The 72,089-nt window shown below is 38.4% G+C and overlaps 5 protein-coding genes across 5 annotated transcripts; 2 read left to right on the top strand and 3 right to left on the bottom strand.

Annotated features, from left to right (window-relative positions):
• Window positions 1-18,137: 18,137 nt before the first annotated feature.
• LOC111911692 (uncharacterized) lies at window positions 18,138-19,092 on the bottom strand. Its single transcript, XM_023907445.2, has 2 exons — window positions 18,848-19,092; window positions 18,138-18,789 (listed from the first exon to the last, which is right to left on the bottom strand). Exons 1-2 carry the CDS (start codon window positions 19,090-19,092, stop codon window positions 18,138-18,140), a joined length of 897 nt encoding a protein of 298 aa, XP_023763213.2.
• Window positions 19,093-21,338: 2,246 nt separating this feature from the next.
• LOC111911693 (uncharacterized) lies at window positions 21,339-22,034 on the bottom strand. The gene has a single exon (XM_023907446.1). It carries the CDS (start codon window positions 22,032-22,034, stop codon window positions 21,339-21,341), a length of 696 nt encoding a protein of 231 aa, XP_023763214.1.
• Window positions 22,035-24,424: 2,390 nt separating this feature from the next.
• On the top strand, window positions 24,425-26,625 carry LOC111911718 (diaminopimelate epimerase, chloroplastic). Its single transcript, XM_023907469.3, has 9 exons — window positions 24,425-24,808; window positions 25,031-25,198; window positions 25,287-25,357; window positions 25,430-25,487; window positions 25,563-25,742; window positions 25,846-25,930; window positions 26,054-26,113; window positions 26,208-26,281; window positions 26,369-26,625. The coding sequence occupies exons 1-9, from the start codon at window positions 24,521-24,523 to the stop codon at window positions 26,483-26,485; spliced, it is 1,101 nt and encodes a 366-aa protein (XP_023763237.1). The 5' UTR covers window positions 24,425-24,520; the 3' UTR covers window positions 26,486-26,625.
• Window positions 26,626-29,977: 3,352 nt separating this feature from the next.
• LOC111911694 (uncharacterized mitochondrial protein AtMg00810-like) lies at window positions 29,978-33,441 on the bottom strand. Its single transcript, XM_023907447.1, has 2 exons — window positions 33,303-33,441; window positions 29,978-30,759 (listed from the first exon to the last, which is right to left on the bottom strand). The coding sequence occupies exons 1-2, from the start codon at window positions 33,439-33,441 to the stop codon at window positions 29,978-29,980; spliced, it is 921 nt and encodes a 306-aa protein (XP_023763215.1).
• A 417-nt stretch (window positions 33,442-33,858) lies between these two features.
• LOC128132461 (delta-1-pyrroline-5-carboxylate synthase-like) lies at window positions 33,859-46,300 on the top strand. Its single transcript, XM_052769046.1, has 6 exons — window positions 33,859-33,940; window positions 42,956-42,981; window positions 45,241-45,537; window positions 45,875-45,983; window positions 46,051-46,124; window positions 46,199-46,300. Exons 1-6 carry the CDS (start codon window positions 33,859-33,861, stop codon window positions 46,298-46,300), a joined length of 690 nt encoding a protein of 229 aa, XP_052625006.1.
• Window positions 46,301-72,089: the final 25,789 nt, after the last annotated feature.

Genomic DNA, 72,089 nt, shown 5'->3' on the forward strand with positions numbered 1-72,089 from the left:
CGAAGATTTCGCGGTTTATAGTGACGCTTCTGGAGTCGGGTTGGGTTGTGTTCTGACCCAAAGAGAAAAGGTGATAGCATACGCATCTCGACAATTGAAAGAGCACGAAAAGAACTACCCCACTCATGATCTGGAGTTGGCAGCGGTAGTTTTTGCCTTAAAGATATGGAGGCATTACCTCTACGGCACGAAGTGCAAGCTCTTCACTGATCATAAGAGTCTCCAGTATCTCTTTAATCAGAAGGAGTTGAACATGAGGCAACGACGTTGGCTAGAACTTCTCAAGGACTACGACTGTGAGATACTTTACCACCCAGGTAAAGCAAATATTGTTGCTGATGCTCTCAGTCGGAAAGTCAATCTGGAAAGGAAAAGGCCAAGAGCGTTAAGAATTGAAGTCGTCTCGACGATTGTGGAAAGTATCAGGAAAGCTCAAGAAGAAGCTTTAGAGAAAAATGACCGAAAGGAAGAACGTTTGGGAAGAACGTTAGTGTTTGGTACAAACAGTCGAGGACTGAAGGTATTCCAAGATCGAATTTGGGTACCTAAGACGGGAGGAATAAGGGATCTTCTAATGGAAGAAGCACACAATACCATGTACTCGATTCATCCCGGTAGCACTAAAATGTATAGGGACCTAAAACCCTACTACTGGTGGCCGACGATGAAGCTCGATGTTGCGAAGTATGTGGCCGAGTGCGTAACATGTGCGAGGGTTAAGGCACAACATCAGAAACCGTATGGGATTTTAGAACCTTTACCTGTACCCATGGGTAAATGGGAAGACATCACCATGGATTTTGTGACTAAACTGCCCAGGACGAAGAACGGTCACGACATGATTTGGGTAGTCGTGGATCGTTTCACCAAGAGTGCACACTTCATAGCAGCCAACAAGAAGTGGTCTATGGATAAGCTCGCAAATGCTTACGTGAAGGAAATTGTAAGACTTCACGGTGTCCCTCTTACGATTGTATCAGATCGTGATAGTCGTTTCACGTCAAGGTTTTGGAGGAGTCTATAAGAGGAGTTAGGTACAAAGTTGTGTTTGAGTACTGCTTACCGTCCGCAAACTGATGGTCAGAGCGAAAGAACGATTCAGACGCTGGAAGATATGTTGAGAGCATGTACCCTCGAATTCCAAGGGAATTGGGACGAGCACTTACCTCTGGTAGAATTCTCCTACAACAATAGTTTTCACTCGAGCATCAAGATGGCACCTTACTAAACTCTAGTGGTAATAATACTAGGTTTCGTCGAAGAAAATTCTATTTAAGAAGCGAAGCGCTGTCTGAGTTCAGAATCACCACCTTTTCAAGTGAGTGCATAGTTACTTTCATCTTACACATAGATATGAAGTATTTTATATATTACGTGCTATGTGTGCATATTATCTGTATACTTGTTATCTATGCTAGATGAATGTTTTTATACAAGTTTTAAATGATTTAAACTGTATATGTATTTTATATCTACAAAAATGTTGGGGTAAAACATGGGTAGATGTAATAAGACGATGTGTGATAAAATGATGAGAGGCCTCAATGTTGTTGTTGTTGATCCAGTCATCTAGCGGAGTATAGATGACGACCATGGGCTCTTCTAGACAGTCCAGTGGAACGCTGGCAGGCTCGCAACCTATAGGTGTTGTGAACGATGTGTTCACCGGTGTACTCCATCCCCCACATGGTTGCCTTTAGGACATTTATTGTTGAGGAATCCCCTTAGCAGTAGTGTCCGTCCCGATGATGATCCTTAGGCTAGGTCCCTTATGATAGGTGTTTAGGGACGTAAAGTGAGGATAACGGGAACGGGTAATCGGGTTATTGTTGATCGATGAAATTAATAAACTTATTTATTGTGGGTTGAAAACCCTATGTGCTCACCAGGCTCCCAAGCCTGACCCACTCAGTTTCTTGTATTACAAGTAGTGGCGCATGAGCATAGGTGTGATGTTTTGGACGAGGGATTACGGATATAGGCCTGTAGATATGAAATAATGTAGTAAGGCTTATATTGTATTGTTTATGCTTTTGATCTGTACGAACATGACATCCCAAGTCTTTTAATGAAATACATTTCTATGGAAATGCTTTTGATAAATCTTTATCATATTTTGTTTTGGGACAAATTCCGCAACACTTTCATTTAAAATGTAACTCTGATTTTTAAACAAAGCATAAACAAACCGGTCTTTTCTGGCCGTGATTTTGGGGATGTCACAAGTGAGGGTTGGACCGGGCCCCAAACATCAGAATAAACAAGTTCTAGAGGTTTAGATGCATGGAAGGAGTTTTCACCAAAAGGCATTTTATGACTTTTATTGATAGAACATGCATCACAATGAAAAAAGGTACTGGACATTTTATTGTGCGAGAATCCTAAATTTTTAAGTAAGAACTTTAGAATTTTGATTGAAGGATGTCCAAACTTATGGTGCCAGTATAGAAGAGACCCAGTGGCTGTTGTGGTAGAATTTATTTGGGGCAAACGACGGAGAGAGTTGATGATTGCATAGTACACATCATTGACGTTCGTTCCCCGCATGAGAGGCGCCCCCGTGCGAAGATCCTTAACCAAAAAATGAAAAGGAAAAAATTCAACCGACACATTATTAGATTTACAGAGTTTTGCAACAGAGATAAGATTATTACGAAGTTGAGGGACAATAAGGACATTGTGTAAATTTAAGGGTCGAGACCGGGATGGAAGGGAGGTATGACCAGTGTGAGAGATGGGTAGATTTGTACCATTGCCAAGCATGATTTCATCTGGCCCTCCAAAGTCTAATATGGTGTGCAATGAGGACCGATCGGAAGCTACATGATGAGATGCCCCACTGTCAAACATCCAAGGTGGGTTTGGTGCAGAAGTGGTAGCTGTGGAGTGGTTAATAATTGGAGTTGATGGTAGACCTGATGAGATGATGATGTTGTCTCGTAGAAGTCGTGCTAATTTTCTGCAATCTTTGGTGTCATGCCCTGGAATGTTACAGAATTGACAAAACAGAGAGTTACGAGTGTTAAAATTAGAATTGGGCCCAGAGTGGGAAGGCCTGTTATTTCGTGGCCCAAAATTGTTGGATCGATGATTGTTTCTCTGATCATAATTTGTGCGGCCTGTGGAGCGGGTATTTGATTTTTGTGTATAATTGACAGTGGCGATGGTCGGCATTGAAGTAGCTTCATGAAGGGAGCGTTTATAGTCAATCAGTTTAGCAAAGAGATCTGAGAAGGTAAGTGGAGTATCTCTGACTTGTAGGGCTACAGTTATATGCTTGTAATCATCCCCTAATTGAGCTAGGATGTGAACAATTAGGTCTTCTTCCTGAACCGGAGATTATGCTAGGGCTAATTCATCAGCAATAGCTTTCATTTCATGAAGAAATTCAGCCATTGATTTTGAGCCTTTGGGGTTCTTTGCCAATTTGGATTTGAGAGAGATGATGCGAGATCTGGAGACACTAGCGTAGCTATCAGTGAGACTTTTGAAAGCCTGTTGAGCAGTCTCTGCGGAAGAGACAATGGGTTGAATGATGTCCGAGCAACTACCTAGAAGAGCACCCAGTAGTATTTGATCTTGACGATACCAAGCCTGATAGAGAGGATTTGGTTTGCTGTCAATTGTTTTTGGTGGTGGGTCGACTGAATCTTTGACATGTTTGTCAAGACCGAGACCAATGAGGGTGGAGAGAACTTGTTTTCTCCATACAGGGAAGTTGGTTGATGTGAGTTTAATGGGAAAGTGAGTGTGTGTGGTGATTTCAACAATGGTGGCCATGTGGGTGTTGAAGGATCGTGAAGGCTCAGATGAGCAAGAAGTGCTCTGATACCATGAAAGTTTGAGAAATTATTGTGTTACTTGAATGATATTACAGAACTTTATGTAGCCATTTATAGGCCTTTTACAACAGAGTAATAGAGTAATTACAGGAGCTATATTTGGTATACATATTGGGACCAATATATGATGATACACTTTCCGTCTATTGTGATTGTGTGGTCCCTATAATGGTGGAGTCTTTGGAGTCTCTTATAGGAAGCGGTAATGAATGTATTCATTTGGTGATATGGAACTTTCGCAATCACGTAATGCACTCTTGCCACCCAAAAAACCACCCAACTTTGGCAAACAAGGTACAATTGTTATCCCATTTGTGGATCAACGCTAGGAAGAAGAAATGTATCTCTTTGAGGTTCACAAATTGGTGTTGTGATCCTATTGATGAATGTAGCTCTAGAATTTAATTTTTTTTTGTTTATTTATTTTGTATCTTTAGCTTCTTGCTAGTTTTTTTTTATCAAGTTAATAAATATCTTTTGCCGTTAAAAAGAAAAAGAAAAAGAAACTAAAACCAAATGGACCATATAATTTATTCTGATTAAAATTATACAATCTCATAAATTTTTAGCGTTTTTTTTTTCTAAATTTTAAATGACCCTATTAAAAAATCCGTTATTAATAAATACTAGATTACTTAAAAAAACCTAGTCACTCAACTTTATATAGTATTTTCCTAGTCTAGAGAAAAGGCTATGCTAAATTGTATTATTATATAATTTTGATTTTAAAATGAGACGATATGATTCATTTGTGAATGGATTAAACTATTACGTTTGTCTACCGGTACCAACCCGTGGCATATAGACAACAAGAAGAAAACATGCAAACAAATTTATGGATTTGGTGTCCCAAGGTTTGGTAATTCAGCATATTGACAAAATACTTTGAAAATATTCAACTTTTTAAAATTTATAACCAATCAAGTCTTCTTTAAATGTTCTGTTTCATGTTTGTCTTATTATCCTTCTTCCTTCTTATATCCGAGATAAACATATGAATTTGGTGAAATTTGCTTTAAGAAAAAAGATACTTGAACTTTAATATCCAATTAAAATACCATGAGTTGTTTTTGGACCTCCGTAGGACACAACTATGAATTGCATCAAAAGAAGATCTATAAGTGGGGGTTACTTTTTTTCGCATATGATCGAACTATGGTGATATTATCATCCTTTAGTTGTGTCGTGTTTGTTCTCGAAGAAAAATATCATGTTGTTCAAATATATAAAACACTCAAAATGAATCATCATATTACAATTGAAATCATGAAACCTCATTAGGGTTGCCAAAACGGCAAAACCGTCCTTTAACCTATGGTATAGGATTCCACCAAAGAGATCTATATTATTGAAATCCTTGATTTAGGACCATGGTGGACGTAGACTCCTAGAGTGTAAACAGAGTAAGTATTTGGCATTATCGGTAAAACTAAGAAAGGAAGAATAGCACGGTGGATATTAGTAGTTTTTATCCGTAAAATATCATTTTATTTGTTTAAATTAAAATATAAGACAATCCAGACTAAAGGTGTGAAACGAGAGAGTTTTGCCATTGACAAAAGTCTATGTGACACTTTTAAGGGTGGTGAACACCACATCACTTAGTATACGATATTTTAGTGAATATTATCTATCTCTCTCAATGTAAGCTATAAATCTCTTGTCTAATGGTTTTAGATAACATTATTTTAGATTTATAAGAAATGTTATTTATTGTTGTTTACTTTATGACTTTTTTTTTGTTTCGTGGAGTCGTTGTTAAACTTACGGGTAATAGGTACATAATTTCTACTTGATTCAAAATTCAATCATATACTTGATGTCAAAAGAATGGAGATGTGTCGTGTTAGAATGAAAATCCAATATTTATATTCTCTTTATCAAATGAAAATAGCCATCTCTCCTACTTAATTTTCATAATCAATGACTAATTGGGTAAGAATTCTGGAAACTTTTTGAAAAGAGTTTGTCCGACCAATAAAAGCAAGACTAATCAACCACTTATTATAATAAACAATTTGTTAAGAGAAGTAATAAAGTATTAAAGAGGCTTGTTTAGAAGATGTGTGTCTTTAACGGAATAATCTTGACTTAAAAAGATAAGTTTGGAATAAGTTAAGTAGGTTTATGACTAATGGTGTACTACACGAATAGTCTAAAGATAAATCACCCCGATCTTTTTCATATACGTACAAACATTGTGAACCTAGGATTTTAGCATCATTACACACATATTTATATAGGATTAATGATCTCACTAATTATAATATGTTCTATTTACATATTTAATCATAAATTATTTTTTTTATATATTATTTATCATTAAACCAACTTAATCCATTCAAAAACTACTATGACCGCACTAGATTAGTAGCGAGGATATGTGTCAATAACTACCATTATGATGGCACTAGATTAGTAGCGAGGTTATGTGTCATTATGGTAGCCTTGTCGAAAATACTCGATACCCGAATTACCCATCCGATTTTTTTAGGTATCGGGTAAAAATTTTCAGGTAATCAGGTAACCCATTTTTTTTCAGGTCGGGTAAATGGTAAGTTTAGTGGGTTTCGGGTGTACCCGAATTATTTTAATTTTTTTTTTGTTTTTTTCGTAGAGCGTATACTCTGTAACAAGTATATTTGATCACGCTTAAACTAACTATCGTTATTGTAAAACATGGATCTTTTTTATTATATGCATATTCTTTAACACTTAACTGTTTTCTAGATTATAGTTTTTATTGCAACTAACAAACTCTTTATTTTGACGAGACTTCAGAAAATGACAAAACTTATGGCTACAATTATCTTAAACATTTTAAACTTTTAAATTAAGATCTTTAAGTATTTGTTGTTTTAACATCTTATTAGATTAGATTAAGTTGTTAAATATCTCAAGTATTATTGACTAAAAAATCTCAATGTTCAAAGTTTGAGTAACTCCGTTTATGTCTCGTTTGTTTGTATAAACAAGACTAATAAAGCACGACGTATTTATTTCATTAAATTTATTTTCAAGTGAAATTCAAATATATATATATATATATATATATATATATATATATATATATATATATATATATATATATATATATATATATATATATATATTTCGGGTAGTACCCGAATTACCCAAATTTAATTTGGGTCGGGTAACGGGTATTTTTTTTAACATGAAAAACACGAATTACCCGAAACCCGAAAAAATTACCCGATCAACACCCCTACATTATGGTGGGTTAGGCATGAGCAAACGGACCGAACCGGACCAACTTGGACCCGAACCGGGAACTAGCTCCGGCCAAAATCAAGAACCGAATCGGCCCGACGGTTCTACCGGTTCCGGTTTCAGGTCCGGTTTTGCCGGGTTTTAGATTTTGGAACCGATCTGATTTGACACGCTTCCTTGCAGGGCTTGTAACTCATTCAATTTTTAATCAAATCAAACGTTTTTATAGTCTAAACTTAACTACAAAACCTAAACTAAGTGTAGGAAAAAGATTCATGTAAAAAAAACTTAAATTGAGTGAGTTATGCACATTTGAACAATAAAGTCAGATTACGCTTAATTGTTGTAACATAATTTTTTTTGATTTGACACCCTTCCTTGCGGGGCTTGTAACTCATTCAAATTTTAACCAAAACAAATGTTTTTATACTCTAAACTTAACTACAAATCTTAATCTACATGTAAGAAAAAGATTCAGGTCAAAACAAGTTAAATTGAGTGAGTTATGCACATTTGAACAACACAGTCATATTACATTTAATAGTTGAAACATAAAAAAAATTCTAATTTTGACACTCTTCCTCGCGGGGCTTGTAACTCATTCAATTTTTAACCAAATCAAGCGTTTTTATTGTCTAAACTTAACTACAAACCATAATCTACATGTAGGAAAAAGATTCATGTAAAAAAATTAAATTGAGTGAGTTATGCAACTTTCAAAATTTGAATGAGTTATCCGGTCCGGTTCCTGGTTTTGTGCCGGTTCCAATGACAGATTCTTACCGGGTCCCGGTTCCAAAAGTTGACGAAATTATAGTATCGGTCCCGGCCCGACCGGTTCCATCGGGTTCTGGTTCCAGTACAGGTTTCGGTTCCGGGACCGGTTATGACCGGTTTCCCGGTCCATATGCTCATCCCTAGACCCTATATATTAACCTGCGTAAGATATTTGATTACCATTACTTGAAAAATAACATGAATGGATTTCACACGCATTCCAGATACCAGGTGGATACATGAATAGCATTCCAGATACCAGGTGGATACATGAATACATTAAAACATAATCGCTTTTTACTTTTAAATAACATTTGTATATATTTTTATGGATTAAATAGATATATTATTACACGAAAATAAATGTTAATCTTTTTCGTTCTTTCAACATACGATCACACACAAATGCATACAAAGGGAGAAATGTCGAGGGAATGTAGCAAATACTGGAACTAAGGTACAAAATCATGAAGCATGAGGGCTTAGAGGGGGGCAAAGTGGGCAGTTGTACAGGGCCTAATTTTTTTCATTATATATATATTTTTTAAAAATACAAAATTATAATAAAGATAATGGCCATTTTTTTCTTGTTTGTCCCGGACCCTTAAGAATATTTTATTTTTCAGGACCGACCCTGTCATGAAGGAAGTTAGCCAAAAATAAAATCGAATGCGGTTTCAACTTTCAAGTATTATTTTTATCTTTCTTATTTTTTAAGTCCTAACAACTTGTTTTATCTCAATAAATTATAGTATGTACTTTTATATTAACCAATTAAATATCATTACTACTAATTAAATACCATAAATTAAAAGATTCTTGAATTGTAATGATAAGATTGTTGAAAGTTGGAGGGTTTTAATTTGTGATTAACCGACATAATTAACCTTAGATAAACTACCTTGAAGGCTTGAACCATATCAAATCAAATTGAATAATAAACAAAAAGATAAATCTTAGTAATTAAGTCAATTTCCTACTTATTATAATAGCATAATAGCCTAATAGATCGGATTTTATGTAAACTAAAAAATATATAATTTGTAGGAATCATCAAGTTTCTATATACTATAATAGCATAAATAAATAAATAATAGTTACACCCGATATATTTTATTTTAAGTCACTTTTTTCCAATATACAATTTATTTTTGCTTTACAAAAAAAAAAGACTATTATCAGTGTGAGACTAGTCTACTTGATAGAGACTTTGCCTCTTAGATTAAGGGTTTCGAATTCTAACCTTGACATGAAGAATTTCGTGATACTAACTTCTATCCATTAACCCTGTCGTTAAAAAAACAAAAAGACTTTTTATTATAACAAAAAATAATTTAGTTATTTGCAATGGTTAGCCTATCCTTAGATTTATAAAGATAAATCTTCGTAATTAAATCGAATAAGACAAAAGCTTAGAGCCCTAGAAAATTTATGTTCCGTTGTTAAAAAAAAAGACTTTTTATTGTAACAAAAAATAATTTAGTTATTTCCAATGGTTAGTCTATCCTTAGATTTATAAAGATAAATCTTCGTAATTAAATCGAACAAGACAAAAGTTTAGAGCCCTAGAAAATTTATGTTGTTCCCAACTTGATCATAGAAAACAAACATACACTTGATCATAGAAAACATACACGTCCTTTCCCAAGCACCGATTAGAGTAGAGTGGTGGTGGTACTTTATAGGTGATCACATGGATTCTTCAAATCTTAGTTCAATGTGTTTGTAAAAATTTGGTGTCAAAGTAAATTAAATAGGTTTATTTATACGAATGATTTAAATTTGAGAAATTTATAAATTTAGACAAACACATTAATTATTTTTAAAAAATAGTCAAAAATTAACAATTTTCAAAAAATCTTAAAATAGCCACTCATTTCGTATATGATTAGCCACAACTACGAAATCCTACTATTCTGCTCCTATTTGAGTACGTGGGCTTTAAATTGGGCCCAATAATAGCCCACGGGCCGGAAGAATAATACCCTAATTTTTTAGGAATACCTTCATTTTCTACTTTCTAGCTTACCAAAATTCTCTCAACGATACGTACTCTTTCGAGAATTTTATAAGATATCTACTTATTTAAAGTTTTAATCATGTTTTATTATTAAGTTTTATACAATAGGATATGTTTATTTATGATTTATTTGCAAAAAATGAAAATATATGAAATCAGGTGACCAAATCACATCTAGATAAATGGTATCAGAGAGAACAAATCGCATATGGAGGATAACAAATAGGAGATGTATGTTGGGTTTTGAGAGCATTCTCGCATCTAAAGTGTAATGTATAAGTATCTGATGCGTAAATTATACATAAGGACATATATATAACCCGCAGGGTTTTGAATAATCAAACTCATACCCTTTTAACAAATTTCAAAATCCGATCCAAACCCGCTCCATAACCCGCAGGGTTTTGAATAATTAAACCCATATCCTTATCCACCGAATCAGCAGATATCCAAACCCGCCCCGTAACCCGTACGTTTTTTGAATAATAAAACACATTTTTACTTAAATCATAAAATCATATTTATTAAATAAAACTAAGTTTTGATTTAGAAAACACATTATGTACTCGAGGACTTTCTATTGGAATTAAAATCATTATTTTAATTACTTCCGGTTTTTTTTGACCGTCGATTGCATTGATAGAGAATAGAAATTACAAACTTTCTTCCGGTTGATAAATAACCTTATTGATTTATAAATGAAATTGGTGATTACATGATGAAATATAAATGAAATGAAATCATGAATCTTGGGAGAAGAGTAGAAGACTGAAAATCTAGAAGTTGAGTCCTTGACTCCTATGTAAAAATAATTTAGTCTTTGGCCTTTTATCTTTAGATTTCTTATTGGAATTTAATGTAAACTTTAGGCAATATAAAATATAAATTTATATTTCTAAAATTTATATGGGGCGGGTTATAAACGGAGCGGATCGGTGTTGATCCATACTCGACCCTTTTAATAAAAGTGTTAGCGGGTACGGGTCGTTAACAGGTAAACGGATCAAAAACTATGCTCTAAACGCATATAATTGTTAAGGGTTTGGATCGGATCAGGGTCAAAACCCGCTCCATTGCCAGGCCTAACTAAGAGAATAAGTTGTTTAGTAATTTGACCACGTTCAATCTTATACAACTATCATCATTTTCATGCATTCTCACTAATTCTTATTCATTTTTGTTCATACACATCGTTTTTCTCTCATTTTCATTGTTACAAAATACGACTCAATAAACATTCTGACAACATTCTGACAGAATGAGAATAATAATAAAAGGCCTATAATAACTTTATAGACGATTTAATTACTGAGAATGTATGAAAATGACAATAGTGATGTAAGATTGAACGTATTTATATTATTAAATAACATATTTTCTTTGTCATTTCACAGAATAGCACTGTCCACACGTCCGCACAATAGATGTCAATCCACATTTGAATCTCTCTCTCTCCCTCTCTCTCTCTCTCTCTCTCTATATATATATATATATATATATATATATATATATATATATATATATATATATATATATATATATATATATATATATATATATATAACGTACAAGCTGTTGATGCACATATCATGTATCAGGGACTTATACTTTCATAGAAGGATGGTCCTCATGAGAATGTACAAGTAGTTTATGCACGTCTTGTGTATTAGAAGCTTGTACCTGTGATTTTTTTTTTTTGCCAAATCAAGATTATTTTAGGGTAAATCGCAATTGGAGAATACCCGAATGTAATTTACTAAGAAAAAAAAACCTTTTATAAACACACAGTTTTGTTAGGCTATGGGCCGAAAATTGGGTCAAAATCGAAGACCAAGTAGATAGTAATTCGCAGCTCGAGGATAGAAAATAACAGATATGAAATGTCCCATTTTAACAAACAAATATTTTTCATTTTTAATTAAGGTAAAACATTATTTTCATAAAACCAAGTTAAGAAAACTTATTTGTTCCAAATACATTTGCTTGAAAATTAAAGTAATATAATAAATGCGGAATCACTAATGATGTTGATGATTATGTACAATCACGCCTTTGACTTCCCACGATCATCAGTGGTACCTGAAAAACATTTAATCCACAACTGTAAGCCAAAGATAAGTGAGTTCCCCTAAAATACCACACACCACAATACACATACAATGTATGCACACACGAGCCTTCAGTATGACTTGACCGCCTCGCGAGGCCTGCAGTACACCTGGACCAGTTACATGGGCCTCCGGTTAACGATTGGTCCCCCCTTTTGTGCTTATAACATACAGTTGATCCGCACCTGGCCGACAACATACATCTGGCTCGCCCGGGTATCTTGGCCTTCAACACAAAACATGATCACCTCAACCCACCACCCGATATGAAGACATATAAACCAATAATGCAATCAAAAAAGTAACATAAACACATACAAATCTCTATACTAGTCTACCTGTCTAACAGCTCACTACAACATACAAGCCTCATACAGTACCCTACGTCACTACTAGCATATCGTTGATGAATGCATAGTTATATGTAATCAAAGGCGAGATAGAAAATCGAACACGTGATCCGAATCTAGAGCCACAACCAAACAAGGAATAGGAAAGAAATCCTATATCAAGAGTTCTCATGCTATTTATCCTACATGATTGCATACAACCCCTAGGGCACTCAACTAGACGATAACTGACCCCTGGTACTCTAACTAGCATATCACTACTCGTATATCCTAACATACAAGGATATATACTGTAACACGTGGTATAGTAAGGAAACTCACACAAATCAAAGACCCAAGGAAATACAGCAACACCCTCATTCTCTATATTGATCGCCTCAGCGAACCCACTATCATCAAACAAAGATAGATTCTCAATCAATAACCAAATTCCTTCAAATTTTACCCAAGGCCAAACTAATTAAAGGTCAACGACCAACCAAGTCAATGTTCACCATGAAGTGGAGACCTATTGGCCACATCGTGGGCATGTCAAGACAAAACAGTCGACATGTGGGACCTTTCCATGTCGTGGATCCTGGCAGAATGTCATACTCTTTATTAAGTGCTTAATCCTTACAGATATAAACCCATAACTTTAGATATAATCTATTTCAATAATTTAATGGATAAAGTTTCCAACTTTATCGATTAGGAATCCACCACAAGGCATTATCTACAATTCTAAGTCCAGTAAGTCCTTAATGAGGCCAAATCCTCAAGATGGACACAAAGTAACTCTAACCATGACTCTTTCTTAATTACCAGAAGCTTATAGACTACAAAAACGACCATAACAAGCTATGAAGTTCCTCAAACTCCAAGAGCATCCATGGAAGGGAACAAAATGACTCAAAATGACCCCAAACATGAATCAAGAAAAAGAAATGCCAAGGTAAGAACTTTATAACTCAAATAGCTCAAAAATCATAATAGAATTATGGGTCCAAACCAACTCCTTGCTTCCTTGCACCAATATGAACTTCCTTCTTCCTCAAGCTCAACCAAAAATCCAAAGAATAAGCTCCAAATCATGAAGATACGATCTCAAACATGCATGGAGCTAGGGTTTTGTGATGAGGGTGGAAGTTGAAGAGGATGGCCTAATCCTTGAGATTAGGTGCATAAATATGGAAGAAACCCTAAAAGATCAAAGGCTTGGGCAGCAGCAGCTGCCACATCATGGCCTTCTTCTTGTCACGTCGTGTCGGCCATCCAAACACGTTTTTCATGTGTTTGGTATGTAACGTCGTGGTGCTCCATTCACCACATCGTGGCACAGGGTTTTAACCAAAAACCTTACCTTTGATCCCTCAAAGCCCTCTACCGTGCCATCGTGGAAAACGGGTGTTACGGTCCTCTCCTATTTAAATTAGATTTCTTCTTCGAAATCAGTCCTTACAAACTACCTCTTATATACACCACACACTTTTTGCAGGTTCTTCCAGTCCCACTCCAGTTGCACTAGCCGAAACCTCTCTCATACCATGGTATGCAGTTCCATCCCAAGGTCTTCACGAATAGAAGCCAAGTCTATTCTTGGACTAGACGCCTAACAATCGCTCTCTCAACTGCCGCAACACTGGGTCGATGCTCCACCATCTAACCACTTTAATAACCCTTGTCAATTTAATCTATTTTGCGAAATAGTAAGCCCTAGTGGAGAAATGAGAATTAACCCCATTGTAAGAAACTAATTCCTTAGCCATAACCTGAAGAATCCAACATACAATTTCATCCTATAATTAACCTTGCTAACAAAATATTCACAGATTCGATCTGACCCAAATTCTCCCCGTCCTCGCGTCGTCCTACTGATAAATCGAATTACAGAACCCACAGTTGGCCGCCGTCGCCACTAACCTTTCCTACAAACACACCAACGAAACCCTGAACATAAACCAATCGAACACATAGTAAACTAGACTATCTACACACTTGGCTCTGATAGACCTGATCCGCCGACCAGTAATCACTTTCAGGCTTACCCCCGATCTACCAACCATTAACTACTCTCGGGCTTTCCCCCGATCCGCCAACCACTAACAGCTCTCGAGCTTACCCCCAATCCGCCAACTAGCTACCGCTCTCCCCAAGCACTTGAACCCATGATGTTACACTACAATTTTAATTTACATAAATTAAGCATTCATTCATCATTTCGTACATGATAATAGTACACATTCGTTTCATTCATCAATTTCGTACATGATAAGAGTACATATTCGTTTCCGTGACCACAGGGGGAACACTGCTTCCTACCCGTTATGTGTTCCTTCGTTGAAACGACAACGATCGATAATGCATATTTTTTTTTCTTTTTCACCAATTGACCGTTGAAAAACAGTAATAATTTTAAAAAAAAATTGCTTTACCTATAAATACATACTATTATATTTAATTTTAATTACCACTTTTCTCTCTATTCCATAAACTTTCAATAACTAAAAAAAATCCGTTTGATGATAGTGATGACAATAATATGTTCATCTCTATGATTTACGAGTATTTCACGAACGTTCTGCTACAACCAAATCCAGCTCCTCTATTAATCAGACGTACGACGTTAAACATAGATCGTGAAGAAGGGCACGAACGTCTAGTTCACGATTATTTTGCAAATCATTGTGTCTACTAGCCACACGATTTCAAAAGAAGGTTTCGTTTGCAAAAAAAATGTTTTTGTTCGGGTAGCCAAGCCTTGGAAAACAGGTATTATTTCTTTCAAATATAGCTCTTACATAATTTAAATACATTGTTTCTTTCAAATATAGCTTTTACATATTAAATATACGTTTAGGTATTAATTTTTCCAAATGAGATATGATACTAGAGGTAAGTGAGGATTCACATGGTTATAGAAATGTGTTGCCACAATTAAGCTTATGGCAATAAGAGAGTCACCTAATTCGATTGACGATTATATAAGAATGTCTAAGAGAACTGCTAGAGAAAGTTTGTAAAGATTGGCAAGACATGTTGTCGAAACCTTCGGTAACGTTTATATGCGCAAACCTTCGTTGAATGATATGCAACAACTATATGCGACGCAAGAAGAAACACAGTTTTCCGGGTATGCTTGGAAACATTGATTGCACACACTGGAAATGGAGAAATTGTCCCGTGGCATGGAAATGTTAGTACGCAAGTGGTCATCATGGAACACCTTTGTTGGTATTAGAGGCGACTGCTTCCCAAGATTTATGGATTTGACATACTTTTTTCGGGGTTGCGGGTTCGAACAACAACGTGAACGTTCTTGATAAGTAACCAATATTTGACAATATTTTGTCAGGAAAGACATCAGATGCTCCTTTCACAATGAATGAAAATGAATATAAGTTTAGGTATTATCTTACGGATAGAATATATCCAACATATTCCACATTCATGAGGCATTTCGACACCCAATAACACCAAGTGAACAAATTTCAAGAGAAAACAAGAAGAAGCACATGAGGATATGGAACATGCTTTTGGAGTTCTGTAGTCGGAATGACACATAATTTGAACATGCGACACGGCCATATCAGTTAGACGTTCTACAAGATATTACGTATGCATGTAACATAATGCATAACATGGTGGTTGAAGATAAATGATGAAATATTGCGAAATATTCGGCTTCGGATCCTAGACACATACAATTTCAACGCCGGACAACGAAATATTTACATAGGGTCGTAGATATTAAAGACGCACGGAAACACAAACAACTTCAAGAAGATTAGACTGATTTTATGTACGATGGAAATGAAAATGAATAAATTATGGGCAAAATGTAACTTTTTTTAAATGTTACTTTTTTGTTGTAATGTTTTTTTAGATTTTTAAATGTTATGTTTAATTAAAAAAAATAGATTTTATTTAAATAACATGCTTTAATTAATTTTGTTTAAATATAAAAATTAAATCGAAAAAATAAAGTGTTAGGGTACAAAGTTCTCTTTGGATATGACTTATCCTCTTAGATTGTGTGATGAGTTTAGCATTTCCTATAAATAAGAAGTGAGTGACTCTGATTTTAAGGTGTTGTTGTGGACACTCCACCATACTCCACCTTACTCTAATATATTTTAGGTTAATCATTACTATTAACTAATCATTTTCTTTAATTAAGGATTTGTTTACATTGTTTTCCGAAAAAAAATATTTTTTTATTTTTGTTTTCTTTAATTCTCTTATATATATATAGGGTTAGGTTCATTTGAGACCACTTATATTTTGTGAGACCGTGAGACGCATTTGTTTATTATTTTTTATTTTTTTTATTTTTTTTTAGTTAATTCATGTTCCAAAAATAATATTTAAATTTTTTTTTTTTTTGATTTTTCCATTTATTTTGCATTTTAAAATTATTTTTAGAATATGTACAGTGTAATATTCTATTTAGAATATTTCACGTATTTTTAAAAAAAAATAGATTTTTTTTAATTTTTTTTAATTTTTTTTAGTTAATTCAAGTTCCGAAAATAATATTTAAAAAAAGAATTTTTAGATTTTTCCATTTATTTTGCATTTTAAAATTATTTTTTAGAATATTTCACGTATTTTTCAAAAAAAAAACGGATTTTTTTTATTTTTTTTTATTTTTTTTTATATTTTTTTAATATATTTTTTTAGTTAATTCAAGTTCCGAAAATAACATTTAAAAAAAGAATTTTTGGATTTTTCCATTTATTTTGCATTTTAAAATTATTTTTAGATTTGGTCTCACGGTCTCACAAAATTAGAATGGTCTCAAATGAACCTGAACCTATATATATATATATATATATATATATATATATATATATATATATATATATATATATATATATATATATATATATATATATATATATATTCATTAACTGTTAACTTAAACAAATAGAACATATATATTTTTTTATTTTATAATGTTATTATAAAAATCTTTCACTTAACTTAAGAGATAATTTTGTATAAAGAATAAATATAATTATATGAAAAAAAAATTTAATGTTATTCTTTTAAATTGATAAACTTGTGGCTAGACCTAAAATATGTAAATAATATCAAAACAATGAAGCTACTAAACCCCAACCTCAAACTATAATAAAATTTATAATAATGAAAGTTTTCAAGAAAAAGAATCAGTGGCTAAGAAAACCAAAAAGAAAAAATAAAAACAAAATTATTTATGAAATTTATCTTGTACTAATATTCTACGATATATCTTTATATAAATTAATAAAACTAAACAAATCACATTTATAAAAATATATATTACAATTTAATAAAATAAATAAATAGTTTCGTTATTCCCATTAAACAAAAAAAATCAAGCTGCAAAAAATCAATATTGAACCTAAATAAAAGTAAACAGTGAAATACTTTTTAAAATCAGTTATAAAAAAAGAAAATTACTTTTGCCGAGATAAATAAGAGCATTGGGTGTGGACAACAAGGTGTAACACCAAGTTGTGCCACTTCACATGCCACATAAGCAAATTGTGTTATAACACATTGGTTATAAGATGCAAGAAGATGAAACACCAACTTTTTGAAAATAAATATTTTTATTTTTGTATTTTTTTTTTACTATTTCGTTTTTTTTTACTTTTTTTTCTTTTTGCGTTTTTTTAATAACTAATATATTTTTTATAAAACATATAATTTTAAAAACAAAAAAAAGACATAATATTTAAAATCTAAAATTCCAATTACAATTAAAAAAACAAAATTTTAAACCTAAATTAATAACTAAAATACCATTCAAATTACTACTAAAACCACACACCAATCATAATTAACCCAAATATTTTTTTCTAATTTGTTCCTTCATCGCTTGTAGCACCGCTAGATCAGTAGGAGTTAAACCCTCCTCGTTTGTCCGAAGAATTGACAACTGATGTGTCATTAGTTCACTCTCTTTTTGCTTCTGCTTCTCCCGTGTCTGCCTTTCCAGAAACTCCAAATGACGACGTTTCAAGTCATTTTTTTCTTTTATTAATAAATTGTGCTCGTCGAATTTCGCTCTCATTTCCACCGTATCTTTTGCTCTCGTCTCCACCTCCTCCGCATGTCTTGCAGCGCGCCTCGCTTTGTCGCGTCCGGGCGGTCGTCGTGGTGGGGATATCTCTTGGATATCATCCGGGATCTCATCGTCATCGGCGTTTAGGCTAATGTTAGTCCGTGCGTCCGACACGTCGACCGGGCTAGAATTGCGAGACATTTTGGATCGAACCTCCGACGATGTAGGCATTTTATTCCACTTTGGATCCGCTCGCAACAATTCCCATGATTTTTCAAAGTCGAAAACATGACCCATTTCGACCCGATATTGTTCCTTAGCAGATTTGAACAAATCGAAGTCGTTGGTTCCGCTTTGTTGTTGCGCCTCAAGCCGGTTGTAAATATCGTTGAATTTGCTGAACCGCTTAGTTATCATACCCCATTTGCTGCTCAACATGTCATTGTTACGATATGAATTTTTCTTTAAAATAACGTGAAACTTGCCGAGCACCGCCCCCCAATAAGCTCATTTTTTTCATTCCATTTCCGCGAAGTTCGTTTTTTGAAGTAGCACACCAAGCCGCCGTCAAAGCGTATTCCTCCTCCAGTGTCCACCATTGTGGAACGTCTGCATTTTCTGTTTCTACCGCTATTGATTTCCCTTTCCTTTTCCCTTTCTTACTACTTCCCGCTTCCACTTGAATTGATGGTTGTGTTGTAGGCGATGGTTGGTTGGTTGTTTGTTGCATCGAACCAAAAGTAGAGAAAAGATTTTGTTGTAAATTTGGGTTTTAACCAAATTGATTTTGTTGAACGTAAGGTGAGTTGGGAAATTACAGTGGCGGTGAAACGGGATTGAAAGCGACACCTTGGTATGAGATTTGTGGTGAACCTTGAGACGACAAAAGGTTGAAATAATTTTTGTACCCCGCAAATCCGAGAGGCAAGGTTGTGTTTGGGTTTGATGATGGAGGGGGGGGGGATGGGTGTTTGGGTTTTGCTCCATTTTTTGAAATCATAATGAAAAATGTGTATAAGATATAGAGAGAATGAGAGAAAGGTATATAAAAATTTGAAATAAAGTATATATATATATATATATATATATATATATATATATATATATATATATATATATATATATAGAGAGAGAGAGAGAGAGAGAGAGAGAGAGGTAAAAAGGTAATTTTTTTTTTTGAATTTTACCGTTATCAAACGGTCTAAATAACAACGGTTATTTGCGCGTTACAATTCGTCTCCACGACAACGAGAACCCACGCAACGAGGTGCAACGAGATTGGGGGCAGTGTGCTTCTCATCGTAACGCCGTTGAGGGGTGCCACCTCACTCACATTGTATCTCGTTTGTACCCATACCGATTGCTCTAATTTTTGGAAAAAGATAGAAAAAAATAATGAATAACTTGAATAAGATGAAAAAAATGCTCCACATGGAATTAGTGAAAAGTGGAGAAGGTGAGAGGAAATGTAGCTTACACTAGGACAATATTTATTGGAGATTCAGTTTTATAGTTTTCATAGTATAAAAGTAGACTAGAGTGTGCATTTATTACAAATAGTGTGGAGTAGGGTTGTATACGAACCAAACGAACACGAACAAGGTCTTATTCACGTTTGTTCGTTTAATTTAGCCGAACAACAAACAAACACGAACGGATAAATGAACGAGATTTTTTTGTTCGTGTTCGTTCGTTTAACAAATTACTTTGTTCATGTTTGTGAACATGCTAAACGAACATAAACGAACAAACATAAACGAACAAAGATAAAAAAAACGCAATTGAGCATATATGAACATAAACGAACATATAATATAGCAATATAATAAAATCAAATTGAATATAAATGAATATAAATAAACTTAAACGAACATTATAGACAAACGTTCACGAACATGAATGAACGAACGAGACCATTGTTTATGTTCGTTCATTTAACTAAATGAACGATAATTTTTGTTCATGTTCGTTCATTTATTAAATAAACGAACATAAACGAACTTCCCGCCGAACATTTCACGAACGGTTTGTTGAACGTTCAGTTCGTTTACCGCATTCGACATCATAAAAGGTCACTACAAAAAGAAATGATGACATAGAGTGTTATAACTAGTTGTCTATTTCCTTCATTTGATGTTATAACATCATATTGATATGACATGTGAGGTAACAATTTTTGAATACGATAACACCTTTTAACTAGTTGTCCACACCCACTAATCTAACTCATTAGATTTATATAACCAAAGAGAAATTAAATATCCTCGTATTTTTCTTCCTACATATTCTACTACCCATTTGAAATCATGATAAGTGTATTAAATTAATGATAATTTTATCCAAACATGACACATGTCACCATTTTACATGGATAGAAAGATAAATAAAAAGAAAAGGCAGGAGATATTTAATTTCTTATAACCAAAAACACATTTGAAGTCACATTTGACTTTATTTGATTATTTCTATGTCAATCATTTTCATTCACGTCAACTTGACATAATTATAACAAGGCAGGACAGGTTAGGCCCTCTATGGATTTTGTTGGGCCTAAATTTTCTTATTAGGCTCGAGGGAGCGGTGTCCCCGAAACCACACTCTCTCCCCCGCCACATAAGCGTCATGTCACTTTTTACCACTCAATTGTGGTTTCTTGCCACACCAAGGGTGTGGTGCGACACTTTTCATTTCTTTTATTTTTTTTTTTGTTTTTTTAAGTATTTTAATTTAATAAAACTTCCTTTTTTTTTAACTATTTTTATTTAATATAACTTCTATTTTAATAAAAAAAACATAATTTTTCATTACTTGAAAATTAAAAAAAACAGTACATTGTGTTACCAAAAAAACCCACACACATGACATTTAAATAATCCTAGAAACTTAAAAAACATAAATAAAATAACTAAAGCAAACTACATAAAGTCGTTCTCCGAGAACTCGTCTTCGGGGTCATCCGGTGGATCCAAATTAAGGTTAATGTTTTGAACCCCCGTAAATGTGTTCCACTAAGTCATTGCGAAGATTGTGAAATGTTTCAGTGCAACGTATCTTTGCTCTCCTGTTTATATAGTCTTCGCCACCAATTTCTATTGATTGTGTCTCTGGTATGGTTTCTTCCTCGTCAAACGCACATATCATTCTTCCTTCGTCTTCAATAATCATGTTAGGCAATATAATACATGTATACATGATTTCTTGAAGTTTTTCCTCGTCCAAATAAGCTGGTGGTTTTTTCAATATGAACCACCGTTTCTTCAGAGCTCCAAAAGCACGCTCAACATCCTTCCTAGCTCTTTTTTGAGCTCTCTTGAATTTCTTTCGTCTAGAACCATGTGGAGCTGAAAACGATTTAACAAACACAGCATACTCAGGATAGATTCCATCGACCAGATAATAACCATACTTATATGGCATTCCACGCACTTGAAAAGAAGAATCTGGTGCCGATTCATCATATATGTTGTTAAATATTAGTGAACGGTTAAGAACGTTGATGTCGTTAATCGAACCAGGAGAACCAAAAAAAGCATGCCAAATCAACATATCTTGTGATGCAACTGTTTCAAGTATGACCGTTGGGTGACCATGATCACCTCGGGTAAATTGCCCATGATATGTTGTAGGGCAATTTTCCCATGCCCAATGGAGACAATCTAAGCTTCCTAGCATTCCAGGAAACCCATGCACACTAGCATGATGGGCTTGCAATTGCAGGATGTCATTACGTGTAGGCTTACGTAAATATTTTGGACCATAAAACTGAATCACAGTTTTGCAGAAAAAAATGGAGACTGTCTCGTGCAATCCTAGCAGACATCCTAAAACTTTCGTCTAACGCATCAGGCGGAATGCCATATGCTAACTGAAGAAGTGCGGCCGTGCATTTTTGTAAGGGAGTGAAACCGAGTGTACCTCTAGCATCGTAGCGTTGTTGGAAAAAAATGCACTCCCTCGTTACATCTTCAACTATACGTTCGAACAAACCTTTGAGCATTCTGAAGCGCCTACGAAAATAATACCCTTGGTAAGTGGCATTATTTGCAAAATAGTCTTGCACCAAACGTTGGTTGGATTCTTCACAATTTCTGTAAATATATCTTTGTGTTCTCTGTTGAGAACTTGCAGCTGCGTTGTTACATACAACGTTGTATGTTTGTTTCGTCATTTGAACACACACAATAGCGGTATCAAAAATAGTCTGAAATTCTTCAGAAAATGACATTTTTGAGAGAGTGGTAATTTTTTTTTAGAGAGAGAGAGAGGAGATTGTGTTGTGAAAAAAAATTAAGTTAATATGTATATCTATAGGAAAGAAAAAGCAAAGGAAAAAAAATTAAATGCTCAACGGCTCAATCCTTTCCATGTTGCCTCAACCAATCAGAATACACGGCTTTGGAGGACCACACTGCGCCCAAGACCGCACCAAACGACGGTCTGGGGTCGGTGTTCCTGTCCTATGTGGCATGAAGTGCGGTCTTGGACCGCACCCACACCGTGCAGTCTTATGGGCAAGAATTTTGTACTTCTATAATCTATAGACGTGTTTTATGTTATTATTATTATATGATTTTTGTTGTTTTAGTAGCCTGCAACCGCAAGACCATGAATAAAAGTCCAAGTTTGGTTTGATCTTTTTGAGTAAATTACACGAATGATCCTTATGGTTTAGGGAAATTTGCACATTTGGTCTCTAACTTATTTTTTTTACTCGGAATATCCCTACTGTTTGTTTTTGTTACGCACTTGGTCCCTGTCTTACCTAAAAAGACTATTTTCCCTTGATTTATTTATTTATTTAAATAAAAACACCTGTAACTCCACCCCTCTCATCTTATCTTACATACCTCATCATTTTTCCCTATTTAAATAATAATATTTTTAGGTAAAACAGGAACCAAGCGCGTAACAAAAACCAACAGTAGGGACCTAATGCGTAACAAAAACAAACAATAAGGACCTTCCGAGTTAAAAAAACAAGTTAGGGACCAAACGCGCAAATTACCCCTAACCATAGGGACCATTAGTGTAATTTACTCTATCTCTTTTCAAATAAAAACTATTCGACTATAATCAAAACACTAAAAAACATTTTGTTATCTACGTATGTTTATTTCACATAGCGGAAACATAGATTTGGTTAAGAGAAGGAAAAATAAAATGCTCGATTGTTTAATTATGGTGAAAGTTGATTACTTTTTGAAGATCAACATGATGGTTGAAGTAGGGTTAAAAAGTATGAAAATTTTGAGAAGCTTTATAAAACAAAACAAATAGAATGAGATATAGATGTTAATTATCGAAAAAATAAAGTCCCAAAATTCTCTGTGTTATAGGAGGTTTGTGAAGATATGTATATTAAAAAGGAAAAATTATAAAAAATAACAATATATAGTATAAAATATATCATACATAACTTTAATAAGTAAAAATAAAAATTATTTATTAAAATATACAGGTATAGTGCTTTTACGGGTACAAATATGATCATTATAGATAAAATAATAATAATAATAATAATAATAATAATAATAATAAAAATAAAACAAGAGAAATAAAAAAGGTTTGTCAAGTTTCACTTAGACAAAACGATCATCTCCATATTTTTCAATGTCAATAGTCTATAATTTATATTAAAAAAAACAAACAAACAAACTATATGTATTAAATTTATTTATTTTTATATTTATTATTAATTTATAACATGATCATGATTATAAAATTAATTAAAATTTTATATTAAAATTTCAAAATTATTAAACAATTAAGTTAAATAAATTAAAAGATATTTTTTTAGTTATATAAAATTATAATTATTGATTTAAATAAATACGTGAAATTATATAATATTATAATATATATTAATTTAATTTTAATTTGAATTTTAATGTTATTAATTAATTTTAATTAGAATGAAAGTTTTAAAATTTAAAATTAAAAAAAAATCAATAAGTTAATAAATGATATCATATTAATTAAAATACATAAAAAAAAACCTATTTTTTTTAATAAAATATTTGATAAATATATACAAAAATATTAAACAAAAAAGCTAAACGGCCTAAACCCTTCGGCTTTGGACATAAACATAAACTCAACATCCTCCTTCCGGGTTCAACTTGACAGCCGCCGTGCGAATCAGCGTCTTCGTTGCCATCATGTCCGTCGCCACCATTGTTTCAGCCCCTCTCACATCCTCAAATATTCGATCACTTTCCATCATATCTTCGTCCTCCTTTTCTCCAATCAATTCCTTTAAATGCTCTTCTGTCGCTCTCAAACTGACAACTACTTCTCTCCTCCGAAACCCTAACCTCCGATTCTCTGTCTCAGCAATGAGCGTAGCAGCTCAGGAAAATCTCTCTCAGACTGCATTCCTTGATCGAAGAGAAACTGGAGTTCTTCATTTCGTCAAGTATCATGGCCTCGGTAACGACTTTATCATGGTAAGTACTAAGAAACTTATTTCTACTTTCAGCCTACATGGACAATTGCTACCAGTGAAGTTTTTAGATATTTTGATGATGTTCTGTTACTGTTCGTTGTTCAAAGTATAATAACGATTGCATTATGTTACTCATATACCTTATAGTGGCTCGGTTTAATGAATTTGATTGCTAGTGGTTGGGAGTGTCATCCATTGTTTACCTAAAATTGGCTTTGATCAGGTTAACAATCTCGATTCAATGGAGCCCAAAGTTACTCCGGAGCAAGCTGTTAAGTTATGTGATCGGAATTTTGGCATTGGAGCAGATGGAGTAATCTTTGCAATGCCTGGATATAATGGGACTGATTATACCATGAGAATATTTAATTCAGATGGCAGCGAGCCTGAGGTGATTTTCTTTACTTCGCAAAGCACAAATTCTTGATATGTCCATTGTTGTGTAAACTGTAATCTCAATTATCTGCCTCCTCTCACAGATGTGTGGCAATGGAGTTCGATGCTTTGCAAAGTTTATTTCAGATCTCAATAGCTTACCTGGAAAACAAAGGTATAAAGAATTTATTAAATTCTGCTCTCCTCTAGTTGATTTGAGTACCATTTAGTTGTTGTACTCTTACAGTTTTACAGTACATACTGGTGCTGGATTAATTGTGCCCGAAATACAAGATGATGGAAAGGTAGTAAATTTTGCTTATTTAGTTCATTGAATTTTTATCCTTGTGGATTGAATTTCAACATTGTTGTTACTTCAGGTTAAAGTTGACATGGGTGAGCCAGTTTTGAAGGCTTCAGATGTTCCAACTAAAATAGCACCAAATAAAGATGAATCAGTTGTGAAAGCAAAAATTGAAGTAGATGGAGTAAACTGGAATGTGACATGTGTCAGTATGGGAAATCCTCACTGTGTCACTTTTGGTACACAAGACAACGAGGTATATTCAATATTCATCAAACTTTTATAAAATATATATTCTTGTATATCAAAATTTGCCTTCTACTTTCTTTTTTGATTTTTGTGGTATAACTTGTAAACAGAATTTGGTGGTTGATGAATTGAATTTGGCAGAAGTTGGTCCAAAATTTGAACATCATCCACTGTTTCCTGCCCGAACTAACACAGGTCAGGTTTTATTTACCTTTATGATTTGTTATACAATCATAAAAGCATAAAAGAACTTGATATTAGGATATTACCTATTTACTTATTTTATTTAATCTTATAATATGTTATATACTTTTTCAGAATTTGTGCAAGTGTTTTCTCGTTCACATCTAAAGATGCGTGTTTGGGAGCGTGGGGCAGGTTATAGCTTATTATAAAATGATTATATCTTGTTATAATTTTTAGTTTTATAACTTTGGATTAAAAAAATAAAAATAAAAACTGTTTTGTATAGGAGCAACATTGGCTTGTGGAACTGGAGCATGTGCAGTAGTTGTTGCAGCAATCCTTGAGGGTTGTTCTGAGAGAGTAAGTTTTTTTTTTTTTTTTTTGGATATATAAATAAAAATGTTTAATTTTTATTTTGATATTAAAATTAATGTTTTGTGATTACAGAAGTGTAGGGTTGATTTACCTGGAGGGCCATTGGAGATAGAATGGAGGGAGGAGAACAACCATGTGTATATGACAGGCCCTGCTGAGGTAGTCTTTTATGGATCTGTTGAGCTCTAAACGTTACAATTTTAAATAATTTGAAGATTTTTATCTGATATAAACATGATTTGGTGTGTTGTAAACATTATTTATTTGATGCTTCTGAATTTGGAAGACTTAATGTAGTAATATTAGTTTTGTTGTTGATGGCAATATAATCATGTCGATAACAGAAAAAACAGATTCCAAACCTACTATAAAAGTTTGGAAAGATAGTAAATCACAAAATATAGTCACCAAAACGAGAAAGGTTTACTTTTACATTTGATGATATGATATTGTCAAATATATGTGGCCTATTTATTGCATCACGCTTTATTGCCATTTTCTGGGTTTGATTTTGTAGGCAATACTTTAACAGTCGTTATAACAATGTAAAATTGCAAATGGCCACAATCAGATGCCCACTATTTTACATAAAAAAAAGATTGAAATATGGGGATTGAGATACATGAAATATAACGAGATTACCTCATAACTAGAGTCGAAATTATCAACATATTGCCAAGAGATGTTAACAAAAACAAGTTAGCAGAATTGCAAAAATAGTCTATTTTGTGAGAGTATATAGCGTTTTACCAACTGCTAGTTTATTAAACCGGTTTTCCTCAACCGGTTCAAATGAATAGATTACCAAACCGGTAGATAACTAGTGGTTTGGATAAAGCAGACGAAGCCAGGCCCAAACTAGTTGACTTGTTTTGAATGTGCACCACTAACTAGATGAAGTTACTTTGAACAATTGGTTTTCCGTATTTTTAAAGAATTGAACAATGAAAGTATATGACGAGTGCCCAATTGAATTGATTGGGTCACTATTCGGAAATTTGGTAAATCTCAATAAAAAATTTGGTAACTTAGTGCCAACGGTGTGAATAATTTAAACTATTATATCAAAATACATCTTAAACAATTAATTATCAAATATAGGTTTTGCTGTTTTAATAAATGTACATTGCTTTGCATTTTTTTTTTCTTTCTAAATAAATATTTTAGAATTAAAATGGATAACACTATGAGTCTATAACAGTAGGGGGATGACACAATACTGTTTATTAACTTATTATGATTAGTCTTCACATCTATCGTGTTTTGTTACAAATTTGATATATTTTATTTGCTAAAATAACAAAAACGATCAATTCATATCTACATAAAAGGACAATAAAAGGATTTGATTATGTGTTTGGAAAACCCCCCCTACCAATCAAATAGGGGCCTATACCCTAGAAGATTCTTCAATGTCAAAACGCACTAAAATAAGACCACTTGCCACTCAAAAAAATAGAAAGGAAGCACAACAAATATTTTGATTATGTTATGTATGACATGTATAGATGATACAATGAGAAGAAAAGATGATATTGACTTCTCTGTTTTATAGAATTATAAACAAAAGACACTATTGCAACTTGCATTTAACAAGGACATAACTTTCCCGTCAACATGGAAGGTTTATTTCTCTAATCATATAACTAATAAAAACCATTATCATATGTGAATTTCGTTCACCCACTTCTTTCCATCTTATTATTTTATCAACTACTTTAACTAAACAATTAATCCAATAAAATGGGATAATTAAAATTTAAGAGAAAATATTGCAATGATTTGGTTATTTACAACCATTTTTTTGTTAGAAGATAAAAGATTAAACTTACATTTATGTATTCTAAATGCATCAATCAATGAATTCATTTTAGTTATTTCTTAAGCATAACTATGCATACAAAGTTGACTAGACAATGAGTCGGAAGAAAGGGTTAAATAAGATATATGAAAAAATTTGTATATATAGACATACATTTTTAAAACAATGATGTCTTTTAAAGTATGATGTTTTTATGGTATTGAGTTGTATAGAATGTCTCATATAAAAAGTATTTTAGAATCAATTGTTGTTGTTGTTATTATTATTATTATTATTATACCAAATGATTTCTAGTCTAACGATATAAATGTTACATCCCCTTTTTGAGATCAATAATTCAAGTTCTGTCGAGACATAGATGAAATTAGAAATAGATTAGAAGTGGATTAAATTTGTTGTTTTAAAAAAAAACCAGTTCTTTCATATAACATAGAAAAATGTTATCATAATCAAATTCATTGTATTTTAATGTTGGATCTTTAACATAAGCCAAAACAAAGATATATTTTGAAACTTGTTTGTCAATTTCTTCTCTTTCATATATGAATACATTAAAGATTCCCATAAATCACACTTATAAATCAAATGGTAGTTGAAAATCCACAAAACACCTCTTGTTTTTTTTTTGTTGGGAATCTAATAATATTTAAACTATTTAATTTGAAGAAAAAGAAACATCTTCTTTCAACTCTATTAATTACTTAATTTTCATATTTACAATCTTAAAAAAGATGGCAATTTTAAAGTTAATATATAATAAACATTAAAGTTACATTTAAAACCAAAATAAATAATTATGTAAGAACACTAAATTAGACCTAAAGCTGAGCCATTAGAATAGAAAAACTCAAAATTTACGACTTTAAGTTTTTTAATCAATATCATATATTTTTGTATTGCAAACCAGCAAACCTGATGCAGTGGAAGCTACTACGTGTCGCAACAGTAGACGAGTGAGCAATAAAAACAACCATGATATTTATATATAATTTTAAACTTTCTAACTAACAGCCATTTATAATTATTTTGATTCGTTTTAATGTTTCATCATAAAGAGTGTAGTGGAATCGATGCATGTAGTCATTTATTTTTATAAAAAAAAAAATCAGACATCGACATATACACGTACAAACGCGTTTTACACTATTAAAAAACAATACCAATGGAAATTACCGACTAAAAGAAAATCCATTGGAGAGACCGACAAAATACCAATGCCCAATGGGAGAAAAACTGTAAATTGGCAAACGACAGAAATTCGTCGGAAAATTGTATCAAATTACCGATTTAATATCAACGGACAACAATTCTTTTAATTATTAATAGTTATCCGTCGGAAATTAACAATGGAATAACTAGACGAAATAAAATTTATTATCATTTTGTTTTCTAAAAAATTATATTCCCTTAAAAAACCGTCAATTTGTTATTATTATTGTTACCATCATCATTATTACTATGTGTATGCATATGTATATTTAAATGTGTATTTATGTGAATGAAAATGAGAATGTGTATGTATGTATATATCAATGTGTGCATGTCTATGTATTTATTGTAATCTCTAATATTTTAGAGTGAGTACCTTTCATTAAATATACTCAAAACATATACACAACGTACAATACAAAACATAAACGGGCCAAACCTAGAATGGGCCGGCAATAGACATAAGATACATGCATAACAATATACATATGCTAACAGCCCTTCAGTTTGAATGATTGAGAATCATGAACGTTCAAGCTGGACTGAAACTCAAGGAACAATGGAGATGGAAGACTCTTTGTAAAAATATCTCTATATTAGGATGAAGATGGGACATGAAGAGCACGCACCTGACCTGTGGCTACTTTGTCTCAGACAAAGTGCAAATCAATCTCCATATGCTTTGTACATTGATGATGGACCGGGTTGGATGACATATACACAACACTAACGTTATCACAGTAAACAATAGTAGCTTTGGCAGGCATATAGTGAAGCTCGAGAAGAAGATTATGAATCCAACATGTTTCAGCCACACCATTTGCAACACCCATGTATTCGGCTTCGACACTGGACCGGGAAGTCGTATTTTGACGTTTGGAGGACCACGATAGAAGATTGTGTCCTAAAAAGACACAATAACCAGATGTAGAGCATTGGGTAACAGGGCATCCAACCCAGTCAGCACTAGAGTAGGCAGTGAGGGTACGAATAGGGCAGGCATATAAGTGAAGACCATGGGAAGTGGTACCTCGAATATATCGCAAGATACGCCTGCGAGCAGTGAAATGGGGCTCGTGCGAGTCATGCATGTATAAACATATCTGTTGAACAACGTAGGTAATATCTGGGCGAGTGAATATAAGATACTGTAATGCACCAGCCAGACTGCGATATAAGGTGGGGTCAGCAACAGGAGGACTAGTGGCATCAAACTTGGCAGGCAAGTCGGATGGAGTTGATGTTAGTTTGTAGTTGGTCATAGAAGCCCGTTCAAGAATCTTAGTGGCATATTTGTGTTGAGACAGAAACAAACCGTCAACCGATCGAGTGGCTGAGATACCTAGAAAAAAGTGAAGATCCCCAAGATTTGTCATAGAGAACTCTACACTCAATAAGGAAATGATGTGAGCCAAAAGCTGAGAAGAGGAGCCTGTAAGAGCAATGTCATCAACATAAAGTAACAAATATGCTATGTGAGTGCCCTATGTGTAGATGAATAAGGATGAGTCACATCTGCTATGAACAAAGCCAATACAAGAGATAAATTTAGAAAAACACTGAAACTATGCACGTGGTGCTTGCTTGAGACCATACAACGATCGCTGAAGCAAACAAACATAATCAGGGCGATAAGGATCCCGAAAACCCGATGGCTAGTGCATATATATTGTTTCGTGCAGATGTCCATGAAGAAAAGCATTCTTCACATCTAGTTGTATGATAGGCCACTTATGAGTGACAACAATATTGAGAACTGTGTGGATAGTAGCGGGTTTCACAACAGGACTAAAAGTCTCGTCACAATCAATACCAGGTCGTTGACTGCGACCATTAGCAACAAGACGCGCCTTATAGTGCAATAATGACCCATCTGCATTGAATTTCTTCTTGAATAGCCATATACAATTAACTATGTTAGCAACATGTGGTCTTGGAACAAGTACCCAAGTGTTGTTAGAGATAAGAACAAAATATTCATTTATCATTGCATTAAGCTAGTTGGGACTTGGGATCCTTAAAAGCTTCTAAATAATTTTTGGGGATAGGGGAAGTGGTGTCAACATGTAGGTTTAATTTGTAATTGGGTTTAAAGATGCCTTGTTTAGTACGAGTAAGCATTGGATGTTGAGAGTGAGTAGAGGTTTGAGGAATACCCTGTGATATAGGAGAATGAGGAAATTCGGTAGACTCATTGGATATGAGAGAGGAAGGTGAAGGTGATTGAATTGAGCTGGTAGGAGTGGGAGAAGAAAGGTCTAAGGAAGGTAGATAAGGCGAGGTTTGGGTTGAATGAGTCGTAGATGGCGACATGGGGGCGACCATGGTTGGACTAGGATGTGTTGGCATCGGTGTTGAAGTAAGAGGGTGAGAGAAGTTGGGATCATCAAGAAATGAGTAGGAAGGAGCTTTGTTTGGTGTCATAGAGCCAAATGGAAAAACAGTTTCATTAAATACCACATGATGAGATATGATGATTTTGTTCGTGTCAAGATTGAGACAGCAATATCCTTTGCCGTTTGTTGGATAACAAGAGAGATGCATGGAGTTGATATTGGGGAGAGTTTGTAGAAGGAACAATGTGAGGAAAACAGAGACAACCAAACACATGAAGATGGTGTATAATTTAAAAAAAGGAGTGTCTTTATTGAGGGTGATGGATGGAAGAATGTTTAGAAGATGAGCCGCCATATGAAGTTCTTCGGTCCAAAAAGTTGGAGGAAGCCGAGCATGAAATAAAAGAGTACGAATGGTGTTATTTAAAGTGCAAAGCATGCATTCGACTTTTTCGTTTTGTTGAGAGGTATAAGGACACGAAAAAAGAAAGTGGATACTGTTTTGAGAAAAAAATTGATGAAATTTTTTATTGTCATATTCACCTCTATTATCACATTGAAAAGATTTGATATCAGTTTGAAATTGATTATTGAAAAAATTTCGAAAATGCACAAATTTGTCAAAAAGATCAGATTTAACATGAATAGGATAGACCCAAACATAATGAGAGAAATCATCTAAAAATATGACATAATATATAATACCACTCAAACTTTTAATAGGAGACATCCAAACATCATAGTGTATTAATTCAAAAGGAAATTGTGAAACAGAAATAGATGAACTAAACGACAACTTAACATGTTTGACCATTTGACATGCATGACACAAAGTAGAGTTTTTATGAGATGAACACATAATAGAACGATTATGAACTAAATGCTTGAGAATGTGTTGACTAGGGTGACCAAGACGTTGATGTCATATGGATGGAGCAACGGAGATGAAGTCTTGAGTTTGTGGAGAAGTGACTGGGTAAAGATCACCAATGCTGTCACATCGGATGAGAATTTGTTTGGTGCAGAAATCCATCACATAAAACCCAAAAGAGTCAAATTCAATAAAACAATCATTTTTACGAACAAAACTATGAACATAAATCAGGTTTTTAATTATAGAGGGAGTAATTAAAACATTTTGAAAAGTCAAAGTACTATAAGTATTAGGAAGAGGAAGAGTAGTGTGACTAATTGTGGTTACAGGTATTAAAGATTCATCACCAACTAATACAAATGAAGAAGAATTACTGATTTTATTAGAAACAGACTTGAGTATACATGAATTTGAGTGAAGATGCAAGGTGGCACCAGTATTCATGTACCATTCGACTTGACCTGGATCATTTAACATCATAGCATTGAACATCTGTGGAAGTGTTGTGGGCTAAGGATTTTGTTGTTGAGCTTGCTGATGAGAGAAAGGCTGTTGGGCTGGAGAAAAAAGTTGATGTTGTTTTTGCATATTGGTCCGATGGGATGATTGAGACCTCGGCCCAATTCCGTGTTACTGAAAGTTGTGTGGGCTAGGCAGCAAACCTTGCTGATTGGATCCAAGGGGAAACTGAAGGGAATAGGCCCACCCCTAATTAACTTATCATTGATTTTGTTTCCGTCGCTGACTTCCGCTGGAAAAAATTACCTCCGATGCCTCCATTATTTAGACGACCGCCATATCGCCCTCCTCCATGGCCGCCACGACGTCCACTGCGACCCCCACGATAGCCGCTTCTATTGCTGTTGATGCCATTGAAATTAGTCGCCTCTAGTACAAGGTACATGCATACACCATATTAAACAACATAAATTTCAATATTTGAACATTATTTTATTAACCCACACAACTCACGTACATTCATTTAGTTTAGGTATATGTTTATTATCTTTGTGGTGAACTTATAAAACGTAAGTTTTTGTTTATTAATACATGGGATTTTTTTCTACATTTTGGGCAATGAAAAATCTTGGCTTTTTTTTTTCTCTTTTTTGATTGCCGTTTTACCGACTAGTAAAGCAAACATCAGTAAATTAGAAAACTTTTGCTAATGAAACCTGTAGAAAATATGCAGGCCCGACCCAAGGGCAGGGCGAGCTGGGCCGTCGCCCAGGGCATCAATATAGCAAGGGGCATCAGATTATGTCCAACTCGTATGGGTAAGGTAAGGGAACGACCTAAGGGATGTTGAAACATAAATGGAATGGGCGGCAATTCTCGATTGGTAAAAAATCATGGTGAAGACGAAGAGACTGTGAGAACTACGAGGAGTTTGAAAGACCGAGGTATTTGAGTATTTCTAGTTTTGTCTTTTATACCAAAGATTCCATGATTGATTATTTTCTTCTAAAGAAAAAAATACATGTTGATTTCTAATTCTTTCTTTCATACAGAGAGCGAGGGTTGAAGTTTTTCTAATTCTATCTTTCATATCGAGGAGGCTAGGATTAAGGTTTTTCTGATCTTTTTCTTCTAAACAACATTAAAAATCGCATGACTGAAAGCTTTTCTGATACTTCTATTTTTCAAGGATCGATGCAATTCCCTTTTCCAAAATTTTGATATAAGATTTAGTGTTATAAGTCCGTGTTTCTATGTTTTTTTCTTGATATATGCATGTCTGATATTTTCTGAAGTTCTAAAAATTTTATATACGCATTTCTATAATCTGTCAAATATTTTGGTTGGCGGTCCTTGTTTTTTTATCATTGTTGTTTAAATCTCATGTTTATATAGGATATGAATGGCTTTAAACACAAGTTTATAATAATAAATTATAAGTTAGGGTTGTTTTTTTACATTTATATTTATATATGAATTAGGATTTGTCACTTTTTAGAACACTTTGTTACAGAAGTATTTGTCTCAATCTTAATTGCTTGTGTATACTCATGAAAATGAGTTATTTACATACGGATTCAACTAAATCATGAAAGTCAAAGCTCAAATATCACTTTTATGTGTTCGTCTCAATCTTCATTGCATTGCTTGTGCAGAGATGTATGATTTGTGTAGTTGTTGGAGTATTTTTTGTAAATACAAAAATAAATGAACAAAAGGCACAACATTTGTTGTTTTTGCCTCTCTCTTGATTCAGGATTTTGGGGCTACATTAGCAGTTTTATGATATGGATTTGATGATGAAGCAAATCTCTTGTTAATGCATAAAAACTTGCATGTTATACTTGGGGTTATGGAAGAACTGGTTTGGATTTCATGAATTGGCACCTAAAGATTTAGCCGATGCAACTTTGACCAAGGTTTTTTGTTCATGCCATTTGTAAATATACATGACTTCCCTCTTTTGTAGATTGGTCTTGTTGGAGAAAATTTTTTGCCTATTCTTTGAGCACTAAAAGAATATGATTCAATTTTGTTTAATAAATTTAAACTTTTTTTGAGTTCGGTACAAATATAAGGGCATATAATGGCATTTTTAAGTATCTTCGCTCAGGGCATGGAATATCTATGGACCGACCCTGAAAATATGATCCATTGGTAGTATGCGGTAAAAGAAGAAAATTGTACCAATGCATTCCATTGGTAATCGGTCAAGACTACGACATGAAAAGTTTGTGGAGAAGTCGCAAAATTTGTTGGGAAGATTTACTCTCGTGTTTTTTCCGACATATTTTTTCATTCGGAATTCTGTCGATGAAACACATGTCTGATGAATTACTAATGGAGACAACGTGAAAATTAAACAAGTTTTCTAGTAGTGAATTACATTAGTCTTAATTAGATACTATGTGTGAGACCCGTGTATTACACGAGTTTATTAAAAGGACCAAAAATAACGGTGCGAGCAAAAAAATATCACTCACACACGTTTTGGTAACCACAAAGACAATGTTTATAAAAAAAATAAATAACAACTGAGTTTGTGACATTTGGTAAACTACATAGAGTATTTATGTATTTTAGTCTTAATTAGTTTATACTAATAAAAGCAATTAATATGAATTCACAAATGGAATATATTATCTACATTAATATACATATACATTAATTAGTATATTAATAGAAAGAGGAATTGGCAAATAGAAAGTTATTATGTACATTAATTAATATATTTATAAAATTAATTAATATGAGGTGACATTTAATAGGTGAAATTTGAATAATAAAAAACTATAAAAATGACAAATGAATATTATATAATTCAAAAATATCTAGAAAATGACAAATGTTAAAATAAATGATAACATAACATGTGGCAAAATCATTTTTATTTATTAGTATAGACTAGATATAAAACTCGTGTGTTACACGAGTTGATTAATGAAAATAAAATATTAAAATATAAATAATAAATATTTTTTAAATAAAATTTTAAAATAACAAATGAAGAAACATATTAATTGCAACTTTTTGACATGAGAAAATCGTCATTTATTGTTAGAAGAAAATAACAAGACATATCACTTTAAATCATTGAAAATATTATTAAGAATATGTCATTTGTTGTTTTAATATTTTTGCCGGTGAAAGAAAACATTAAATATTACTAGTATAATATAAAAAATATATCCTATTAATGGGATATCCAACTCCAATCCAATACAAGAATTTCGTGATTAATTTTTTGAGAGATTTAAGTTATGAAATTGGCAATGGTATCATCATCCCAATTGGTCCCCAACCAAGTGAAATTAAAATATATAGAGTTCTAAATAATTGAGCCTTTTCTCTTTTCAATTTTTTTTTCATATCTATATATATAGTTCCCAAAACATATAAAAACAAAATTATAATGTAGCATGGCATAAGCCGTCAACTTAGGAGAAGAATAATGCCGTTCAAAAAGAAAAGGAGAAGAATAATGTCTTCTAATAAAAAGAAATATATGATTGGGATTAAAACAATACGGAATAATGAAAAACATTGTTTAATTATCAAGTTTTGACAACCTTACGTATTGGAAATGATTATTGTTTAAACAGACATGAATATATAATTTTGCAATCTTAGACAAATAAAAGTGTTGATGAAAGTTCTATATGATGATTACCCATTATCACGCCTTTAAAGATCCATTGTCGAAGGTTGTTTTGCAATTGATCCTCCACCAATGACATAATTTATATAGCCCTTTAGCTAATTAAGATGTATTACTTGGACATGGACAATGCTGATCGAGAGAAAAGACTAGTGGTGGAGGATCTCCTCACCAAGAAAATGTATTACAGCTCCTTTCAAAAGCTTCAAAACCAAGATATGAACTCGAATGGAGAAATAAAATATTCCGCAGGCTTCAAAAATACATATTTGAGAAGAGTAAATCGACTTCCTAGTGAAAGAAAATCCACCTTCTATCTCGAGAGTTTCGGTTAAAATTTCAATCACGAGAATCCATGCCTCTTGTCTAGACATATTATGATCAACCAGTAATTCCAAGCAAGTAAAAGACAATTTTCTAGCCTTACAACCGTATAACATGGCAACATTGGTTACATGTTCCATAGCAACTGTACATTAATGCGAAAGACAATATTTTTGGCAAATTAATCTGAAAACGAGACGCCATAAAAACTTGCAAGATTTCTAATCATATTGAGGACATTTTCTGAAGACCTTATATATGAAATGATTGTTTTACTAATACCAAATCTTCTTTTATTTGTGATACTTATTGTACGTACCTTTTTTATACAGTTATAGTTTCTTTTTATAACTATAAAATATACTAATTTGGGAATTACAAGTGACTAATGGGAATAAAGTGAGTATCAAATAATTGAAGACCCCACAAAATGCTTGAACATATAATTAATTTCATTCTCTCCACTTTTGATCTCATGAATCACATGATTAGTACTCTAAACTCTCCCCTTAATCATTCTTACAAAAGTACAACGATAGACACCATCCAGTTTGATTGGACGCAATATTATATAAAATGCAATTATTGATCTGACATATATAAAATAAAATAAAGTTATAGACTACAATTGATGTCACAAATTTCTTATAATGACCGGTAATTAATAAGTAACCAGGTAAATTTGCAAAAGAGTCATTAAGTGAAAGCAAATGTTAACCACGACGATATATAGAGATTTTGCACACATGCAGACATGTAGAAACAATAACTTTTGTCGCCCTTTTAAGTTTTAAAGATGTAAGAAATTAAAATGCAGAGTTATATATGAGTGTCAAAGACATGTACATTTGAGCTTACAAATATTTAATGATTTCTTTTTCTAACACATTTAGGTGCAGAGATTAAGCAAATCATTTACGTACAGTTTAATCAAACATCTAAGGGTAAATGAGATGTTGAAGAGCTTCAATGCATGCGAGCTTAATGAATGAAAATCAAAATGCATGGTAACCTTTTCTACACAAACACAGCCATTAAATTACATCTTAGATGATAAGTGTTTTTTACTATTTATTTATTTATTAGTATATTTATATAAAAATATATCATTTATACTAATAACATGTGTTCTATACATATAACACAAATCAATCTATCAAACAATGATACCATACATGATGAAAACAATACATTTATTTATTATTTATTTTGTGGTCTAGTGGAATGTAAAATGATTATATTAACACATTAATCTCGATATGTTCTTATATAATAATAAAGAAAAAAAAGAATATTAATTCTAATTATGATTAATATATAGAAACAAATTTGTGTGGGTTTGTGGGGTGATCGAAGCTAGTCTCATGCAATATTATGATTAGGTGCATGTACATTCACATTCAACGTGCTTTGCATGTGGCATTTTTATTTTAATTTCTCCTTTCCCAAAACAAAATTTAAGTGCAAATTAAAGGGGCGACGGATCTCCCCCCAATACATAAAAAAAAAGTCGCAAATGATGCATTTAGCTAATAATACTTCGTTGCTCGGATGTCGCCCCTAACAGCATAGCTTTGCCGTTATTGCTTGTTGTCGCCCATAATGCTATTATTTTAATGCAGAAAGCGATCCATGTAAATGCAGATGCAGAAACATTGTATACATAGAAATGCAAAACACTGTATAGTAAATGCAAGAAAACAGCTTTACAAAAAACGCATGAACTCCATTAAAACGTGTAATAGAGTCGAATAAATATGTTGATATAATGCAGCTTGAACTAGTAGTGGTCGTAAAGGCAGAGTAAGCCCAAGATATTTCATTATAAGCCAAATATAGCATGTCGGATATCTGTGTCCCTATATAAAAAAGCCACCACCCACCTCATCCGATGTGCTTTTGTTTCTTGGATCCTCATTGAGTTAATATCATGTTCTCAACAAAACTCCCTAACATATGATATATCTTTATTTTATGTCACACTATAACCCTCTTGATATTTACTAAGATGTATTTCATCATGCTGGACCATTTGTTGCTCAAGTATCACATATATATATATATATATATATATATATATATATATATATATATATATATATATATATATATATATATATATATATATATATATATATATATATATATATATATCTTATCTAATTGTTAGTGATTAGGGTTTAGGTCCAAGTCCTTTGGGATTTAGATTAAGTATCTTATGTATCCTTGTTTATATGAGGTTTAATGTAGCATACCAAAATTTAAGGCCAAAAATTTCATTTTTAATATAAGAAAACCTTTAATATCTTTGCTCCAGACATTGAATACATTTCAATTAAAACAAATACCAGAGTCTAATCCCAAAGATCACATAATGCGGAATAACATAAGTGAACACACTGCGATCGTCCCGAACTCCTATTTCTTGAAAACTGAAGATACCTGAAACCAAAAGTGTAAACCGTAAACACAAAGTTTAGTGAGTTTCCCAGATACCATATACCATACATATCAACAGGGCCATACATGTCATACATACAGTGAGCCATACATATCAAATATATCCATAATCAAGTAAGGTGCTATGTGCCAAACATAGTCTTGCCCTTATGCCACGAGCCGCACGTGGTCTTTCTTGCCAAGCCTGGGGCCACCCCCTCGGTCTTACAGACAAGTGCCAAGAGCCACCTCCTGGTCTTCCATGCAAGCATCACAAAGACAACTATCATACATATTACTTTACTTAGTTAATCAACATATAGTGTGCCAGGAGTCACATCCTGGTCTTTTATACATAATAACATACTGTGTGCCAGGAGCCACCTCCTGGTCTTTCATGCATAATGCCTAGGGCTAACCCCCGGGTCTTCCTATCATACATAAACAAAATGGGCCGACATTAGTGCCTTAGACCTATACAAACAGTGAGGAGACTCACCCCTTTCTTTTCAAAGTTTCTTTCTCTTTTCAGACTCCTTTCAAAATTCTTTTATAAAAAATGATTTTTATTTTGAAAATGTTCATACTAAGTCCTCAGCTTGAGTCCAGGCACGCCTGAGAGTGTGCCGGAATCCCTCAAACCAAGGCTCTGATACCAACTTGTAACATCCCAAAATTTAAGGCCAAAAATTTCATTTTTAATATAAGAAAACCTTTAATATCTTTGCTCCAGACATTGAAAACATTTCAATTAAAACAAATAGCAAAATCTAATCCAAAAGATCACATAATGCGGAATAACATGGGTGAATGCGTTGTGATCGTCCCGAACTCCTATTTCTTGAAAACTGAAGATACCTGAAACCAAAAGTGTAAAGCGTAAGCACGGAGTTTAGTGAGTTCCCCAAATACCACATACCATACATATCAACTGGTCCATACATGCCATAAATACTGTGATACATACATATCAAACATATCCATAATAAAGTAAGGTGCTATGTGCCAAACATAGTCTTGCCATTATGCCACGGGTCGCACGTGGTCTTTCTTTCCAAGCCTGGGCCTACCCCCTCGGTCTTACAAACAAGTGTCAAGAGCCACCTCCTGGGCATCCATGCAAGCATCACAAACATAACTAGCATACATACTACTCTACTTAGCTAATCAGCATATAGTGTGCCAGGAGCCACTTCCTGGTCTTTCATACATAATAACATATTGTGTGCCAGGAGTCACTTCCTGGTCTTTCGTGCATAATGCCTAGGGCTAATCCCCAGGTCTTCCTATCATACATAAACAAAATGGGCCGACATTGGTGCCTTAGATCCATACAAACAGTGAGGAGACTCACCCCACAAACTGACTGTAGAACCCTGCGAATAACCCTTCGCTGCTAGCTGGCGGATCCCCAAACTGTTGGTCTCTCGAATCCCCGAGCTACCATTACCTAAAATGACAATTAGCCCAAATCAATAATCCTTCTTAGGGTAAAATGACCATTTTGCCCCTATTCTAACTTGGTCCATATCTAAGGCCCAACACTAGGTAGGCTTTCGAAGCCCACTAGTGGCCCACTAATGGCCCAATTTGCTAATTGGGCCCAATTCTTCTAATGGGCCTTACCCTAAGCCCAAACATATTCTTGGACCAAAACATCCGACTTCTGATGGCCCACTAAGGCCCAAAGACCTAAAGTCCACTGCTTGGCCAAACTCGAGGCCCAAAACACATCGAGCCCATAACTAATGAGTATGTGGGGCGTACTCTTCTATACTCTAAGCGTACTAGCTGAAGGTGGTGTACGCTGCGCATACCTGCATGTACGCCCATCGTACTCCTCTGTTAAACTACTTTTCCCATTAAGTGCTTAATACTCCATTCCAGAAGCTACAGTTACAGATCCAAGTCCTCTTCAATGTCTTAATCCATAAAGTTGGTTACTTGGTGGCTTGCAACCCACCAAATGAGCCCAAACTTGAAATGTGACAACAAACTTCCATGAAAAGGGCTAGATCTCATGCATGGTCACAAATGAGCCCTAAAGATTGAAACTTTACTGAATATGGGACTTATATGACACTAAGGGTGGCAACCCTGGACCTAGAAAATGAGTTGAGTCATAAAGGTCCATTCTTGGGAGCTAAAAGGTCCAAAACTCCATTAACATAGATCTAAGAATACTTGAGGAAAGTTTCAGAATTTAAACCTCAAAATGATCTGAAATGGAACCACAATCTTGGATCTACTGCTTCCCCTTTGATCCACCACCTTGCTATACTCTTCACTTGCTTGAAAAATGGCTTCACAACACCAAAATGCTCTCTAATGGCGTCCAAAGCTCCAAGAACACTCAAGGGAGGGTTAGGGTTTCATGGTGGCTGTCTAAAGATGAGATGGAGGCTGACCCCTAAGGCATATTATTCCTTTTATAGTGACACAACCCTAAAATTAAGGTTTTAGAAACATTGAGCGTACGTTGGACGTACGCCTCTCTACACCTGCGACCATATAACATTATACGTTGGGCGTAACCCAACTTACGCTGGGCGTACCCAGCTAAACACACACATGCATTCCTTGCATGCATGGGTTGCCTTGTCACAAAACTCCATTAGGGGCTAAAATTGATAATAACGTAAAAGTGTCATAACTGTTTCACTCTAAGTTTGTTTCCGACGAACTTTATATCCATGAAAAGGTGACGAGAATCCACTACTAGAAAACAGGCCTTTAAGGACACGCAAACAATGACACGCGCTGATAAAGGACACTCATTTGTGTGTGCCCTAAAAAATAATGTCAGTTTTCAACATTTTGAAGGATAGAAGACACGCATTTGTGCGCGCCTTAAAATTACTGTCGGAAAAGAAAAAAAAAAGAAAATGCGGAGGGCGCCTTTCATTAGATGTGTGTCATCTAAGTATGTCGCTTTATAATTTTTTAATGAAACACGCGTTTTAAGCGGGATTTCACCCACCTATTGGATCCCAAAAATTAACCCCCCCGCCTCTTCCGATTAGCAAGAAAAAGCCCTAGGGCCTTCGTCTTCATAGCATAATTGCTCTGGCTTTCATGATCAAATGCCTCACGCCAACGATGATAACGATCAACATAAAGAATCCAAATACGTGAAATAGAGGCAAGGGATGATTGAAGGGACGATTCTACTTCTTTTTGCAAGAACCATATTCAACATATGCCAGACTCTCACATACGCACAAACTTATCGCTGTCTCTATCTCTCTCTCTCTCACTCTCTCTCTCTCTCTCAAACACACACACAAAATTGAATGGACGATTCTAGGGCTTTTTTCAAAACGTGAAGTAGTGCTCTCTACAACATAAGCATCATTGACGTTTTTTCCTTTGTTATGATTCATCATTGAATTGAGGTGGGTAGGGTTAGCGAGAATATGACCAATGTTCAACCACCACTACTACATAAGTATGAAAGCACTATATATGCCTGTTCAGATTTTGCGTATCACAGTCTCTTATTCTCCATTCTTATTATTTATCTTTTTTTGATTTACAGGTGAGGCTGTAAGGTGGTGTTTGAAGGTTGTTAAGGGGTTGTGAGGATATCAACCACCACATCGATTATCAAACATTTAAAAGAAAATGGGGTCATGATCCATGGTTTGAGACCTTATACAGGAAGGATCGTGAAGCTTTATTAAATCAAAGGTGATTTATTTATTTATTATTATTATTATTGTTTACTTTTGTAGTATATTGGTGAAGCTAAAATATTTTGTTTCTATTTAAGGGTTATTGTGCTCCAACATCACCAAACAGTGGTCTGGATTTTCTAGGACTCATGCCATCCGTTCATCACCTCCCTACCACAAGATCTTACAGTTCTGCCCAATCCACCCATTCACTCATCTTTTCTGTCAACATCTTATGCCTCCACTATTCCCTTGAAGGTGATTTCATTTCGGATTTTGATTATGTGCGCTCTAATTTGTATTATGTTTTAAATTTGCTATCAACATCGTATTGTTTAATTAATATAAGTGTTTTCTCTAATTTGGGTGATTTTTAGTTGCATGCCAACTGTTTGTTAAATGTCTACACACCGATTTCTTTAGTGAAAAAGGAAGTGGATAGCATACACATATGGTAGCTCATATTATTGATTATTTGTTTGTATGTAGTAGGATTATGAAGATTCTTCCAATCAATGCAAGGGTACATAGATTTTGGACTATCAGTTTTTTTTAACCAGGTACCTGGAGCATGACAGATGAAGAAGATGTCCCATGTGACCAACATTGTTCTCTTCGGGTAATTGTTATTTCTCTCCATTTTTTTAGCATTACACATGTATTAGTATGAATTGTGCAAAGCTGTGAAAATTTCATCCGCATCATGGTAAAATAAATAGCCATAGAAAGCTTATGTTTTGGCTCTTTTGCAGTTTAATAGGTGTCAACTGCTGGATATAACTAGGTGTCGAATATAACTAGGTGCCGGATATAACATACAGGCAGTAGCTGATCATGTAAATATTTAATTCACATATAATTTAATAAAGATCATTAGATTGTTAATTTTTTTATCATTCTAAGTAACTACAGGGAACAATGTTGAATAATATACACCAAAAAAGTGCTCATTTACGATGCCTAATGGTGTTTTGAAGTTATATTTTGAGCCAAAGGTAGAAACTGCTTGTATAATAATAATATATGTTTAGTGAAATGAACATTTTTAACTTAATTTATTCATATTGCTGATTTTGGACTTGCTCGATTCACTTCTGAAACCGATACCCATGTGCCCTCGGAACCGACGAAACCGGTTCCGGTTCCGGATACACACTTGTTAAAAAATTTCAAACTAAATTTAGATATAAAAAACAAGTTCAAGCTTATGGAGTGTTTAGATATAAAAAACAATATCCTACATCCATCCCTTCCTTTAACAACATTTTATTTCTCAAAATATCTTGAGGTTGTTTGATCAAATAAGTCATTTATGGAGTGTTCTGTTGATGCATCATTTTAAAAGGGAATGCTGGAACACACAGCTGCAGCTCTTCAGCAAACCGAGTCAACTCATTTTCCTCTAATAATTGCTTTGAGGGTAAAAACTAAAAAGTCATGACCTTCATTTTTGTTCTTTCTGTAATCATTATTTACTATTTTACCCTTTTGACTGTTCACATGACACAATCAATTCGGCATCCTTCATGACTCAAACATTAAGCGGTAAACTAGCTAATAGTCAGAGGAAGTTGGTAGCCCTTTCACTTGCAGGGGAAAATTCGGAATCAGTGAATCCTTTGATCTCCTAAATCAACAACGGACCTTTAGACAGTTTCCATGATAAGGTTAGTTTACTTCTTTTGTTACCTTTCTAAATTATTTATATAAAATCACTAAAGAAAATAGAAGAAAAATCTCAAAAATGAACTTTTACCTTGGATTCATTTGGTGATACAGTATTGTGTATCATTCTAGACACAATATCAAGAGAACGAATCGAGTATCTACCTTTTGTTTTTCCCCTATTTTGTTTCGTTTAGAAGAAACCTGTGAAATAGAAAACCAGTTAAAGGAAAAAGTGTAGACCAAAAGAGGATATAGACTTAACGTCCTTTTTTTTTAACAAAACGGGCCAAAAAAGAATTATTCCTTTTGGATCATATACAAAAAATACTATAGAACAGGGATAATGAAATCCAATAAATATATAAATCTACTTTTTTGCAAGGTGAAGTTGAAGAAAGGGAATAATTACCCTTGCAACTTTTCCACTTGAAATAGAATGAGAAACTTTTAATATTGTTACCTGTAACTGCAATACATACAGGCAAGTGGCGGCTTTAGAGGATACAGCTCTGACTGGTCAAGTGGTTATGGCAACATATGGTCAAGTGCATTCTTGAAATCTGGTTTGGGTTCAGACCGTTTAACATCTAGCAGTGGGCATTTTGGTAATATTCCTTTGCTTCTTACTACCAACCCACCTGGCCTACACCCACACCATACCGTGCCTTTTTGCTTATTTATATACAACCATTCTCTACCAAATACACTAGTCTTGATCAATTCCTCTAGCTGTGCTTCACTAATTCATCATCTCAGTAGCTACATGCCTGATGCTCAGGTTTTTCTCCCTTTTAGATGTTGCAGACATGTCTTCCTTCTTGTATCATGTTATTTTGTTTACATTATAACCAATTACATATGCTTAAAATAATATACATCTTTTTAATTTCCTCCTCTAATGATTAATATCATTGAAATTTAACATTATGTTCTCATAATTAGATCCGGCAACTACTATATACAATAGTTGTTCATCATTCTAAGTCAGATATTTGTTCATGTGATAATTCAGGTGATTTTTTGTGAAAATTTGTATAACAATCGTTAATCTCATACTCCTTTATTATTTCACTTATGATAATTCAAGTCTTTGATTTTTTATATAATTTTAACAGATAGCATCATTGGCTATTAGAACCAGAAATGGGCTTCTACTTAAAGGGGGAAAAGAAGCCAAACGATCCAATGCTATCTTGCACAAGGTTAATTTAGTAAATTCAATCAGTCTAAATTTCTAAACTCATTGTTGCTAATTTCTTTTTTTTTTCAAATTTCATGATTATTACTTCAGTAATCCCGAAAACAATTGGTAAAGAGCTTATTACACTTGTGACTTCTCGAGAACAAATTCCTCAACTCCTTAAGGTTTGAAATCTTATTTATTTATTTAAACGGAATACATGATTCCAATTCCAATTCCGTTTCTGATTCCACTGCAGCTTGATGATGTAATCGATCTTGTGATTCCAAGAGGCAGCAACAATCTTGTTTCCCAAATTAAATCTTCAATCAAAATTCCTGTTCTAGGCCATGCTATTTAGATCTTAAATCTTAATTTCTAATGATGACATCATCGATGATGTCATAAATCTTTTTTTTAACTTTCCATTTGAATTTGTCATGTCTGTCTTGACAAATCTGTCGTTATAGAAATGGCAGAAAACATAGTTTTGGATTCAAAAACAGGTTACCCATCTGCATGTAACGCTATGGTATTCATTTTTTTTAAAAACACAGTATGATGTTTTCTATTTTCTATTTTTTAGTTTTCATTTTTTAAAATAGGAAACACTTCTTCTTCATAAGGATTTGTTGCAAGATGGTATTGCTAATCAGCTTATGAAAGATCTTTACACAAAAGGTAAGCATTATAATATATAACCCAAATTTTAATTAATGATTTTAGTTTAATGATCTTTTAAAAGCTTCTAGAGCTGGAAACATTGTTTTGATTTCATCTGTTACAAGTCTTATTCACGTTTCCGTTAGGTCTGTTTATAGTGTCACCAAAGGTATGGTTTGTTTGGCTCCATATTTTATATCTGATTTCATCTGGAAACAACTAGCTGTTGTATCTATTCAGACTAGGCTTAGAGCAATGGTTTCAAGAGATGAGTTCAGAAGAAGAAGAAACAAGGCTGCAACTATAGTTCAGGTACTATGGATGAATTATGTTTGTAAAGTATTTAAGAAAATGATTAGAAACAAGGGTGAATTTGTACAGATTAGTTAGCTACTTGCAGGTTGATCTTAAATAAGCAAAGGGGCAATGGATTGTATTTTTTGTATCTAATTCGTTTGTAAATTTTTGTTATAACTTCTATTGATTTGTTTTATCTTTCCATGGAACGATTATTTGTATGACGTTAAATTTATGCAATGGATTCTATTTTTTGTATATGATATTTTATTTTCTATTATGAAACATTAAATACAAAATTAATTTGAAAATAAGTAAATCTATAAATAATATTTTTTTAAACATTTAAAATTATGATACGCAAAAATGTGTGTCGTCTTCATTTATGACATGGCCTTTCTTGACAGTGGCTTTCTTGATACGCATTGCGTGTCATTAACACGCGCGTCGTAAGGTTACGACACGCAAATGCGTGTCGTTTTCCTTTATGATAGGGCCTTCCTTGATACGCATTGCGTGTCGTAAACGCACGTCCTAATTGCGCGTCGTAAATGAGTGTCGTAAATGCGCGTTGTCTCTCTTTATGACAGGGCCTTCCTTGACGTGCATTTGCGCGTCGTCTGAGCCTTTTACGACGCGCAATGAGTGTCGTAAAAGGCTGTTTTTCTAGTAGTGATCCCTACACTCCTATCCACATCCCCAAGCCTAAAACCTTTCGGATAAAACCCGAGACCCATAAAAGACCGAATCGCCCCTACCTTTTGGCTTTCGGGACCACAACCGAGTACTTTCAAAACGGGGTGTTACATTTAACCTCACTATTTATCAATAAAAATAAACTATTATCTTACATTGTATTGGAGAATGTGTAACAAGGGTGCTCAATTGCAAACCAACTCGCACTCCTATGGTCTTAGCCCGATGATAGGGATTTGATACCATGCTGACAAATGTTTTTCCCGTATTATACAATATTGCATTCCACCAATATATACTACAAAATATGGTATGGGCTATGATTGTGTGCAAAATATAGAAGGGCCACAGAAATACTAAAAATACAAAGATAATGTACAATACACAAATAATTATACAACTAACATCCCGTTGCAGTCAAACGGGAGGTCTTGAACGGAAGTTCAGACTGGATCTGAAGTCAAGGAACAATGTGGAAGGTATCCCTTTGGTGAAGATATCAACATACCGAGACAAAGACGGGACATGAAGAACACGAATCTGCCCCATAGCGACTTTGTCTCGCACAAAGTGAATATCTCAATATGTTTTGAGCGTTGATGCTAAACCGGATTAATAAACAACACTGACGTTATCACAATACACAAGTGTGGCAGAAAGAGGTGGGTAGTTGTGACATCCCCAAAATCTCGGCCAGAAAAGACCGATTTCATTTATGTTTTTTAAAATAATTTCAGAGTAAATCCTTTTGATTTAAAAGTGTTGCGGAATTTGTTCCCAAAACAAAACATGATAAAATAATATTTATCAAAGCATTTCATCAAGAGATGCATTTTCATTATATAGTCAAAACTCGGGATGTCATGTTCCGATACAGAACATAAAGCATTCAACAAATATATACATATATAGACTTGTAAACAAAACAACTCGATGATTCATCCATCTTACACCCTTGCGCCACTTCCTGTAATACAAATAAAACTGAGTGGGTCAGGCTTGGGAGCCTGGTGAGCATATAGGGTTTTCAACCCACAATAAATAAATTATATTTAATTTCACCAACCAATCACTATCCCGATTACCCATTCCCGTTATCCTCACTTTACGTCCCTAAAATAACATCTATCTCAAAGGACCTAATCTAGGATTTTCATCGGGACGGACATTACTGCTAAGGGGTTTCCTCAACAATAGATATCCTAAAGGCAACCATGAGGGGGATAGAGTACACCAGTGAACACATCGTTCACAACACCTACAGGTTATGAACCTGCTAGCGTTCCACAGGACTGTCTAGAAAGAGTCCGTGGTCGTTATCCATACTCCGCTAAATAACTAGATCAACAACAACAACAACATCGAGGCCTATCATCTGTTTATTACACATCAACTATCTACCCATGTTCTACCCAACATATTAGTAAATAAAAATATATATTTTCATACATAGTTTAAAACTTGTATATCATTTTCATTCAATACATATTCCACATAACAGATGAGGCACACCCACATAACACGTATTTCATAGAAAGTAAATCAGATCTATGAGATAGTAGAGAATGAATATACATTCACACTTATAACAACAAAATTATACACATAAACAACAATATACTTAATACACTCAAACCATACTTGTATTATTATCGTGTTTATGAAAGGTAGTATACACTCACTTGATCAGAAGACGATCGGACAGCACTACAACTTGCAGAAGTAGTAATCCTCAGCAGATCTGGAAGATCTCTACAAAAATCGAACTTCTCGCGGGCAGAGCGTCGGCTCGGGAACCGCACTTCTCGGGATCTTCGGGATCTCGGGACTTGCTTCGGGGCTCGAGAATATTACCGGAGCTTCGGGGTATTTCTAGCACGCAAATTGATGCAAAACGGGAGAGAAAAGAGAGAAAAGAGCAAAAGAACTCGGCTGCCCTCGCATCCTATTTATAGGAGGCTGGAGCCTCGGAGTACGCGGGGCGTACGCCTGTACGCGTGGCGTACTCGTCCGAAATCATCATGGCGTTCGTCATCCGAAGAACTCGAGTGCGAAGGTCGTCATGCTTCGCTGTACACGGGGCATACAGCAGTACGCTGGGCGTACTTCGGATATGCCCGGTGACTCCCCTTCGGATAATGCCGGATTTAATAAATAAATTTAATTATTAATTATTTAATAAACTTCGAAAATTCATATCTTCTTCATACGAACTCCGTTTTCGACGTTCTTTATATCCACGCGTAGGTGAGACTACACTCTACAACTTTCATTTAGACTCCGTGAGCTAATTTTGAATTTATTTTTATTATTTATTTTTAAGAGGCCGGGACAGAAAAACTTCGTTATAAATTCATAACTTCTTCGTTTGACATCCGTTCTCGCCTAACTTTTCATCGCTTCGATACCAACAACGAGACCTTTGATCCTTGTTTAGATTGCTTCGGCTAAAAACCGCTCGATCTCAAATCAAGTATTTCAGGTTGCATACCGCTAAGTCGAAACTTCAATAAATCATAACTTCCTCATACGAAGTCAGATTTGGGCGTTCTTTATATATTCGGAAACCTCGTTTCAACTACTACAACATTATCCAAAGATATCAAGTTTATTTTACACTTAATTTTTGACGCTTATTTTTATTCTTAATTAATCCAACCACATAATTAAGCAATTAAGCACAAAACACATAATACTCAAATAATACACTTCTATTATTTCAAAACGGGTTACAAAGGTTAACCTAGACTATTGTATCAACATTAATGACAGGCCCAGAAACACAGGCGTTACAGTAGTGAAGCTCGTGAAGCAAGTTACGCAACCAACGGGTCTTAGCAACTGCGTTTGCAACTCCCCAATACTCAACCTCATCACTGGATCTCAAAATGGTACGTTGTCTCTTGGAGAACCAAGAGAAGAGGCTTTGACCCATAAAAATATAGTATCCGAAAGTGAAGCGATGTGAAGTGGGGGCATTCAGCCCAATCAACATCAGAGTAGGCAATAAGACCACAAGATAGGGGATACATATAGTTGTAGACCATAATCAAGAGTACCATGAATATATATCTTAAAATGCGCTTGAGAGCGATGGAGTGAGGCTCTTGAAGATCATTCATGTAAAGGCAAACCTGTTGAACTGCATAAGTGATGTCAGGTCTCGTGAAAGTGAGGTACTGGAGAGCTCCTGCAAGGCTCCTGTAAAGAGTCAGATCAGTGACAATAGGTCCTATGCCATAAAACATAGTTGATGTATCGGCAGGAGTGCGAGCTGGTTTGTAATTGAGCATCTTAGCTCGCTGACACCAAACTAGAGCCATTTGATCGTCTTTTCTACTACCTCGTCTACTTCTGCCTCCTCACCTCCCGCATCCTCCTTGGTTGGCCGCTTCTTCAGATCTCTTTTCCGATCCAGTCTCTTATGATGTTGAGGCTGCCTCTATCCGATGGCACCTTCTCCAACAAGTAGTATCCGATCTATAGTCATCTCTTTCTCTATCAGCATTGCAGTCGCCGATCTCGCCAGAATTGGCTCCGTCTGCCGCAGCTCGAGCCCTTTTCCTTCTTACTACCTTTCTCCAGATTCCTCTTATAACGACCCAATTTTCACGACCAAAAATTTTGTTTTAAAAAAAACATTACTTTAGAAAATATTAATAACTAAAACATCGTTTGATCAACCATAACATAAAGTGAACCATGTCTGAAACCCAAAACATACAACTAATCAAATATCAGAGTATCAATCCCAGAGAATCTCATAAATGCGGAAACCAGAGAGTGTGTGTGTGACATGCTGCTACCGCGTCGGCTCCTTTCCTCTAGCTGAGGAGGTACCTGAAACCAAAACTGAAAATCGTAAGCACAAAACTTAGTGAGTTCCCCCATAATACTCCATACCATACAAACATATAACAACCAATGTTCAGCTAGGAGTTACGGGTCTTGCCCACCCTCGGGAAGATACGGGCCCTACCCACACTTCGCTAGCCGAGAGATACGGGCCTCGCCCACACTTGAGAAGATACGGTCCCTACCCACACTTCGCTATCTGGGAGATACGGGCCTAGCCCACACTCCAACCTCGGAGAGATACGGGCCCTGCCCACACTCAACCGCTAACCCATAACATACAAGTATCACGCAGACAACAAGTATAAGCAACTCTATCATATTAACACATATATCATACTTGACTAAACCTAGAGATACGGGCTCGACCCACACTCTAGTACTAGCATCTCATCTACACGGGTCGGCCTTGGTGCCTTAGACCCGTTCCTACTGGAAAGGAAACTCACCTCGAAATAGGCTGCTGGTCTGTGTGGGAATTGGCTGTCTACTGCTGCTGCTGCTGCTAACGTCCCTCGACTGTAATTCCCACAAAAACGATCAGTCAAACACGCTAGATGTTCTTAGGGTAAAATGACCCTTTTACCCCTCACCAAGTCAAAGACCAGGTCAAAGTCAACTTCCAGTTGGCTGGACTCGCCGAGTCCAGAGAGCAACTCGTCGAGTCCATCTCTCACTGATCCGGTCCCTCTCACCAGGCCCCTCTTTCACTCACTGAGTCACCCCTGACTCGCTATCCGGGACTTTGGGGCCGACTCGAGTACCAACTCGCCGAGTTCCTTGAGCAGGTGCTCTGCTTGCTTCCAATCCACACCAAAACACCCCATTCGAGGGTTTGGGGGTTTCGGGACTACGATATACGGTTAATTTCGTGCACAGGTACGAAGGGTTGAGCCTTCGACGCCTAAACCCATCGTTTTCTGTGGATGTTCATATTACTCGCCGAGTTCGAAGAACTACTCGGCGAGTTCCAGGCAATCTTCATAGGACTCGCCGAGTTTGTTCACCCAACTTGCCGAGTCGATGACCATCTTCATAGAACTCGCCGAGTTCCAACTTGGGACTCGCCGAGTCCTTCGACCCACTTCCTGAGTAGGCCAGATCTAGGACATGCAACACTTCCAGACCACAGATCCATGGTCCTAGGGTTCATTTACCACGTAAAGTTGTAAACTTTATGTGCATGCATGGCCCTATGAGCTCAAACATGCACTTCCAAGCTATACAAAAGGTCCTATGCTCATTGGGGACTTCCACTACCTCAACCACAGAGACTTTATGCTACCATGAAGTCCAAAAGGTCCACATTCGAAGTTCTTGCAGAACATTAGCCATAAACACATAGAGATTTAGGTTCTTAGGGCTTAAAACCTCTTTTCTTAGGGACAAAAGGGGACTAACGAGCTAAAGATCAAGTTAGGGTCTTTTCTACCTGAATAGAGGCCTTTCACAGAGTAGATTCTGGATCTCCTTCCCTTCTTGCACTCTTCAATCTTCTCCTTCTTCTCTTAAGCCCCAAATCACCTTCAAAATGTTAACAATCACCCACAAGGACACAAAGGAGGCTAGGGTTTCGTTCTACAGGTCTTTGGGAGTGCTAAGGGAAGTGGAGGCTGGATTAGGTCGATTAAATAGGGTGCAAATACCCGGGTTAGGGTTTAAGTCCAAACAGGGTCTACTTGCCGAGTCCATCGGACCTACTCGCCGAGTAGACCGAGTAAATCCCGTGTCTAGTCCCGCTTCTACTAGGCGAGTCTGTCCCTCAACTCGCCGAGTCCAAGGCTAATTATGCAAAATAAAGAGATTTAATAACCACGAATACATACCAGGAATCAGGTGCTACAAATCTCCCCCACTTATTTTAGACTTCGTCCTCGAAGTCTGCTGCTCGATCCTGAAACAGCTCGGGATAGTGCTCCATCATCTCGTCCACCGGCTCCCAAGTCCATTCCGAACCCTTGCGGTGCTGCCATTGCACCTTCACTAGCTCCACCCTCTTGTTCCTCAAATCCTTTGACTTCATGTCGAGGATTGCGACTGGGCGCTCGATGTAATTTAGGCTGTCATCAACCTGAATATCCTCCAATGGCACTACCGCTGAATCGTCCACCAAGAACTTTCGCAGCTGAGAGACATGGAAAGTGCTGTGGATCTGGCTGAGCTCGGCTGGCAGATCCAACCTATACGCCACCTTGCCCACCCGGGCTACAACCCTGAACGGTCCGATGAACCTCAGGCCCAATTTGCCCCGCTTCCTGAATCGGATGACGCCTTTCCAAGGCGACACCTTCAGGAGAACCATATCCCCGACTCGAAACTCCAAGTCGGATCGACGCTTGTCGGCGTAACTTTTCTGCCAACTCTAAGCTGTCTGAAGCCTGCTCCGGACCTGCTGAATCCTCTCGGTCGTCTTGAGCACCACTTCGGTGCTCCCCATGACTCTCTGGCCAACTTCACCCCAACATATCGGGGTCCTGCACCTTCGTCCGTACAACAACTCAAATGGAGGACGATCAATACTCACGTGGTAGCTGTTGTTGTATGAGAACTCGGCCAGGGGAAGATAGGTATCCCAGCTACCACCGAAGTCTAGCACGCACGCCCGCAGCATATCCTCCAGAGTCTGGATGGTCCGCTCGCTCTGACCATCCATCTGCGGGTGAAAGGCAGTGTTAAAATGCAGACGAGTGCCCAACTCGTCATGGAATCTCTTCCAAAATCTGGAAGTAAAACGCACATCCCTATCCGAGATCACCGATACTGGCACCCCATGCCGTGCCACAATCTCCCTGATATAGATGTCGGCCAATTTCTCGGCCGATATGCTCTCCTGAATCGGAATAAAGTGAGCACTCTTGGTCAATCTATCCACGATGACCCAAATCGAATCCACTCCACGTGCGGTCCTAGGAAGCTTCGTGATAAAATCCATCGTGATATCTTCCCATTTCCACAGTGGAATATCCAACGGTTGCATCTTGCCATGCGGTCTCTGATGTTCGGCCTTGACCTTCCTGCAGGTCAAACACCGTTCGACGTACCATGCCACATCCCGCTTCGTACAGGGCCACCAGTAATCCAGATGAAGATCCCTATACATCTTCGTCGCCCCGGGATGAATAGAGAATCGGGACTTGTGCGCCTCCTCCATCAAAGTCTGGCGCACACCCCCGTGATACGGCATCCATACCCTACGGTGCAATGTCAATAATCCTCGGCTATCATAGTCAAAGGAGGAAACCTGACCCACCACACGCTCGCTCTTCCGATGTTCCTCCTTGATAGCCTCCTGCTGAGCCTCCCGAATTTGCTCCAACAGGGGGGTCACCACGGTCATCCTCAAGCAGACGTCCCTGATCGGCGCCGCCTTGCGGCTGAGCGCATCGGCCACCACGTTGGCCTTCCCCGGGTGGTAAAGGATCTCGCAATCATAATCCTTCACCACATCCAACCACCGACGCTGCCTCATGTTCAGATTTGGCTGATCCATGAGGTACCTCAAACTCTTGTGGTCCGTGTAGATGGTACATCGAACCCCGTAAAGGTAATGTCGCCAAATCTTGAGGGCAAAAACCACCGCCCCCAACTCCAAATCATGCATCGGGTAGTTCGCCTCGTGAGGCTTGAGCTGCCTCGAAGCGTAGGCAATAACATGCCCCCTCTGCATCAGTACCGCGCCCAACCCAGAAATGGATGCATCACAATAAACCACAAAATCCTCCACGCCCTCTGGCAGGGCTAAGATTGGCGCCTCGCACAATCTTTGTCTCAGTGTCTCAAATGTAGCCTGCTGCTCAGGCCCCCACCGAAAGACCACGGCTTTCTTCGTCAGCCGCGTCAGGGGCACGGCTATCTTGGAGAAATCCTGAATAAATCTCCGATAGTAGCCTGCCAATCCCAGGAAACTCCGAATCTCAGATGGAGACTTTGGAACCTCCCATCTCATCACGGCCTTGACCTTGGCCGGATCGACCAGAATTCCGTTCTGGTTGACGAGGTGTCCAAGAAATTGCACCTCGCGCAACCAAAACTCACACTTGGAGAACTTGGCATACAAGCTCTCCCTCCTCAGGGTCTCTAACACCTCCCTCAGATGCTCCTCATGTTCCTCCCGAGTCTTGGAATAAACCAAGATGTCATCGATAAAGACTATCACAGACCAATCCAGCATCGGCCTGCATACGCGGTTCATGAGGTCCATGAACGCGGCAGGAGCATTGGTGAGCCCAAACGGCATCACCAGGAACTCATAATGGCCATAGCGCGTCCGAAACGCGGTCTTCTGCATATCCTCCTCCCTGACCCTCATCTGATGATAACCCGAACGCAAATCAATCTTGGAGAACCAAGATGCTCCCTGAAGCTGGTCAAAGAGGTCATCAATCCTCGGAAGTGGGTAACGGTTCTTCACCGTTACCTTGTTCAGCTCCCGATAATCTATACGCATCCGATGCGACCCGTCCTTCTTCTTCACAAACAGAATCGGGGTTCCCGAGGGTGAACTGCTCGGACGAATAAACCCCTTGTCTAGCAGCTCCTGCAGCTGCATAGACAACTCCTGCATCTCGGGAGGAGCCAACCGATACGGTGCCTTGGCTATCGGAGCCGCACCAGGAACGAGGTCAATCCGGAACTCCACCTGTCGCTCCGGAGGTATCCCAGGAAGCTCCTCTGGGAAAACATCTACAAAGTCTCGGACCACCGGAACCTCGCTCACTGTCGCCTTACCCGCCTCCCGGGTATCCATCGCATACGCGACATATCCTGTGCATCCCTGCTGAAGGTAGCGCCTAGCCCTCGCTGCTGAACATACAGCGGGTCCATACTGGGGCCTCTCACCATGAATCACTAACTCTCCCCCGCTTGGGGTCCTGACCCGCACTAGCTGCTGCGCGCAATCTATCACAACCCCATTAGGGCTCAGCCAATCCATGCCTATAATCACCTTGTTCCCACGCAACGGTATGGGAACCAAATCTACCAAATAGCGCTCCTCGAACAAACGCAACATGCAATCTCGAAATACCATCGATGCTCGCACCGATTGATCATCAGCAATCTCCACCTCCAAAGGGCAATCTAACTCGCCTGATGGCTCATGAAACTTCTTGCTAAGCGCAAGGGAAACGAATGATCGGGATGCACCCGAATCAAATAACACCTGAACTGGGAGGTCGTTCACATGGAACGATCCTAATGCATACATATACATACAGAGCACATATCAATAACATAACATCATAAAAATAAGATAGAGGGAAAGAGTCATACCCGTCACCACATCGGGTGCGGCGCGTGCCTCCTCGGTAGTCAGCTGGAATGCTCGGCTCCTCACCACTGGAGCCTCTGCCTTGCCCTGCCGGCCATCCGTGATCCGCAGGGTCGCTGGAGCTGGCGCCTTCACCGGCGCTGAAACTATCAACTGGGGGAAATTGGCCTTCTTGTGGCCCCTCTGGTTGCAGTGAAAACACAGCAACTCCGATGTCTGAATAATTGAAACTGGAGTAGTACAATCCCTGCTAAAGTGCCCTGCCTTGCCGCACTTGCAGCAGCCTACTGATCCCATCCTACATGCCCCCACGTGCGTCCTGCCGCATTTCCCGCAGCGGCTCGGTCCTGACTGGCCTTTCGGCCTACTATCTGATCCCTTGGGCTTCTTCCCCGAAGCCCCTCCTGCCTGACCCTCCTCTAACTTCCGTTTCCGGATGTGCTCCAAATCTATCTCCCTTTCCCTTGCCCTGGCAATCATGGAATCCAAGGTAGGGCAAGCCGAAAAGCTAACGTGCTCCCGGATGTCAGCTCGTAGCATATCATGATAACGAGTCCTCCTCATGTCCTCGTCACCAGCATACTGGGGCACCAACAAAGCCCTCTCCCGGAACTTGGCGGTGATCTCCGCCACAGTCTCCGTCGTCTGCCTCATGTCTAGAAACTCCCTGGACAGCTGCTGAAGCTCGACAGCCGGCGCAAACTCTGCCCTGAACCTGGTCACAAAGTCCGACCAGGTCATCGCGTCGATAGCTGAGGCTCCCAACGAGTCACCCATGGACTCCCACCAATCCCGGGCTCGGTCCCGTAAACATCCTGCTGCATACCTCACCTTCGACCCCTCGGGGCAGAAGCTAGTCAACTGGGCAGACTCGATGTCTGCAATCCATCGCCTGGCAGCAATGGGGTCCTTCACCCCATGGAAATCCAGCGCACCACTTCCCCTGAAGTCCTTAAAGGACAGTGTGCGAGATCCCGACTGGCCAGATGCCATGTCACTCCTGAACGCCCTGAGGCGATCCTCCATCAACTCGATGATCCCTTCCTTGATCGACCCGAAGATAATGGGAGTCGACTCAAGAATACCCCTGGTGATCTCTGACGCGATGAACTCGCGTAGTCCCTCATCAACCGGCTCGGAACCTGATCCCGAACCTGACCCCTCTCCTGAACCGCCATCTACCGGCCTCGATCGAAGTACCACCATTCTGCAATACATAAATGTCAATCATTAGTGATACTGACACTCCTTGAGGGATCGCATCTACCACAAGTTCCCTGGTCTCATCTTGGCCTCCTTTGGTTCGGGTACGGATCCTCTGCTTTCAGTAGTACGGGCCCATACTACCTTCCACATCTATCCGTACCTTTTCCAAGGTATGCCTTGACTCTACCAGATCCCTCTCACTATTGCTGATCACTGTTATACTCATCCTAGGATTGCCCTAGGGAAATCTCTAATTCCACCCTAGCCAGTCCTCAACTGTTGCAGGCCTCCTTGTAATGCCAATTAGCCATTACCCAAGTACCATCACATGTGACGAGGCTCAGATAATCCTTCGAGTACCCGACTCGTCCCTACAACGGTTGGACTCAAACAAGAGCTGCGCAGTAGGATCAAATCTGGCACTCTAAGATTATTCAACCCTGATTACATGTGACGTGACGCATTCGCCTAATGGCTAACTCCCATTATTCAGAGTCCCACGTAGCACAAAGCAAGCAGCATTCAGATAAGGGTAACAAGCTCAATCAACTCTATCTGCTTTCAAGAACTGAGCTAGCATAAAGTGCTAAGCTCATACTACCAGGCATAACCTAATCAGGTTATCCTACTTACTGTCTACTCAATAACTAGCATGCAATTTCTCATACAACTGAAACACCAAAAAGCAGGCACATAAGGCATCACCCCTAGATCCTTAGTCCTATTCTAGCATGTTGTTCTACAAAAGCTGATAAACACAACATAAACCTGTATGGGTACTTTGGGGAATACTTACTTGAGCTCGGCCGGTCGCGCACATCACACACTTCGTTCTTTCTCAAAACTCTTTTCTCAATTTTAGAAAACATTTTCTTATTAGAAAATCTTCTAATCCCTCGATTTGAGTTCAGACACTCCTGAAGGTGTGTCCGAATCCCTCAAACCAGGGCTCTGATACCAACTTGTAACGACCCAATTTTCACGACCAAAAATTTTGTTTTAAAAAAAACATTACTTTAGAAAATATTAATAACTAAAACATCGTTTGATCAACCATAACATAAAGTGAATCATGTCTGAAACCCAAAACATACAACTAATCAAATATCAGAGTATCAATCCCAGAGAATCTCATAAATGCGGAAACCAGAGAGTGTGTGTGTGACATGCTGCTATCGCGCCGGCTCCTTTCCTCTAGCTGAGGAGGTACCTGAAACCAAAACTGAAAACCGTAAGCACAAAACTTAGTGAGTTCCCCCATAATACTCCATACCATACAAACATATAACAACCAATGTTCATCTAGGAGTTACGGGCCTTGCCCACCCTCGGGAAGATACGGGCCCTGCCCACACTTCGCTAGCCGAGAGATACGGGCCTCGCCCACACTTGAGAAGATACGGGCCCTACCCACACTTCGCTATCTGGGAGATATGGGCCTAGCCCACACTCCAACCTCAGAGAGATACGGGCCCTGCCCACACTCAACCGCTAACCCATAATATACAAGTATCACGCAGACAACAAGTATAAGCAACTCTATCATATTAACACATATATCATACTTGACTAAACCTAGAGATACGGGCTCGACCCACACTCTAGTACTAGCATCTCGTCTACACGGGTCGGCCTTGGTGCCTTAGACCCGTTCCTACTGGAAAGGAAACTCACCTCGAAATAGGCTGCTGGTCTGTGTGGGAATTGGCTGTCTACTGCTGCTGCTGCTGCTAACGTCCCTCGACTGTAATTCCCACAAAAACGATCAGTCAAACACGCTAGATGTTCTTAGGGTAAAATGACCCTTTTACCCCTCACCAAGTCAAAGACCAGGTCAAAGTCAACTTCCAGTTGGCTGGACTCGCCGAGTCCAGAGAGCAACTCGCCGAGTCCATCTCTCACTGATCCGGTCCCTCTCACCAGGCCCCTCTTTCACTCACTGAGTCACCCCTGACTCGCTATCCGGGACTTTGGGGCCGACTCGAGTACCAACTCGCCGAGTTCCTCGAGCAACTCGCCGAGTTCCTTGAGCAGGTGCTCTGCTTGCTTCCAATCCACACCAAAACACCCCATTCGAGGGTTTGGGGGTTTCGGGACTATGATATACGGTTAATTTCGTGCACAGGTACGAAGGGTTGAGCCTTCGACGCCTAAACCCATCGTTTTCTGTGGATGTTCATATTACTCGCCGAGTTCGAAGAACTACTCGGCGAGTTCCAGGCAATCTTTATAGGACTCGCCGAGTTTGTTCACCCAACTCGCCGAGTCGATGACCATCTTCATAGAACTCGCCGAGTTCCAACTTGGGACTCGCCGAGTCCTTCGACCCACTTCCTGAGTAGGCCAGATCTAGGACATGCAACACTTCCAGACCACAGATCCATGGTCCTAGGGTTCATTTACCACGTAAAGTTGTAAACTTTATGTGCATGCATGGCCCTATGAGCTCAAACATGCACTTCCAAGCTATACAAAAGGTCCTATGCTCATTGGGGACTTCCACTACCTCAACCACAGAGACTTTATGCTACCATGAAGTCCAAAAGGTCCACATTCGAAGTTCTTGCAGAACATTAGCCATAAACACATAGAGATTTAGGTTTTTAGGGCTTAAAACCTCTTTTCTTAGGGACAAAAGGGGACTAACGAGCTAAAGATCAAGTTAGGGTCTTTTCTACCTGAATAGAGGCCTTTCACAGAGTAGATTCTGGATCTCCTTCCCTTCTTGCACTCTTCAATCTTCTCCTTCTTCTCTTAAGCCCCAAATCACCTTCAAAATGTTAACAATCACCCACAAGGACACAAAGGAGGCTAGGGTTTCGTTCTACAGGTCTCTGGGAGTGCTAAGGGAAGTGGAGGCTGGATTAGGTCGATTAAATAGGGTGCAAATACCCGGGTTAGGGTTTAAGTCCAAACAGGGTCTACTCGCCGAGTCCATCGGACCTACTCGCCGAGTAGACCGAGTAAATCCCGTGTCTAGTCCCGCTTCTACTCGGCGAGTCTGTCCCTCAACTCGCCGAGTCCAAGGCTAATTATGCAAAATAAAGAGATTTAATAACCACGAATACATACCAGGAATCAGGTGCTACACCTCTGCAGCTGGTCGCATGATCGTCATCGTCTCCGTCGCTCCTCTCTTCTTATACAAAGAGACCGCTGCTAGCCGCCATTTCTTCTCTCTCCTTCTCTGACGAGCAGTTTTTGCTAACTGTCATCGTTAGAGCTCTGTCACCGCTGCGGCCTCTGTCTTAATTTATGTTATGTTATGTTTTTGTTTTTCGATTTTAATCATCCCCTCCCGATCAAACTGCGGGGGATGTTAGTGATTAGGGTTTAGACCCAATCCCTTTAGGGTTTAGATTAAGTCTCTTATGTATTCGTCTATATATATATATATATATATATATATATATATATATATATATATATATATATATATATATATATATATATATATGAGATTTAACCTTACTATTTATTAATAAAAAAATCTATTATCTTTCATTGATCACTTCATAATTTATTCTAGGCACCTTGAGAAAATTGTGTTTCCAATTTCCCGACTTCATAGCTGATGTAGAGAGTCGGATCAGTGACAACAGGTCCTGTGCCGTCAAACATAGTTGATGTGTCGGTAGGAGTGCGAGCTGGTTTGTAATTAAGGATCTTAGCTCACTGACACCAAGCCAGAGCCATTTGATCGGCTTTTCTCCTGCCTCGTCTACTTTTTCCTCCTCACCTTCCGCCTCCTCCTTGGTTGGCTGCTTCTTCAGATCTCTTTTCCAATTCAGCGCTTTATGATGTTGCGGTTGCCTCTCTTTGGTGATACCTTTTCCAACGACTAGTCTCTGATCTACAGCCGTCTATTTCTTTATCAACATTGCAGTCGTCGTTCTCGCCGGAATTGGCTCCGTCCACCGTAACTCGAGCCCTCTTTCTTTCTCGCTGCCTTTCTCCGAGCTCCTTTGCCGCCGGTTGCACGATCGTCATCGTCTCTGTCGCTCCTCTCTTCTTATACAAAGGAACCGCTGCTGGTCGTCGCTTCTTCTCTCTCCTTCTCCGACGAGCAGTTGTTGTTAACTGTTATCATTAGAGCTCTGTCACCGCCGCTGTCTCTGTCTTAGTTTATGTTATGTTATGTTTTTGTTTTTCGATTTTAATCGTCCCCTCCCGATCAAACTGCGGGGGATGTTAGTGATTACGGTTTAGACCCAATCCCTTTAGGGTTTAGATTAAGTCTCTTATGTATCTATATTTAGATGAGGTTTAACCTTACTAATTATCAATAAAAAACAATCTATTATCTTACACTGATTACTTCATAATTAATTCTAGGCACATTGAGAAAATTGTGTTTCCAATTTCCAATTTCCCGACTTCATAAGGTGATGATAGTCAGGTTTCTGATTTGGCTACCCCTAAAATAATTGGTTTTTAATAATATAAAACTAAACACTTGTTTCTATTAGGGACTTAGGGTAGAGGTTGTCGTTGGCTAGCTCCGATAGGTGGAGTGTGGTACTTGCGGTACCATTGTGGCAACGGATCCGACAAGGCATGGTACCGCCAAATGAAGACAATTACAGGTTAGTCTACCCGCTCTCTCTAGATTCTCCCTCCATGCTTAGTTATTCGTACTCAATGCATATGTAACACCTTATTTTTCGTTTTATTATTTTTAAAAGAGTTTAGCAATTAAAAATTGTGATTATACAATTAAAAAGATAAGTGAAATACTGTAACAACCCGTCCCCGGTATGATGATTCCATGGTATTTAATTAGAAGTTTGCAAAAGGGACTCGGCGAGTTCATAGCCTGACTCGCCGAGTAGGGACGGGATTTCGAGCACGTGTTAGTCGGGGACTCGGCGAGTCCATATTCGGGACTCGGCGAGTCTGCCTGCCTGGAAGAAACCCTAAATCCTCGGGTTGCTCACTATTTAATCCACCTTATAGCCCCCAATCTCGCCTCCTTCACCCTCAGAAAGCTGTGAGAAAACCCTAATCCATCCTTGAGTGATCTAGGTGTTCTTGTGTTAAATTTTGAAGGCTTGAAGAAGGAGAAGAAGAAGGGAGCAAGGAGAAGAGGTGTAGAGCAAAGATCCAAGGGCAAATCAGAGTTCTTTGAGGTATTCTTCGGATTCCCTCCTGTTTTATGCTTTTAACCTCCATTAGAACTCTTCTAGATCTAGTTTGATGCTTCTCTCAAGCCTTATGATTGTATGGATGCCCTATTATGTCGAGATATCCTTAGATCTGTTCATTTAGGAGTTGTAGAGCCTAGATCTATTGCCTTTTTGAAGTTACCTTGCATGAAAACCCTAGATCTAGCCTTTATTATGCTTTTTGAGCCATTTTAGCTTCATGGATGAATATGGTCACGTAAAGATAGAATCTTTACGTGCTAATCGAGTTAAGGGAGTCCAGATCTATTAGTTTTATACACCGGATTCAAGCAGAATCAAGTTTTGAGTTGCTGCATGCAAGCGACACAGCGAGTCGGAAGAAGGACTTGGCGAGTCGAGTCGCGAGTCCACGTTTTTCCCCTTTTGAGTGATGACGAGTAGAAGCCTGTGAGTAGTAGAGTGGACTCAGTGAGTCGGAGAGCAGACTCAGTAATGGAGGGACTCGGCGAGTTGTTCATACAACTCGGCGAGTCCAAGGCAATCTTCTTAAGCTCAAGAACAACTCGTCGAGTTGTTCATATGACTCGGCGAGTCGGATGAAGATTGTCTGAGTTCTTGGATCGAGAGAGTACTCGTCGAGTCGATGCCATACTCGACGAGTAGCCACGAGTGGGGTTGTGAAATGAGATTAGAGACTCGGCGAGTTAGCGGCCCAACTCGGCGAGTCAGGTCAACTGTGGGTTGACTTTGACCGGGAGAGTTGACTTTTACCAAGGGTAAAAGAGTCATCTTACCCCAGTGCAGTGTTTAGTATTTGATTGAGTGTGTTTATGGCCTTGTAGCCGGGGAGATACTGGAGCAGCAGCAGTTAGCTTCCAGAGCCATTCACACAGCAGCCAGTTCACGAGGTGAGTTTCTTTCTAGTAGTAACGGGTCTAAGGCCACAATGCCGGCCCGTTTAGCTAGCAGTCCGCTTCGGACCTCGATCCGATGTAGTAGTTAGTATGTTTGATGCCTTCGTGGTTCAGACAGGGTTATGTGTTTATGCTAGATGATATGTTTATGCTATGTTCAGTCAGCTTCGGACTTCGATCCGATGTAGGGGACAAGGTCCCAGTCAGCTTCGGACTTCGGTCCGATGTCAGCTTCGGACTCCGGTCCGATGTAGGGGACGTAGGTCCCAGTCAGCTTCGGACTTCGGTCCGATGTCTCAGTCAGCTTCGGACTTCGGTCCGATGTCCTAGTCAGCTTCGGACTCGGTTCGATGTAGGGGACGAAGGTCCCAGTCAGCTTCGGCCTTCGGTCCGATGTAGGGGGCAAGGCCCCGGTTAGCCGGACTTTGGTCCGATGCAGTGGGCAAGGCCCAGTATGTGCTTTATATGTTATTGTGTGGTATGTGGTAGTTTGGGGGAGCTCACTAAGCTTCGTGCTTACAGTTTCAGTTTTGGTTTCAGGTACTTCCGCAAGCAAAGGGAAGGGCTCGGGATGATGACATCGCACACACCACAACCACGGTTTTTATCCTGGGAGTTGATCAGTTATCTTATATATGATTTGATACAGTCGTGACACCGTTTTCTCATTTGTATTTTAGTATGGTTTTGAGATTTGCAACGCATGGTTTTATTATGATATACTCCGTTTTATGATTTTGGTTATATTAAAAATGAAATTTTCGGGTTGTATTTTTGGGTCGTTTCAAGTTGGTATCAGAGCCCTGGTTTGAGGGATTTGGATACACCTCCGGGTGCATCTGAACTCAAACTAAGGGCAAAGATAAAAAGATTTTCAAAAAGAAAAATGTTTTCGATTGAGATTTTGAAAAGCACTTAGAAAGAAAAGAATTTTTAAATAAGATAAGGGTGTGGTGCATGCGATCAGCCGAGCTCAAGTAAGTACTCCCAAATTACCAATACAAGTTTTATTATTATGATTAATTGTTCCAGCTTCAGTAGAACAGCATGCTAGTATAGGACTAAGGATCTAGGAGGATGCCTTATGTGCCTGCTTTATGTGTTACAGCTTTATGAGAATTGCATGCTAGTATTGAGTAGAAAGCAGTAGGATAGCCTGTTTAGGTTATGCCTGGTAGCACGAGCTTAGCATTGTATGCTAGAGTAGCTTCTCGTTACGAGAATAGTTTTGCCTGAGTATGTTTCCCTTATCCGAATGTTGCTTGCTTTGTGCTTTGTGGGACTCTGAGTGGTGGGAGTTAGCCATTAGGTGAATATGCCACATCACATGTGATCAGGGTTGAATAATCTCAAAGTGCTGGATTTGGCCCTATTGCGCAGCTCTTGTCTGAGTCCAACCGTTGTAGGGACGACTCTTTTACTCGAATGATTATCCGAGCCTCATTGCATGTGATGGTATTTAGGTGGGGGCTAATCAGCATTACAAGGAGGCCTTCGGCAGCTGAGGACTGGTATGAGTGGAGTCAGCGATTTCCCTAGGGCAAGCCTAGGATGAGAGTAGCAGAGATCAGTGGTAGTAGAAGTGACTTGGTGGAGTCAAGGCGGTTCTTGAGGAAAGTACGGATAGATGTGGAAGGTAGTATGAGCCCGTACTACTGAAAGTAGAGGATCCGTACTCGAATCAAGGAAGGCCGAGACAAGACCAGGAAGCTAGTAGTAGTATCAATGATCCCTTGAGATATTTTAGTTTTCTGATATTGCTATGATGTGTTTCAGTATGGTGGTTTTGCGTCCGAGGACAACAACCGGCAGTGGAGGTGCCGGGGAGGGATCAGGATCAGGCTCGGGGAACGAGCACATGGATGAGTAGACCAGAGAGTTTCTTTCTTCAGAGATTACTCGTATCATTTTAGAGCAGACTCTTGTGATCTTCGGTTCGATCAAGGAGGGTATCCTAGAGTTGATGGATGAGAGATTGGGCATAGGGATGAGCAAAAGGACCGAACCGGCCGGAACCGGCCCGAACCGAACCGGACCGGGGAACCGGCTTCGGCCAAAATCAAGAACCGAACCGGCCCGGCGGTTTTACCGGTTCCGGTTCTACCGGTTCCCGGTTTCTACCGGTTCTTGTCGTGTCTTCAAATGTTGGAACCGCTCCTTGAAAAATAGCATCATACGGTTCCGGTTTTTGCCGGTTCTACCGGTTCCGGTTAAATCGGTTCCGGTTCCTACCGGTTCCCGGTTCCAAAAATCCACAAAAATAACGTCCCGGTCCTGGCCCGACCGGTTCCATCGGGTTCCGGTTCCGGTGCCGGTTCCGGTTCCGGTACCGGTTCCGGCCGGTTCCCCGGTCCATATGCTCATCCCTAATTGGGCACCTTCCTTGCCGAGGTGGCGGCCATGATGGGGTCGCACACACTTACTTTCAGGGAGTTCAGGGCATGTGGAGCTCCAGACTATCATGGGGCGCGGGACCCCATAGCGAGTACTAGATGGTTGGTGGATGTGGCCAATGCATTCCGCACTAGCAGGTGTCCCGAGGGGGACAAGGTCAGATTGGCGTCCTGTCTTCTGAAGGACAGGGCACGGGATTGGTGGGAGGAGGTCGGACATACTATGGGAGATGATGCAGCATTGGATGCCATGACCTGGGCTGATTTCTCTACCAGGTTCAGGGCTGAGTTTGCACCAGTTATTGAGGTACAGCAGTTAGCCAGAGAGTTTCAGGACCTCACCCAGACTACGGAGACCGTGGCGGAGATCACCGCCAAGTTCAGGGAGAGGGCTCTTCTTGTTCCTCAGTATGCAGCCGATGAGGAGATGAAAAAGGCCCGTTATCATGAGATGTTGCGGAGCGATATCCGCCAGTTTGTGAGTCGGTCCAACTGTAAAACGTTGGACGACATGATTGCTAGGGCTCATGAGAGGGAGATTGATCTCGAGATGGAGAAGAAGAGGAAACTGGAGGCGGTTTCGGGTTCAGGAGGTTCGGGCAAAAAGCCAAAGGTTTCAGATCACAGGTCCAGGTCTCAATCGAGCCACAGCCGATGTGGCAGGTGTGGGAAAATGCACGATGGGGTGTGCAAGGCAGGGAGTTCCGGTTGTTTCAAGTGCGGTCGGACTGGGCATTTGAGCAGGGATTGCACGGCCCCTGATACTGCCGTTGCAGCATCAGATCTGATTTGCTTTTAGTGCAATCAGAGGGGACATAAAAAGTCCCAGTGTCTGAGTTTAGCTGCAGTAGGGAAGGTGGTTGCGCCTACCCCTGCTACCTTGAGGATTACAGATGGCCGGTAGGGCCGAGCTGAGGCGCCAGTGGCGAAGAGTAGAGCGTTTCAGATGACAGCAGAGGAGGCACGAGCGACTCCTGATGTGGTGACGGGTATGTATCTTCCTTTCATCTCTTTATTTTATTGATTGATTATTGCTTATGATTGTATGTTTTATATAGGGCCGTTCTCTGTGAACGACATTTCTGCTATGGTATTATTCGATTCAGGGGCTACCCGATCATTCGTATCGCTTGCGCTTAGCAAGAGATTTAGCAGAGCTCCAGGGGAGCTGGATTGTCGATTAGAGGTTGAGATAGCAGATGACAGGACCGTGAGGGTCGGCAGAGTGCATAGAGGGTGTTCTCTTCAGTTGTTTGATGAGCAGTTTTCAGTGGACCTGGTTCCTATTCCCCTGCGCGGGAATAAGGTCATTGTGGGCATGGATTGGCTAAGCCCCAATGGGGCGGTGATTGATTGTGAGCTTCAGCTAGTGAGGGTTCGCACTCCCAGTGGGGGAGAGTTAGTGATTCAGGGCGAGAGGCCACAACGCGGACCGACCTTTTGTTCCGCCGCAAGGGCGAGGTGCTATTTTCAGCAGGGTTGCGCTGGTTATGTAGCTTATGTCTTGGATGCCCGGGAAAAGGGCAAGACGACAGTTGATGATGTTCCGATAGTGCGAGACTTCCCGGATGTATTTCCCGAGGATTTACCGGGGATACCTCCTGAGAGGCAGGTTGAGTTTGGGATCGACCTGATTCCTGGTGCGGCTCCGATAGCCAAGGCACCGTATCACCTAGCTCCCCCTGAGATGCAGGAGTTGTCTATGCAGCTGCAGGAGCTGCTAGACAAGGGTTTCATCCGGCCGAGCAGTTCGCCTTGGGGAGCGCCTATCCTGTTTGTAAGGAAGAAGGATGGGTCGCATAGTATGTGTATAGATTATCGGGAGTTGAATAAGGTGACGGTGAAGAACCGTTACCCACTTCCGAGGATAGATGATTTGTTTGACCATCTTCAGGGAGCGTCTTGGTTCTCCAAGATCGATCTACGCTCCGGGTATCATCAGATGCGGGTTAGGGATGAGGATGTGTAGAAGACTGCTTTCAGGACCAGGTATGGTCATTATGAGTTTGTGGTGATGCCATTTGCGCTCACCAATGCCCCAGTCGCGTTCATGGATCTCATGAACCGCGTGTGCAGGCCGATGCTGGATCGGTTAGTGATAGTATTCATAGATGATATCTTGGTATATTCCAAGACACAGGAGCAGCACGAGGAGCACCTGAGGGAGGTGCTGGAAGTTTTGAGGAAGGAGAGACTTTTCGCAAAGTTCTCCAAGTGTGAGTTCTGGTTGCGCGAGGTGCAGTTCCTTGGTCACCTCGTCAACCAGAAGGGTATTTTGGTGGATCCGGCTAAGATAGAGGCCGTGATGCAGTGGGAGGTCCCGAAGTCTCCATCTGAGATTCGGAGCTTCCTAGGGTTGGCAGGGTATTACCGGAGATTCATTCAGGATTTCTCCAAGATAGCAGTGCCGCTCACCCGACTGACCAAGAAGTCGGTGGTATTTTGTTGGGGGCCTGAGCAGCAGGCAAAGTTCGAGACCCTCTGACAGAGGTTGTGTGAGGCTCCGATCCTTACCTTGCCAGAGGGAGTAGAGGACTTTGTAGTCTACTGTGATGCCTCAATCACAGGTATGGGAGCAGTGTTGATGCAGCGAGGCCATGTGATAGCTTACGCCTCGAGACAGTTGAAGCCTCACGAGGCTAACTATCCTACCCATGATTTAGAGCTGGGGGCGGTTGTGTTTGCCCTCAAGATTTGGAGGCATTATCTTTATGGGGTCCGTTGTACTATCTACACGGATCACAAGAGTTTGAGGTACCTTATGGATCAGCCGAGTCTGAACATGAGGCAGAGGAGGTGGTTAGATGTGCTGAAGGATTATGATTGTGAGATCCTTTACCATCCAGGGAAGGCCAACGTGGTGGCCGACGCCCTAAGCCGCAAAGTGTCGGCAGCCCCTATCAGAGATTTGTGTTTGAGGATGACAGTGATTACTCCGTTGTTGGAACGGATCAGGGAGGCTCAGGTCGAGGGCCTCAAGGAGGAGAGGCAGAAGTGTGGGAGGATAGTGGGCCGAGCATCTTCGTTTGATTATGACAGTCAGGGATTGCTGACACTTCATGGGAGAGTGTGGGTACCGTACTGGGGAGGAGTACGGCAGGTGTTGATGGATGAGGCTCATAAGTCTCGATTCTCTATCCACCCAGGGGCGACGAAGATGTATAGAGATCTTTGACCCGATTATTGGTGGCCCTGCATGAAGCGGGATGTCGCTTGGTATGTTGAGAGGTGCCTGACCTGTAGGAAGGTCAAAGTGGAGTACCAGAGGCCTTACGGCAAGATGCAGCCATTAGACATTCCCGTGTGGAAATGGGAGGACATCACCATGGATTTTGTCACCAAGCTTCCCAGGACCGCACGAGGAGTGGATTCGATATGGGTAGTAGTGGATCGGTTGACGAAGAGTGCTCATTTTATCCCGATCCAGGAGAGTATATCGGCAGAAAAGTTAGCCGATATCTATGTGTGCGAGATCATGGCACGTCATGGAGTGCCGGTATCGGTGGTGTTAGACCGAGATGTCCGTTTTACATCCAGATTCTGGAAGCGGTTTCACGACGAGATGGGTACTCGTCTTCATTTCAGCACTGCTTTCCACCCTCAGACGGACGGACAGAGTGAGAGGACGATTCAGACTCTCGAGGACATGCTCAGGGCATGTGTTCTAGACTTCGGTGGCAGTTGGGATACGTAACTTCCGTTAGCGGAATTTTCGTATAACAACAGTTATCATGCTAGCATTGATCGACCTCCCTTTGACATGCTTTATGGGAGGAAGTGCAGGACCCCGATTTGTTGGGGCGAGGTAGGTCAGTGAGTCATTGGAAGCATAGAGGTGGTGCTCAAGACGACCGAGTTGATCCAGGAGGTCCGTAGTAGACTGCAGACTGCGCAGAGTCGGCAGAAGAGTTACGCCGATAGGAGACGTTCAGACTTGGAGTTCCGGGTGGGTGATATGGTCCTTCTGAAGGTCTCACCTTGGAAGGGTGTTATCAGGTTCTGGAAGAGGGGCAAGTTGGGTCCCAGGTTTATTGGTCCTTTCAGGGTTTTGGCCCGGGTGGGTCGGGTTGCTTATCGGTTGGATCTTCCTGAGGAGCTTAGTCAGATCCACAACATTTTCCATGTATCTCAGTTGAGGAAGTGTTTGGTGGATGAGTCAGCAATCGTTCCCCTAGAGGATATTCAGGTTGATAGCAGCCTGAATTATATTGAGAGACCGGTCGCGATTCTGGACCGGAAGACAAAGACCTTGAGGAACAAGGAAATTCAGTTAGTGAAAGTGCAGTGGCAACACCGAAAGGGGTCTGAGTGGACGTGGGAGGCTGAGGAGGAGATGAGAGAGCACTACCCGGAGATATTTGCAGATTCAGCCGTATCAGACTTCGAGGACGAAGTTTGAGCCATAAACACATAGAGATTTAGGTTTTTAGGGCATAAAACCTCTTTTCTTAGGGACAAAAGGGGACTAACGAGCTAAAGATCAAGTTAGGGTCTTTTCTACCTGAATAGAGGCCTTTCACAGAGTAGATTCTGGATCTCCTTCCCTTCTTGCACTCTTCAATCTTCTCCTTCTTCTCTTAAGCCCCAAATCACCTTCAAAATGTTAACAATCACCCACAAGGACACAAAGGAGGCTAGGGTTTCGTTCTACAGGTCTCTGGGAGTGCTAAGGGAAGTGGAGGCTGGATTAGGTCGATTAAATAGGGTGCAAATACCCGGGTTAGGGTTTAAGTCCAAACAGGGTCTACTCGCCGAGTCCATCAGACCTACTCGCCGAGTAGACCGAGTAAATCCCGTGTCTAGTCCCGCTTCTACTCGACGAGTCTGTCCCTCAACTCGCCGAGTCCAAGGCTAATTATGCAAAATAAAGAGATTTAATAACCACGAATACATACCAGGAATCAGGTGCTACACCTCTGCAGCTGGTCGCATGATCGTCATTGTCTCCGTCGCTCCTCTCTTCTTATACAAAGAGACCGCTGCTAGCCGCCATTTCTTCTCTCTCCTTCTCTGACGAGCAGTTTTTGCTAACTGTCATCGTTAGAGCTCTGTCACCACTGCGGCCTCTGTCTTAATTTATGTTATGTTATGTTTTTGTTTTTCGATTTTAATCATCCCCTCCCGATCAAACTGCGGGGGATGTTAGTGATTAGGGTTTAGACCCAATCTCTTTAGGGTTTAGATTAAGTCTCTTATGTATTCGTCTATATATATATATATATATATATATATATATATATATATATATATATATATATATATATATATATATATATATATATATATATATATATATATATATATATGAGATTTAACCTTACTATTTATTAATAAAAAAAATCTATTATCTTTCATTGATCACTTCATAATTTATTCTAGGCACCTTGAGAAAATTGTGTTTCCAATTTCCCGACTGCATAGCTGATGTAGAGAGTCGGATCAGTGACAATAGGTCCTGTGCCGTCAAACATAGTTGATGTGTCGGTAGGAGTGCGAGCTGGTTTGTAATTAAGGATCTTAGCTCACTGACACCAAGCCAGAGCCATTTGATCGGCTTTTCTCCTGCCTCGTCTACTTTTTCCTCCTCACCTTCCGCCTCCTCCTTGGTTGGCTGCTTCTTCAGATCTCTTTTCCAATTCAGCCCTTTATGATGTTGCGGTTGCCTCTCTTTGGTGATACCTTTTCCAACGACTAGTCTCTGATCTACAGCCGTCTATTTCTTTATCAACAT

This window comes from Lactuca sativa, chromosome 2 (assembly GCF_002870075.4).
Source record: "Lactuca sativa cultivar Salinas chromosome 2, Lsat_Salinas_v11, whole genome shotgun sequence".
Lineage (NCBI taxonomy): Eukaryota > Viridiplantae > Streptophyta > Magnoliopsida > Asterales > Asteraceae > Lactuca > Lactuca sativa.

Bases quoted from the DNA above. Each gene is read 5' to 3' on its own strand.
- LOC128132461 (XM_052769046.1), top strand. From the start codon at position 33,859: ATGGGCGGCAATTCTCGATTGGTAAAAAATCATGGTGAAGACGAAGAG. The intron at 33,941-42,955 runs GTATTTGAGTAT...TTTGATTTACAG, and splicing joins GAGGAGTTTGAAAGACCGAG to GTGAGGCTGTAAGGTGGTGT. The intron at 45,538-45,874 runs GTTTTTCTCCCT...TAATTTTAACAG, and splicing joins GCTACATGCCTGATGCTCAG to ATAGCATCATTGGCTATTAG.
- LOC111911718 (XM_023907469.3), top strand. From the start codon at position 24,521: ATGTCCGTCGCCACCATTGTTTCAGCCCCTCTCACATCCTCAAATATT. The intron at 24,809-25,030 runs GTAAGTACTAAG...GGCTTTGATCAG, and splicing joins TCGGTAACGACTTTATCATG to GTTAACAATCTCGATTCAAT. The intron at 25,199-25,286 runs GTGATTTTCTTT...CTCCTCTCACAG, and splicing joins CAGATGGCAGCGAGCCTGAG to ATGTGTGGCAATGGAGTTCG.
- LOC111911694 (XM_023907447.1), bottom strand. From the start codon at position 33,441: ATGTACCTTGTACTAGAGGCGACTAATTTCAATGGCATCAACAGCAAT. The intron at 30,760-33,302 runs GTAATTTTTTCC...TTGCTCTTACAG, and splicing joins AAATAATGGAGGCATCGGAG to GCTCCTCTTCTCAGCTTTTG.
- LOC111911693 (XM_023907446.1), bottom strand. From the start codon at position 22,034: ATGCTAGGAAGCTTAGATTGTCTCCATTGGGCATGGGAAAATTGCCCT.
- LOC111911692 (XM_023907445.2), bottom strand. From the start codon at position 19,092: ATGCAACAAACAACCAACCAACCATCGCCTACAACACAACCATCAATT. The intron at 18,790-18,847 runs GCAAGTTTCACG...CATGTTGAGCAG, and splicing joins TTATTGGGGGGCGGTGCTCG to CAAATGGGGTATGATAACTA.